The sequence below is a fragment of the Urocitellus parryii genome, chromosome Y, assembly GCF_045843805.1.
Source record: "Urocitellus parryii isolate mUroPar1 chromosome Y, mUroPar1.hap1, whole genome shotgun sequence".
In the NCBI taxonomy this organism is placed as follows: Eukaryota; Metazoa; Chordata; class Mammalia; order Rodentia; family Sciuridae; genus Urocitellus; species Urocitellus parryii.
The window spans coordinates 25,454,949-25,515,896 of NC_135548.1; the positions used below are offsets into that span (position 1 = coordinate 25,454,949).

General features: G+C 34.4%; 1 protein-coding gene across 1 annotated transcript; it reads left to right on the forward strand.

Annotated features, from left to right (window-relative positions):
• Positions 1-18,891: 18,891 nt before the first annotated feature.
• Positions 18,892-57,296, forward strand: LOC144250987 (uncharacterized). The gene is made up of 5 exons (XM_077794133.1): positions 18,892-19,002; positions 40,442-40,897; positions 41,769-41,834; positions 51,767-52,001; positions 56,844-57,296. Exons 1-5 carry the CDS (start codon positions 18,892-18,894, stop codon positions 56,960-56,962), a joined length of 987 nt encoding a protein of 328 aa, XP_077650259.1. The 3' UTR covers positions 56,963-57,296.
• Positions 57,297-60,948: the final 3,652 nt, after the last annotated feature.

Consider the following 60,948-nt stretch of genomic DNA (forward strand, 5'->3'; position numbering starts at 1 on the left):
CCACAAATAAATAAATAAACAAACAAGCGTATCCATCTATAGCTACAAAAAACAATTATATAGTCTATATAAAAAGCAGAACTTTTTAGGATTGTATCCTCTTGAAGTGAAAACCAAAACAGGCAAAAAAATTGTTCAGAGCAAAACTATCAGTACTTATGAAAAGTTTATGAATTGGACTTAGGAAAAGGTCCGAAATATTTAGGCTGAGAAACTATCTTGATGCTTGAGATAGTGCAATTAGCGTGAATCTAAAGTTGTATCATCTTTGTTATTCCTTAAATATAGTAAATAGTAGCTTTTCATTACCTTATGAACAAAATAAAATAGACTTAAATACATTTAATCACATACAGTATAAGGTAAAATTTGTATTACACTTAAGAAGAAAACACATTGTCATTTTTGACAATTACTTTGATATGAAATGAATATATATAAAGAGGCAGGAGTCTTCTTTGAACACCCACAATAATATCACTCTTTTTAAAATGTTTACATGTACTCAGTCAGCTTAAGAAACAAGCATTTACATGCTATACAATTCCCACAGATCCTTTCTGGTCTTTTACCAATAGGACTCATAATTTATTTTATAATATAATGCAAGGATCACCCTTACACTAAAACTCACCAAATGAAACTGCCAGGAAAATCAAGTCCCAAACACAAACACTTGTGCAAAATGTTTTAGGTTTATAATTCTTTTTGCAGCCTCAATCCAGAAACAGTGTGAAAAGAACATACGACCTCAAATTGTATGCCTTTTCATTTCCAATGTACTTTGTAAAAATACTTTCTTATTCTAGTGCTCCCTTCATTAGGACAAGTTTGAAGATCAAATGTTAACAAACATGAGCAATGACTTGCAGAGAGTAAGTACCTAAACATATATAACCATTAAGTCAAAAAATAGTCCATAAAATCATTGGCATTATTTTGAATTCAAAGATAGAAATATTGAAAAATGAAAAACAAATTTTATGAACAGAAATATAAAAATCTTATGATACACTATAGTCCCTCATTTCTGGCTTTTACTAATTAAGAAATTTAATTCAAAATAAAATGAAGAATCGAGTAAAAGTTAATGAGCACTAGACAAAAATCCTAAACTTTGATTCATCACAACTATGATTAATCACATGTCCCTAACCCAGTTAATTTATTCATAAAATTGAAAAAATACCAACTCTATTTCACAAAGCTAAAACAAAACAATACACTCAAAGTTTATATAACTCTTAAAGTACTACAAACATACATAGGGCATGTTATTTCAGTGTGCTTTTAGCAAGATGAAAATGACATTCTAAATCTTTTTATTTTTTTTGGGTACTGGGAATTGAACTCAGGAGGGCACTCAACCACTGAGCCATATCCTTAGCCCTATTTTGTATTTTATTTAGAGACAGGGTCTCACTGAGTTGCTTAGGGACTCACTTTATGCTGAGGCTGGCTTTGAACTGGCAATCCTCCTGCCTCAAAGCCTCCCAAGTCCCTGGGATTACAGGCATGCACCACCGTGCCTAGTGATATTCTAAATCTTTAAAGACTCTAAATTCAAAGTCAGTTTAGGAGTACAACAAAAGCAATTTTTTAACTCAACACTTCATTATATCAGGACTGCCAGAACAATGGCTGTGTCCCAAAATACTTTTATTATCAAACATAAAAGAAATACTTACCTGGAAAAAAAAAAAAAAAACTTTGTTGAAAACTTAATTAAAAAGAAAAACAAAAATTAAGTAAAAATTTTATTGATATTTCAAAGTATCTACCCACTTATACACGTTGCTGACTATTCAAATAAGTTTAAGATATCTGGAAATAACATAACTCCTCTGTGTACATATAATGAATACACCACAATGAAACGCCACACCATGTACAACCACAAGAATAGGATCCTAATTAGAATAAGTTATACTCCACATATGTCAAAATACACTCAACTGTTTGTATATCTAAAACAAATTTTTAAAATCTCAGGAGAGAAAAAGAAATACAACTGACTTCAATTTTTATTAATAGTGCTTAGTAATTTAAGACTGCTATCACTTATTTTTCTGAATATCTCACAGGACTTCAATGTCACTTGTTAATATTCTTATTCCCTAGTTTACAGAGGTTAAAAAAAAAAAAAACTAAGAACACTCCTTTTCAATACCTCCCTTTAAATCTGAACCTAGAAGAGTCATACAACAGATTTGAGGGAGATATTTTTAGAAAGGCCTACTTAACAAAGTTAAGAGATAGGGTGCACAGCCTATTGGTATAAACAATGTGAACACCTGCTGTTTTGGGGGGTGGGGGAAGTGAAAAGGAGAGTCTAGAATTTGGGTGCATGCTGGGTAGAGGGCACCTTTGCAAGCACCCAATAAAAGCTTTGGGCACCAACCTTTAAGGGACCTCGCTGGGCAGAAACATTGTATACATATTATTCTATTGTTCACTGTTAGATAAAGCAACAAATTTACTGTGTCTGTGTCTCCCACAGGACAAGAGACAATAGGAAAGAGACTACATACATGAAATATATATAAAATAAGAATCAGTAATACAAGTCTTTCTTAACTAATGGCTAATATTCAATAATCTTTTGAAAAGTTAAAAAATAAATTAGATATTATAAATGCTTGAAATTTATTAAAAGGTGAAAAAAACTTCAAAAAGTAGATTTGTCTGGTATAGGCTTCATCCTAAAAGATTTTTATTGTTTCTATTATTATACTGTGTAATAGCTATGTACTCAAATATTTTACTATACACTTCAAAGAAAATGATAAAGACAAATTAATTCATTCAGTAGTGATCATTAGTCACTTCTGTGTGTATAACAAATACTTGATCTTGATTTTTTTTAAGTTCACACCAACTATGGACAATTCATTACTATTTACCCAAGTATATAAATAAGACAAAGAACGGCAGACTGTCATAAAATCTATTTCCCATCATTTTTAGAAAGCTATTTTTAAATAAACAAGAAATAAAGCTCTTTACAACATTTTAAAAGTAGAATTCACTAGTTTGGGTGCAAGGTAAAGAAAGTTAAAGCATCTAGGAAATATTGCCATTATAATCACAGATAACATGCATAATTCCTAACTAATTATTACTATTAAAAAACTCAGTCATTTGTTTATTAAAAATCAAAATACTCAGTTCCAAAACAAACAAAACAACTTAACCTAAATAAAATTCAAACCTGCAAAAAATGCCAGAAGTTCAGAACATAAAATTTATGTTTAAGCTCAAGTTTAATTCTATAAATTTAAGTGCTTTCAAAAGAAAACATTAATTATACATTTATTTGTATTTCAAATATCCTTAGTATCCACTATTTCTGCTTTTCATTATCTGTGCTATGATACCCACAGAACTATGAGAATTTCATTGATTATACATAACAAAATAAAAATTTGATTATTAATAGATTGTTTATTGTAAAAAAAAAAAAACTATAATTGTTTGATTGTTAATAGAGTGTTTATTAAAAGAACTACCAGAAGGGTAACTGCAGAATTGAAAAAGAACATTTATTTACTCTTTACATCAAAAAATATTTAAAATTCTCAAAAAAAGCCAATGTAATTATGGAAAAGGTATACCTACACAGTTAAGTGGGGGAAGAGAGCTAGAAAGAAAAATACCAGCAAACTAAAATCTTAATAATAATTATAATAAGTTTACTTTTCTTATTTTGATTTTCTGTAATTTCTATAATGTTCCACAAGTATTTTAAATCAAGAAAATTTATTTTAAAACAATAAATACAACTGTCAAAAGGCTATAACCTACTTTCCCATGCAAACCAAAATGAAAATGTATTTTAATGAGTGAAAAATTTTTATATTGCTACTGAAAATGTTATAAAATTCTACAAATAATCACTGTGTTAAAAAGAAATGGGCTGGGGTTGTGGCTCAGTGGTAGAGTGCTTGCCTCACATGAATGGAGCACCAGGTTTAATCTTCAGCACCACATAAATAAATAAAATAAAGGTATTGTGTCCATTTACAACTAAAAATTAAAAGAGAGAAAAAAAAAGAGGAGAAGCCTGGATTAGATATTTTTTTCTTTTTATTGGATTCTGTATAATAGGCATTAATAATTGGCTATTATGTGATTACCAAATTCAACAAGCATCACAACTTAAAATGTATAAGACAATGAAAGATATTCTTCCTATTATTTATAATAAAATCCAGTTTAGTCTGTTTTTCAAAATGTTAATAAACGTAACCTACATTGAGAGCAATCAGGATGATGTCATTTACATTGACTTTGTCAGGAGAACTTGTGCAAGCTTCAATGCCTTCATCTGAAAGATACCTGTAAAGATAAAATAAATAGCTTAATATTATCTAAAATCAAAATTAACCAAAATTCTTTTCTTAAGATTACATGTAACCTTGTTCTCTACTATAAAGTGCTTTTACTGAAAAAACTAAAAGAGTTCTGCTTACAGATTTCTAGTTTACTATTACTGACAGAACAGAGTGGAAAATTCATATACATATTTTTCTTTGTGCCCTTAAAAGGTTATTATGTTATTAAAAATACCTACCCCTACAAATTATAAAAAAGGAAAGTCTATCTAACAATAATTCTAAAGGCAGAAGTTGTACAGGGATAGAAATTTGACTTTAAGCAAAATATCATGTGATTTCTTTCAAGTTATGACTATGTAAGGATTTCTGAATATAACAAATTATAAAATACAGCTCAATTTCAATCTTCCAAAATTCCCCTTGTTCACACTTCATATTTTAAAATATGTTTTGAAACCTTATAGATTTATTCTACAATTATCAAAAAACAGGATATCCACTCTACAGATTATCCTAACATGTTAGTGATCCATCAGTAAATATTGAACTATTTTCACAAAAGGAGAGAACCTAAATTGACTAGAACTTGGGATTTATATATTAATATTTTTATTTTATAAACATTTAAAACTTCAATACGAACAATGAATTTAAAAAATTAATAAAAATAAATGTCAAAATTTGCTTCAACATGTACCAAGAATGTAGTAAATGAAAGAACAAAACACAAGGTTCCACTGTGATCTTTAATTGTGGTCATCAGGAAAGAAAGCAATAGAGTTGGTCCTACTACAAACCCAATGGAACTCAAGGGAAGAGAATTATAATCAATTCCCATGAACCAGCTTTGAGTAAGTAAAACCCAAGGGTAAGAACCCTAAAGAAAAAACAGACCCAGGGAGCTCTTGCTTACTAAAACATCCTGCAAAAACACACATTTCCCCCCTTCAGCAGATATTTTGTGGAATAGTAACATTATAAAACCCCTCATTACAATTTTGAATTATAAAAGTACATTTGAATATATTATATTGACAAGCATGGCAATAAAGAGTCAAATTTTCATACTAATTTTAAATTGAAATAATGCAATTTTAAATTGCCAATGTGTTTGTCCTGAAAAAAACTTTTATAAAGGTACTTTTAGAAAATACTTCCCTTTTTCATAAATAGCAGATGTTAAAATTCTGTCTTAAAGTCACATAATTGGCAACCATGAACAAATTCTTTAACTTCAGAAAAAAGAATAAGTGGATCTTTTTCCTATGGCAGATAATTAATTCAATAAGAAGAATTAGAGAGCCCAAGTACCACTAACTACAACTGTCTTTACTTCATCTTCAAAAGTCACCAGACCTACAAAACAGACTTGTGCAAATCACAGTTTAAGAATCTCAATCAGCATAAAACAAATACTACCACTTTATGCTAATTTCTTTTTTTTTTTTGAGAGAGAGAGAGAGAGAAAGAGGGAGAATTTTTTAATATTTATTTTTTAGTTTTTGGTGGACACAACATCTTTATTTTATTTTTATGTGGTGCTGAGGATGGAACCCAGCGCCCCGCTCATGCCAGGAGAGCGCGCTACCACTTGAGCCACATCCCCAGCCCAGTGCTAATTTCTTAATTCCAGATAGTGGATCTCCATCACAACCCTTTACCACAACTAAAAAAAAAAAAAAAAAAAAAAGGCAATTTTCCTTTGATTCATTCTTCTGAAGGTAAGTAAAAATTCTTGAGCCTTATTCACTGGCTTTGCTGTTGTATACAAAATGAAAAGACCAAGCTGGTTGCAGAGGTGCATACCTGTAATTCTAGTGATTTGGGTGACTGAGGTTCACAAGTTTGAGCAACTTAAGGAGGCTTTTAGCAACTTGGTGAGATCCTACCTCAATTAAAAAAAAAAAAAATGAAGGCACTTCACCAAAAAGAAAACTTTCATATTAAAAACAGAACAAAACTAAGATGCCAAGGAAAATTACAAATACATGCCCCAGCTGAAATAGGCAGCCAATAGTTTAGCTTTAGTTGACTGTCTTCATAAGGACAGGTAAAGCAGCTATTGTTAGATCTGATTTTTAGCTTTTAGGTTTTTGTAAAGGCAATATACAAGCCAAACAAAACATGATTCAGCCTGCATGTGGCTCACACACACTGCACTTACTAAATCTGTTTCTCTGCTTATTTGCTTATTCACTTCCAAAGTGCTTCTGACATACAGTGTTCTCAAGTATCTCAATAATGTCATTCATAGTCAACTTCCTTTTGAGGCAAACAGGAATAAGATATCTTTTATATCATTTTGTATGGCACTACGAAAGCAAAGAACACAATTATACGTCTAACAAATTTCTTAGCACAGTTGTGTACACCAGACTAAAAGGTGGAAAAATCATTTAGGTCAATCTTTGACCAAATTATTTTACAAACTGGACACATATAGAAAACCCACTTTTACTTCAGACTTCCAAACTATCAAAAAAGGGGTGAAGGACAGGGGTCACTGGGAATTGAATAGAGCACTTACACAGATGTGTGTGTGTGTGTGTGTGTGTGTGTGTATGTGTGTGTGTGTGTGTGTGTGTGTGTATGGATGACAGGGTTCTGCTAAATTATTGCAGGGTTTTGAAGCTGGCCTTGATCCGAGATACTCCTTCCTGCCTCAGCCTCCAGAGTTGCCGAGATTACAATGCTTGATTACTGGTATGTAACACCATGCCTGGCTTCAGATTATGAAAAATTTTAAGGTAGAAAAAAGACAGAAACTGAGCCATAAAAGCAAACAATACAGTTTTTTTTTTCTCTGACCACCTCTACCCATTTAAATAATGAATACTCATTTAAATCTGAACTCAGACCTGGATTTCTAAAATAAAGACAGATTCTATTAGTACACACTAATATATAGTAGGCTAATTACACAAGAAAACTTGAATATACCACGAAGAAAAATCATCAAAACATTCTTCCTAAATGGATTGGACTTTGTCAACTAAGATAAAACAGATACCTGAACACTCATTTTAACCATCTATGAATAAAACCTTAAATAAAATGGCTACATTTATTTTTTTTTCGGGGGGGGGTCCCAATGGGCTATCACATTGGCAAATACTAGCCCTTTGTAATATCAAAATACCAAAATGAGAATTTAATATATAAATTCCTGCTTAGCCACAAAGAAAATAAAGATAATGAACTCCCAATTACCCAAGTTAATATGGAGACAGGAGAGAATAAAATACAACATAATCAAAAACCACTTACGTTAAGAAATATTTTTGATTTTAACAAATATGGAAGTTCTGATCTGCAAACTGACAAAACATTAAATAAAGCAAAATTTTAAAAATTATCTACATAATATTCACTCTATCTAAATTGTTTCTATCTCTACTATTTAAGTAGATTGTAATACACCTGCCCAAATTTTGGTTATCCTATCCTTCTCATAGTTATTGCTGTTCCAACTTAGGGACATCAAAATAATGTGATTCCCTTCTCTAGGGCAAAAGAAAATGCTTACAAATAACTATTTTGAATATAACTTGGGAAAATACAATATTTAGCCATATTGAGTAACAAGATTAGAAAGGTAACAAGATTAGAAAGGAAATAAGACTAATGAGAATTTGGGTACAAAATATGCTTCACATAACCTAATATAGATCAAATCAATATATTCAATATAGCTTACAGATGTATTGGGGAGAGATCACAGACAAGAATATTAATTGGAACATCAGCAGTAAATTTAATGAATCCATGAGATTCCATGCCCAATCTTTATTAAATCCAGCAACTAGGAGGATCAGAATCCCACTAAAGGTAATTCAGAGGTGGAGTCACTATAAGAAATAGTGGAAAATGAAAAAAAAATCTTTTATTTCATTTTCCTTAATAACCAAGTATGTCTTTCATCACTACCATTTTCTTGTCCAGACTCTTAACATACAGTAGATGACTACTAGAGCAAAATGAATGCTACAATCTATCCCTACAATCCTCATTCTTACAAAAAGGATCTGAATCAATGCTAGCTTAAAATTTTATTTTCTCTATGGCTTACATATAAATGGATCAGACAAATAAAATTATGTATTATTTGAAGTACCTCTATTAGTATTTGGTGTTGATCTTAATCTAGTAAACCATGTAATATGAGATTTATTTTATTCAATAATAAACAATCTTTAAAAATGTATTCTCAGTGTTTAGTTTATGATTTATTTATGCACAAATGTATATTATTTTCACCATTTAACTGACTTATGATACTATTTTTCATGTACATGTATAAACATTCATCACAAAATTTGTTTTAATTTTTTCTCTACTAACTCTTCAGATTGTTATATTATAAAACCAGAAACAACAAAAGCAAAGACAAGAAAAAATACCATGAATTTCTTTACATATGTAAATGTTTCATAAAACATTTCATGAAACTAATCTGAACCAAATGGAAAGGATGAATACACAAAGAGTTCTTCAAGAAATTACTTAATAAGACAGAATTTCTGGAGATGTAAAACAATTGATATACACATCAATTAACATTCATACTAGTCAAACTTCAATATTTCAGTGGCCAGACCCAAAAAATATATTTTTAAAGATTAAGAGACAGAAATTATAAAAGAGTTCTAGGGAAAAACCTTTATAAAACTGTATCTAATTCAGTAACATTCAAAGGTGTTTAGACTCTGAAAATATTAAAACCTAAATTTGCTTTGTTAAGTACTTGCTTTAAAAGGCTAAAGTTTATTAGGTAGATAATTCCAAATTATGTCTATTTGAAAATACCACTAGATGACAACCTTGTATAACAAGTAAAATATTACCATACCCTACTGTTGAAAGCTAAGACCTAAAAAGATATAACAAACTATAGTTCAGAGGTTTCAGACATTTGTTTTGTTGTAGTGGTGGTTGGGCACAGGAATAATGAAGAAAATAGACCATTAAAATTATTGGATTTGTGTCTGACAGAAAATAAAATTCAGAGTTTTAGTAACATTGGACAGATACCTCCCCAAAAGGGTAAGGGAAAAAGGAAGAAAATCAAATACAATTTTATCTCCTATTCTTACCTGCATTTATCCTTTGGAAACACAGGGATAACACAAACAAGGGACACAAATAATTAGAGACTAATTATTTTTTGCTGGGAAATAAGTTATTAAGATTATTTAATATCATTTTAATCATTACTTTTCTTGACACCTAATAAGCATGACAGTTTCAAGATAAAAAATATAAAAAGATGATATAACAATAAATCACAAACTTTTACTTTTTCTAACATGTATTCAGAATATGAAAGTATTTTCCCCCAATGTAAATTAACTCACAAAGATATAAACCTGAAATGCTTATTTTGTATTTTAAAAATTCTAACAGATAAACAAATAACTTGTAAATCATTTCTTTGAAATTCCATAATTTGTCTTTCATAAAATATAATAGCAGTAGTAACATAACTGTTATTCGTTTTTGTAAACCAAACTTCAGTGTGAATTTAAAAGTATAAATGAAAGCATGGATGTTTTTACTTTTATTAGGGTTAATACTTATGCTCTTCTTCAAATTCATTATTTTCATACTTTAATTCAGAAGCAGAGCTGGTTATTTTTTAATAAATCAGATATTAAGATGTAAGATAACTTGATATTTCTGCCCCTTTTTCTCAGCAAATAAATAATAGCTATAAAACTACAGTTCAGGTCAAAAGGCTCACTTGAAGCCTTATGCACACCACATGGCACAGTGCACAATGAAAGCTAAGACTTCAAAGTTATACCAAACTAGTTGAAAGGTTTCTGACATTTGTTACATTGCGGTGGTAGTTGGGAAGTACAGATAATGAAGAAACAGATTATTATAATTTTGAATGTATAGAGCACATTGCAAAAGGTAAACAGCACATGTAATACTGACTACTACATTAGTAACTACAGAGTCCATGCCCAGAACCCCCCAAGGTAAGGCCTTCTAGGATTAGCTCCAAGGAGACTGCACAATGAACTAAAACTACATAAGAAATGCTACTTAGAAATATAAAATTGGAAGGCATTTTTATAAATAGTTTCAAGTATCTTTCATCTGATCTGTATTTTTTAGTGAGAGAAAGATGAAAATCTCTGCAATAACCTTTAACACAAGCAGTATCTTAGTCAATTTATTACATCTTTCTGCACCTCAGTTTCCCCCTATAAGAAAATGAAAATGAGGGCTAGGGATGTGGCTCAAGCGGTAGCGCTCGCCTGCACTGAAAATACTGATCTACAGAGTTGCTCTAAAAATAAATAAAACAGTACGAAATAACTAGCAGATATTTGGTAGAGCAGATGCTAAATAAACATTAGCTTTCTTTCTTCTAAATATTCTTTTTATTCTAGAAACTATTTAAAATCCTGCATTCTGAGGAGAAAGAAAAATAAAGTTTGCCTAACAAGTTTATACAATTTCTTCAAATGCTACAAAAAATAGTCAAAGTGTATATGCTTCCTTATGAGTAGGCCGGAAAAATATATTTTTAAAATATTTTTTAGTTGTCAATGGACCTTTATTTCATTTATTTATATGCAGTGCTGAGAATCGAACCTAGTGCCTCACACATGCTAGGCAAGTGCTCTACCGCTGAGCCACAACCCCAGCCCTGAAATATATATTTCTAATGGGCTACTCATGCCAAGTTCACTGTGAACTCAAGAAAACCACCAGCTAGATGGAAAGAATTATATTATTTAATTTATTCAAATTTTTTATCGGTACATATGTGGACAGATATTAATAGTTTTTTAATTAAAAATAACAATAAATTATTCCCTTATACTGTGAAACTGCTTTTGCCCTGAACAAAATGTCCAATGAAAAATAAATTGCCATCAATTTTACCTGCTATTTTGTCAAGATTTAAAACAATAAGGTGGGGACAAAGATGGTGATATAGAAGAAGTCTGCACTTTCCCAGTTCTCCATGATTCAGAATTGAAGCAGCGGGAAAACTGTATGGCAGCAAGATAAGTTACAGGGAATTCACTGAAATCTAATAATGAACAGTCAAAGACTCAGTCAGAGATACCCAGAAATTCTGCTGTTTCAAAGAAAAGGCACCAAACCAGTGGTGAATTCTGTGAATGTATGATTTTGTCAGGATAAACCCAACTACTATGTACAACCAATATGCTCTGATTTAAAAAAAAAAAAAGACGAAAAATACAAAAGAATGCTTATTTAAAAGATCAATCAATTCCAAGAGAACACACACACACACACACACACAAAAAAAAAAACCCACACCTGAAACAATTAAGAAAGTCAGTATAGGATATGAATGAGAAGTCCAATAGAGAGGTAGAAACACAGAAAAGGAGCCAAACAGAAATCTCAGAAATGAAGGCACAATAACTCATATTTTAAAATGCAGCTGAAAGTTTCTCCAATAGATTAAATCATGTAGAATACAGAATCTCAGAGTTTAAAGATAAAGTGTACAACCCTGAATGCTCAATAGTAGCCAAACAAAACAAAACAATAATAACAAAAAAAAAAAAAAAAAAAAAAAAAAAACAATGATCAGAATACACAGAAACTCTGTATTATGGTTTGGAATGTGAGGTGTCCCCAAAAGCTCATATGTGAGACAATGCAGAGGAAAATGCTTGGTTTGTAAGAGTCTTAACCCAAACAGTGATTTAATCCCCTGATGGGGATTAACTGAGTGGTAACTAAAGTGGTATGGTGTAGTTGGACAAGGGGGAACCAGGGTGAGTCTTTTGTATCTGGAGAGTGGAGTCTCTCGCAACTTCCCTTCACCACCCTCTCCCACCATGATATGCAGCCTCACCTTGAGCACCGAGGAATGGAGTCCAACTTCTATGGATTAAGATCACTGAAAACATGAGCTCCCAAATAAACTTTTCCTCCTTTAAAATTGTTCTGGTCAGATCTTTTAGTCACAGCAGCAAAACAACATTAAAACAGCAAACTTGACTCACAGGCATTGAGGAAGGAGGCTAATGGATTGATACTCTATTCGGTAAAATGATAACAGAAAAATTTCCAAACCTTGGGAACATGATGGACATCCAGATACTGAAGACATTGAGGACCCCACATAGAAAATACGAGAATAGAACCACATACAACATACTATAATTAGAACACAAATGAAGAATACAGATCAAAGAAAGTTAAAAGCTACAAGAAAGAAACACCAGGTCACATTTAGAGGAAACTTAAACAGAATAATATCAGATTTCTCAGCAGAAATTCTTAAGTCCAGGAGAGCTGGGAATGTTATCTTTCAAGCCCTGAAATAGCTGCCAATCACAATTGCTTTACCTGACAAAGCTATTCTTTTTTTTTAATTGTTTAAGACAATACAATGATCTTGACATATCATACATTTGATTCAAATAGGGTATGAATTCTCATTTTTCCACGTGTACAGATTGCAGGATCACATTGGTTACACATCCATGTGTATACATATAGCAATCCTAGTGTCAGTTGTATTCTGCTGCCCTCCCTATCCCCCCTCCCCTCCTATCCCTATTCTCTATCCATTCTACTGTGACACTTCTCTCTCTCTCTCTCTCTCTCTCTCTCTCTCTCTCTCTCTCTCTCTCTCTCTGTCTTTCCCTTCCCTTCCCCCTCACACCATCGAACCCATGAGGGTCTCCTTCCGTCTTCCTTGTATTCTTGAGAACCAAATGGGAAATAAAACCCTTTAAAGATAAGCACAAATTAAAGGAATTCATGACTACTAAGTCAGTATTGCAGAAGATTCTTAACAAAACCTCACACACAAAAGAAAAAGAAAAAACGAACAAAAGAGCTCAGGTAAGAATTAGTCTCATGAGAAGACTAAATCAGCAAATGAGAATTAGGATCAAAGCAAACCCTGGAAATAATCAAAATAACAGGAAGTAACACATACCTCTTTATAATAACACTGAATATATATATGGTCTCAATCCTCAAATAAGACACTGAATGGCAGATTGGTTTAAAAAACAAGACAATTATTTGCTGCCTTCAAGAAACACACCTCATAGGTGAAGATACCCAAGGCTGAAAAATTACATTTCATGCAACTGGAACCAAAAGCAACCAGGAGTAGCTACTCTCATATCTGACAAAGCAAACTTCAAGTCAAAATTAGAAGAGATAGAAAAGGTCACTAAGTATTGATAAAGGGAACAATCTAACAAGAAAATATAATGACAATAAATATGTATGCCCCAAACATCAGTATGACTAAAACAAGCACAATGCAAACATTACTAGACATAAAGGCTCAGACAGTCCCCAGTACAATACTATATAATTTCAATACTTCTCTTTCACTAATAGGTTTTTTAAATATTTTTTTTAGTTGTAGTTGGACACAATGCCTTTATTTTATTTATTGTTATGTGGTACTGAGGATTGAACCCAGAGCCTCGAATGTACTAGGCGAGCACTCTCCCACTAAGCCACAACCCCAGCCCCACTAATAGGTCTTTCTGACATAAAATCAACAAGATATCACAGAATTAAACATACTATAAAGCAAATGAACTTAACAGATATCTATAATATATTTCATTCAACAACAGCTGAATACACTTTTTTTTTTTCAGCTGCTCATGGAAATGTCCACAAAATAGACCACATTCTCCAAACAGACTAAATTTTATACTACAAAGTAAGTCTTGGCAAATACAAAAAAAGTTAAAATAATACTGTGCTTCCTATCAGATCATAATGGAATGAAATCAGAAATAAACAACAAGAAAAACAACATAAACTATACAGTAAATGAATAAGATACTTTTGAATAAGTTCATCATCGGAAAAATTAAAAATTCTTAGAATTAACCAAGAACAGAATTGCAACATACTAAAATCTCTAGGAAAAAGTGAACACAGTTTTAAGAGGAACATTTATAAAGTTACAGGTGCCTACATTACAAAAATAAAAAAGAAATCAGAAAGATTCCAAACAAATAACCTAATGGCACATCTTAAGGTTTTAGAAAAACAAGAACAAACCACCTCCAAAACCAGAAGAAGGAAAGAAATAAAAAAGAATAAACAAAAAGAGAACAAAATAACAATAAAAAGATCAATGAAACAAAAAACTTCTTCTTTGAGAAGATAAATCCTTATCCAAAGGAACTGAAAGAGAAGATTCAAAAATCAGAGAAAAAAATGGAAATATTTCAACAGACATTATTGAAATCCAGAGAGTGAGTCATTAGGAACTATTTTGAAATTTTATATTCTAATGAATTTGACACTAGAAGAAATAGATAAATTTTTAAAAATCATATGTGCTACCAAAATTGAACCAAGAGAATATAGAAAACTTTAACAGACCAATAACTAACAATGACATTTAAGAGATAATGAAAAGGATACCAACAAAGAAATGCCCAGAAAATCCAAATGCCCATATGGATTCACAGCTGAATTCTAATGATCATTAAAGAAAAATTATTGTCAATGTCACTCACATTTCATATTCTATGAAAATGAAAGGGATGTTTCCAAACTCATTCTACAAAGCTTATAAATCCCTGAAACCTCAACCAGATAAGTACACTTCAAGGAAAGAAAACTCAGACCAATATCCTTAGTGAAAATAGACATAAAGTCCTTAATAAAATACTACCAAATAAAATTCACCGACCCATTAAGAAGATTGTACTTCATGATTAAGTTGATTTCAATCTAGAGATGCAAGAATGGGTCAATTACACTAATCAATCACTGTAAGGCATCATATACATAAATTCAAGGAGAAAAAAAATCACATGATCATCAACAGATGCAGAAAAAGCCTCTAACAACAAACTTCAATACCCACTCATGATTAAAAAATAAACAAATAAGCAAAATAGGGATAGAAGGAACTTACCTCAACATCATAAAGTGACAAAGTCAACATCAAACCACATGAAGAAAAACTGAAAGCCTTTCCCCTAAAATCAAGAACAAGACCAATCCTATTCAATAACAGTTGGTATGGTTCAGATATGAGGTGGCCTTCAGAAGTTTTTGTGTTGATGCAGGAATAGTCAGACATGAAATGGTTAGATTATAAACTATAACCTATACTAGTCCATCCTAGTTTGAATGGATTAACTGGGTGATTATCAGTAGGAGGGGGAGGTTAGGCCACTGGGGACATGTTCTGGAAGGATTCATCTTCCCTGTGGCCCCTTACCTTTATTCTCTCTGCTTCTTGGTCACCATGTGGATATTACTGCTCCTCTGCCATCCACTTCTACCATGATGTTCTGCCTCATGTTGGGCCCAGAGAAATGGAATTGGCTGACCATGAGCTGAACCTTTAAAACCTTCAGCCAAAATAATTTTTTCCTCCTCTAAGTTGTTCTCGTGAGGTATTTTGGCCACAGTGACAAAAAGCTAACACAGAATTTGGTACTAAGAAGCAGGGCTGTGACTGTGACTTAACATGTCAATGTGGTTCAGAAGCCTCTGGAAGTGATTTGTGGGAGCAGTTTGGAAAAGTTTGGAGATGCAGGGCAGAGAGGCCTGAGAATGTTGTAAGCAGAGATTCATGGATGATTCTGATGGAATTCAGAAGGCAAGAATGTCAACAGGAATGTATACAGTAAAGTTTGCTCATGAGGTTTCAGAGGAAAACAAGGATTCTATTGAGAATTAGGCTTAGAGGTCATTCATGTTATATTCTAGCAAAGAATATGACCATATTTGCACATGTTCTGAGATTTTGCATGAAGCCAAATTTTAAAGTGATGCACTATTTAATCTGGCAGAGCACAGTATTCAAGCATTGGCATGTATATGTCTGGCAGCTTTTAGATGGATTTATTGTAAGAACTGGGAGCACAAAGCAAAGAAAGAAGATTTTAAAAACTTGTAATTTGCCTAAAGGTGTCTAAAACTGGAGCCAAGAAAGTTATGGTTGTTAAGGAGATTAAAACCATTAAAGAGATGCTAGATACTTAGCACAGAGACAACAGGAAAGATCCCTGAGGGCATCTAAGTAATCAAAAAGAAAACCCATTGAAGGCTCAAGGGTGTAGAAGTGAAAACTTGTTTAAGAGAAGTATCGCCCTGCTCACACAGGAGTGCCCAGGAACTTGTTTCACCATGCTCAGCTGCTCAAATACTCAGAAACTCCCAGCTATCATCAGAGGAGGCCTAGCTACAGCTCAAGCTAGAAACCTTGTGCCATCCATGTGGTACTGGTTCTATAGAAATGCAGGATTCTAGAATTACAGGGTCATAGAAACTTTCACCAAGATTTCAAAGGAAGGCCTGGGAGTCCAGGCAAAGTATAGCAAAGTCAGAATCCCTGTTAGAAGCTCCTGAGAGGGTGATGCATAAAGTTATAAAGGTGAAGTCAAAATGAGAATGGTGACCTCCAGCATTAGAGATGCCAGTAATATGGATTGTCTGCCAAGGTATGCTTCTGGCTGTGGACTTATCTAACCTAATGGAGAGGGCATGGAGGCTGCACCTAGCAAGGCTGCCCAAACTCTTTGGAGTGCAAATCTTGCCAACATATTCCCTGACAGCAGGTGTGGAGGAAATGTTTACCTGTCTGGTTTCCATCTTGCTTTGACCCCATTCCTTCTTTCTCTGTCCCTATTCTTTCCTTTTGGAATGGAAATGTTTGTTTTGTACCATTACATTTGGATATATGTAACTTGCTTTTGATTTTTACTGGGACTCACAGCTCAGAGTTTACCTTAAGTCTCAAAGACACTTTGGACTTGGGCTTTGGGACAATGCTGAAATTGTTAAGACTATGGGAACTCTTGGAAGTGGACTAGACACATTTTGAATTGTAAGACAGACAATCTTTTGGGCTATGGGGGACCAGGGGTTGAATATTATAGTTTGGATATGAGGTGTCCCCCAAAAACTCCTGTGTTAATATGGGAGTATTCAGAGATGAAATAGTTAGATTATGAGAGCTGTAACCTAAAGAAATATATTCTTGTTTGGATGGACTGTGTGACAACTGTAAGCATGTGAGGCCTAGATAAAGAAGGTAGGTCACTGGGAGCATGCCCTGGAAGAGTTCATCTTCCCTGCAGCTTCTTTCCCCCATTCTCACTGCTACAATAACAGAGCAACACTCTACTGCTGTGTACTTCCACCATGATCCCTTCCACCAGAAGCCCTACTATGGGGGCTCAGAGCAATGGAGTCAGCCAACCACAAATTAAATCTCTGAAAGCATGAGCCAAAATTAACCTTTCCTTCTCTAAGTTTTTCTTATATTTTGATCATAGGGATGAAAAGAAGACTATCAATAGTACTTGAAATATTAGCCATAGCAAATAGGCCAAAGACGGAAACAAAAGGAACATAAATAATAAAGGAAGAAGTCAAATTGTCCTTGATTGCCAATGATATAATCCTACATTTAGAAGAACATAAAAACTCCACCAGTACACTTCAAGAGCTGATAAACAAATTCTGCAAAGGAACAGGACACAAAATCAACATATAAAAATCAATAGTTTTTCTATACACCAAAAATGAATACTGAGAAAAATAACCTGCTGGAAAACAGCCATTCATGAGAGTTCCCCCACTCCTCACCCCCCCCCAAAAAAAAAACTTAGGAATAAGTCTAATCAAAGGGGCAAAAGACCTCTACAACAAAAATTACACAACTTTGAAAAAAGAAACCAGAAAAAAAAAAAGAAACTAAAGACCAAAAGACCTCCTATGTTCATGAATAGGCAGAATAAAGCATTGTTTAAATGGCTATACTAAGAAAAGTCATCTACAGGTTCAATGCAATACATCAAAATACCAATGATATTCCTCTCAGAATTAGAAAAAAACATTCCTAAAGTGTATATGGAAGAACAAAAGACTCAAAAGAGTCAAAGCAATCCTGAGCAAAAAGAGTAAAGTTGGAGGCACTACAATACCTGACTTCAAACCAGAATACAGAGTCATAGGAACAAAAATAGTTTGGTACTAACAAAATTAAATTAAATTAAAATAAACAAACAAACATGTAGACCAGTGGAATAAAACAGAAGACACAAAGACAAATTCATACAGCTACAGTTTTCTGATTCTCTACAAAGGTGCCAAAACCTTATATTGTAGAAAAAACAGACTCTTTTAACAGTGCTGGAAACACTGGATATTCATATGTAAAAGACTGAAACTAGATACTCATCCTTCATCCCACACAAAAGTCAACTCAAAATGGATCAAAGACACAGAAACTTTGCAATTGCTAAACATAAGGAAAATACTCCAACATATAGAAATAGGCAGAGACTTCTTTAGTAAGACTCCTATAGCTCAGTAAATAATTCAAAGAATCAATAAATGGGATGGTATCAAAATTTATATAAAAAAAATATAAACCTTTTACTAAAGTAGCTGAAAACTGAATAGCAATCCACATGGATGATCTAAGAATGACTGACTACATCATGACAGAAATTCAGATAGAAAGAAAGCAATCCTGGAGGCTCAGGCATAAATTAGGAAGCTATTACAACAATCCAAATCAAATATAAAGATGGCCGACATGAGTGCAGTAACATTGAGAGTAAACATAAGCAGAAAGAGGCAAGAAGCATTTAAGTCTAAAAACTTATTCAGAGATAAAAATCCAAAGTACCTGAGGCTTCAAGAGGAGGTGAGATATAGTGAGGACAAATGGTGATAGTGAGGACAGATGGTGAGAGCTATTAAGGGGAAGGATTTGAGGGGGAAAGATGGTAAGTTTAGTTTGAGGCATGTCTGATTTGATACCTGCAAGACAACCACATGGAAATGTCCTAAAAGCAGCTAACATTCAGGAGAGCTGTGTGAGATAAACCACAGAGAGCATCAACATGCAGCCAGAAATTGAGGCAGTGAGAGATTATGTGACCCAGAGTAAGCACAGGAAGTGAAAAGAGAAGAGTCTCTGAGGCAGGAAGCAAAGGTTAGTGTATATAATGAGATGGGGTCCAGAGGGTGAGGATAGTTATCAAAGACAGAACAACAGGTTGCCAACAGTTAACCTCCACAATTGTGCTCCTCAGACATTCTAAACTGCTAACAAGTAAACCTCCAAGATCCTGCTCTTAGTCACCTATACTGGGAAGAAAGAAAAGACAATGACTTAAAGGGGGTGGAGGAGGTTCTGGGGACTACAAGAAAAGCAAGACCATGCCCTCCCACAAACACCCATCTCTGAGGCCCCAGCTCTTCTGCAGAAGTCTGTCTCTATCCCTTCGTAAGTAAAACTTGATTGCCTCAGTGTTTTCTTCTAACCCAGAGGAACAAAAACTCATTCTTAATCTCCAAAGACTGGTATCACTTATAGAACAGAAACTTCTGGAATGCTCTCAAGTCTTGATGAGAATGAAGAATGACTAAAGGAGCAAGCAAAGGTATCTTTAAGGCACACAGCAAAGAGACTGCATATAACTTGGCCTTAGACACACAGTCCAGTCTCATTCCCAGAAATGTGACCACCATGCCCTCACAAACAAGTTACTGTCATAACTCGAAGTCACCAAATACACAAAATCATGTTATTCCACCTTTATATTTTATTTTAACTTTTCCCCCTTCCCTCTAGCTGAAATGCTTCCTACATTGTCTCCAACAAATCCCTATTCAACCCTAAAGACCCAACTCAAAATATTTGCTATAGTCTTTCTTCAATTAAGATCTGGCTTCAGAGGAACTTTTTTCTCAATCACCATCACAATGCATTGCATTGCCCTGAGACTAGTCTTTTCTACATCAAGGTTCTTCAGAGGAAGGCATCCTGAGCATTATGACTGCCTCAGCCGAGGCAGCCATTAAATCCTTGATAAACTGAACAAATTTTGTGAATAAGTGGAAAAAAATCATAAGAAATTAACAGCTGCTTTCTCTGAGCCTCTAGTTTTTTATGTTAAAATGACTAGTACCTTCTTCAATATGTTGAAGAGTAAATGGCATAATATACTGGAAGTGTTGTGTCTGGCACACAGAAGTACTTAATAAATTAAATGTAATAAACAGTATTTAAATTAACTTGATAAATTATGTTAGAAAGTTTAAATATATTGGGCTGGGGATGTGGCTCAAGCGGTAGCACGCTCGCCTGGCATGCGTGCGGCCCAGGTTCGATCCTCAGCACCACATACAGACAAAGATGTTGTGTCCGCCAAATACTAAAAAATAAATATTGAAATTCTCTCTCTCTCTCCCTCTCTCTCTCTCCCTCTCTCTTAAAAGAAAAAAGAAAGAAAGAAAGTTTAAATATAATTAAGTAAAATCAAGCCTACAAGAAAATTTGGGACCAAATTATAAAAGACATAAGGATCCTTCCTGCAGCTGAATTTCCAAAATTTACCCAGATAAATCCCAAAATGTTAAGGTCTGTCCTGGTCAGATATCTGTTATGTATACCAAAAATAATTTCTTTGTTCAGAGTCAACCCCACATGTCCTTGACACTTTGTTGTATTCCATTCACTTGGCAGTCTCCCAGTCTTACCACATTTCAGTTTGGACTTAGGCAAATCATTGGAGTGAAACTTTTTCAGATTTTTTAAATGTGTCATTTTAGTGGAGTGAGGATAAGAGAGGGTGGGATATATAAAACAGAAGCAGTAAGAGGAACAAAAGGGAGGGGGAAATGGCCAAGGTAACAAGTACAGGTACTAGGAACCCCCAAACAAAAAGACCTTTCATTCTAGCATTTTAAACTCCAAACATGAGTTACTCAGTAGCCCACTTGATCTCTCCAAAGCAGAACCTTCCAGTCTAAAAGTTCCTCCCAAAAATACAGAGCTCTTTTCCTGCCACATTCTAAAATGTAAAATAATATCCAAATACTATGGGTAATTGAAGAAAGTCTATAAGATAGGACAGAGATCAAGAATAACAAAAGGGAGGGGGAATTCACTAAAGAAGAAAAATAATTTAGAAGGGGAGAAGATCTACAATTACTTTTCTCAAGAGATTCAAGAAGATAAAAGAAAAACAGTATCATCAAAAATACCAATGAAGAGGGTTCCCAGAAATCAAAAAATTTGGAAAAAGTCAAGGAAAGCTTTTAGGAACTTAAAAGAAATAATATGAGAATAAAATGAGACAATCAATTAATTTTTCACTTTAAAATTATTTATGTTATATAAATATTACCTCAACAAATTATCTAAGTGGTTATAATCAGCTAATATAACTTGAAAATCAAAGATTCTCTCTCTCATAGATTAGGCCTGAATGAATCCTGGAGATACACATTATAAAATTGTAAAAACTTGAGAATCTGGAAGAATAAAATTGCTTCAAAGATATAGAACACTCAAAGAAAGAAAAAAAAAATATGAGATAAATTCCTGAACATGTTTTAAAACCAGAAAATTTTGAAGAGTAATTTGGCCATATCTAGATAAATTTTAAATTTATTGAAGTTAATTTTATTGAAGTTAATTTTAAATTTTATTGAAGTTAATTTCCTCTAACATAGCAATGCAAATGTCAGGTAAGCAAGCACTAAATAAAATTTCAAACACAGGAACATTACAAGAAGACATGTGTAAAGATACTATATTACACAATATTATTTCAAATAAACACAAAAATAATAAATAACCTTAATTTTTAATCTGTAAGAAAGTAAATAAATAAAATGTTACAGGTATAAATTCACATACAGTCATGTGTCACAGAATAACAGGGACATTTCTTGAGAAAGATATGTATTTGTTAGGCAATTTTGTCACTCTATAAACATCATAAAGTGTATTTACATAGGTCTAGATATAGCCTACTACAGAGCTAGGCTATATGTGATGTGGATGTGAGTATGTGCATGCATGTGTCTGAATATATATATATATATATATATATATATATATATATATATATATATATATAATATGTATAATATATAATATATATTATATAGTCTAGTGCTACACACTGAATTATAAAATGCTAAGGCCTTCCCTGACACAGATCCTTGTGAGATCCGAATATTAAAAAATCCTATGGCCACGATAAACAAAACAATACATGATTAATTCAAGCATAAGAGCAAAGGATGCAGTCAAAAAACATAGTAGACACAGGATGCATGAGGCTGCTGCCTGTGTGACACAGCATGCTGTTTTACAGCTAAGTTTTTTAATGAATAAAAGGAGTGCATTCTTAATGACAAACATAGCAAATACATAAACTAGCAACATAATCATTTATTGTCATCAAATATCAGGTATTAGACATAACTGTATGCCTTACACTTTCATAAACTAAAATACATGGTATCTAACAGTACAACAGTACAAAATAGGTTTGTTTACACTAACATCACCACAAACAGATGAGAAACATACTCTCCTATGTTTACAATGCCTATGACATCACTAATTGATAGAAATCTTTAGCTTGATTATATATATATGAAACCACCACCCTACATGTGGTCTCTTTATTAACCAAAATGTTATGTGGTACATGACTGTACTTGACTATTACAGTCATGCTAACAATAAACTACATTAATTCACATAAGAATTACACATAGAGCGGCTAATATATACCAAATACTATTCTAGGTACTTGCTTTACAAATGGATCTACCTATAACAACATGGACAGAAGGTGGATGTTCAGAATACCAATTATATGGAGAGAAGATTTTACATACAGAAAAACAAGTCCTAAATAAGAAGGAAAATGAATGGGGTTGGCACCAGATTTTTTTATGATTAATGCCCACAAGATTATGAAAGAAAATTATTTCCTCTTGTATTTATTTCCATAGTTATCCAAAATATCACTCAGATGTGAAGGCAAAATAACCAGTTTCAGCTGTGGAAAAGCTAAGACATTTACTTTTATCCATTCATTCACAGTAAATTAAATTACATGAGATATAACAAGGAAATGAAATAGGAAAGAAAATGCAACTAGAAAAGGGATCTAACTGCAAAGAGTAATAAATTGAAATTCCAAGAGAGAAGCACACAGCAGGATTCAAAAACAATCACTTTAGGATGAAAAAAGAAAGGAACACTTCAAAGAAGTATCCAAGAGGGAAAAGGCAAAGGGGAAGGTGGAATTCCATATATTTGACTTGTTTTTGTTTTTTCTCAACCTTGCTACACTAGCACTTTGGGTTAGAAAATTTTTTGTTGTAGGGCACTGTGTTAAGCATCCTATGATATCTAGCATCATTTGGGTGCTGTACACACTATATGGCAGTAGCACTTTCCAAACTTAGACAACCAATTTCTCCAAGGGGTATATGCCACCAATTGAGAATGTATCTCTTACAAGAATTGAAGGATACGATAAAACAAGCCATGCAAGAACAAATTAAAAAGGCATTTGGAAACTCATGAAAAAAAACAACGAAAAAGCTGTATAAGAAAATGAAAGTAAGCCAGACATGGTGGCACCTGCCTGTAATCCCAGAGATAGGAAGATTAGCACAAGGATGCCAAGTTCAAGGCTAGCAACAGCCTGTCTCAAAATTAAAAAAAAAAAAAAAAAATAGAAAGGATTGTGAATGTAGCTCAGTGGTAGAACAACTCTAGGCTCAATCTCCAGTACAGAAAAAAATAAATAAATAAAAGAAATCAGAGCTTATTTACATTATTTCCTATAAAGAAAATTCCCAGTTATAATAACAGAAACACCGTAAGTTGTGACTACATGTCAACCAATTTTAAACATATGGACTATTTAATTATAGTTGCATGACAGACTGAACAAATCATCCACCTGGACACAGTAAAAGTACAAATAAATAGGCAATGCAAATAATGGGATACTAAAAAGTATATAACTTATTAGGAAGAGCAAGTAATAGAATATGACTATATTAAAAATTATAAAATCAAGGCAACCTGATAAAAACATATATTATTTTGAAAAAAGATAAAAACAACCATAAATATTATAAGAGTTTAAAAATCCTTAAGCGTTCAATATAGGAAGTAGAGGGAGAGAGATGGGTACAGCAAGGACTATGGTCCTTCATTATAAACCCTTCCACATCAATTGATTTTTAACTATACGCAAATATTACTTTTTTTAAAGAGAGAGAGAAAGATTGAATTTTTTAACATTTATTTTTTAGTTCTCAGCAGACACAACATCTTTGTTTGTATGTGGTGCTGAGGATCAAACCCAGGCCCCACGCATGCTAGGCGAGAGCGCTACCGCTTGAGCCACATCTCCAGCCCAACAAATATTACTTTGATAGAAATTTTTTTTTTTAAGGAGAGACAGACACACACACACACACACACACACACACACACACACAGAGAAAGAGAGAGAGAGAGAGAGAAAGAATGAATTTTTTAATATTTATTTTTTAGTTTTTGGTGGACACAACATCTTCATTTTATTTTTATGTGGTGCTGAGGATCAAACCCAGCGCCCAGCACATGCCAGGTGAGCACGCTACCACTTGAGCCACATCCCCAGCCCCTTTGATAGAAATTTTAAGTAATTTTTTAAGAAAATCAGCAACTATCTTTTATAAGAAATCATTAATTACATAAGTTAAAACAGAACAGTATTGCCAATCAACATACTGAAATTTTCGATAATCTAATATTGTAAGTGCTATTAGAGAGACATGGATTCAACCTATTCAAAAAATATTTAGGAAAAAAAAAAACACCACAAATATTGAATAGGCAAAACATCTGCAAACACCAAAGCAAAGTTTGACCCAATCAGCAATGGAGAAATATTCTTTTGAACTGGGCAGTGTCCTGTTCTATTTTTGGCAAATTAGTTTGGAAAGTGTAAATAAACTAGAAATGTAGGTACAACCATCAGTTAGGAGACTACTGCTCAAGTTTAAGAGCAAAATAATAAGCAGTGTATAGGCAGACTGTGATGGTGATTTCAGAATGAACAGAAGAGGATGATATCAGGGTGGAGATAATGATAACTAGTTTGGAACAATGATATAAACAAATGTTTACTGTGCCTTAAAATATCATTCTAGGCATTTGATAGTAGTATTTCATTTATTAATAACACTATGAAGAAAGTAGCACTTTATCTTCATTTTATACATGAGAAAATTTAGATTATTAACCTGCCCAAAGTTAGTAAAAAGTAAAATGATACCTGAGAGAAATGGCAAAAAAGAGTGGATAGAGAAAATACTGAATGCTAGTATATTAACCTAGCTCAGAATAATATAGAGCCCCATATATTGACCCAGTAATCATATCCCTTCCCATATCATTAAGGAATTGAGGCAGAATAAAGCAGAGTTCACTGAAGGTAAAAGAAAACTAGAAGGAAATTTTAAATCGCATAATTATATTTATGCCAGATACAAGAAAAAAAATCATGTAGTACTGCAAAGTTCCCTGTAAAAGACATAGGAAACCCCAGTTACCTAAGGTTACTAGGAGCCAGATCACCGTTTCTTATAAAATAGTAGAGAGGGAAAAAAAAAAAAAAAACTTATTGGATCTGTATTTTCATTAGTATAAAAGAATGAATGAATGAATGAATGAATAAATAAATAAATAAATAAATAAATAAATAAATAAATAAGGCAAGCTTGGTTTGTGTTTCATTTAATAAAATGTAGCATTTAATTGTAAAAATGTGCCAAAAGAAATATCCTCTTAGACTTTAATCTTCTGAATTTAGCATTTTGTCAGTTAGAAAAGACTGAAATCTCCTGACAACTTGAAAATTTTTTCTGTCCTCCTATACCTTCCAATCACTTATTAAAACAGTAAACAAAACATGCTTGCACCTATTCCTAGGAGACTATACTTTATATTTTTTATGTTTCTTTCAACAAAACAAATGGCCATTAATTTCTAACTTCTTGTTACATATCTGAAAGAAGGGTTTGCTTCTTGGAAAATTTTATGATTAAAAGAAATTAAAATTATCTTCATTGGAATTCCATACTTCAAAAATTAATATCAAAACCCAAAATTTGCCAGGCATGGTGGTGTACACCCATAGTCCCAGCAGATCAGACTGCAAGTTCAAAGCAAGCCTAAGCAACTTAACAATATACTGTATCAAAATAAAAAATAAAAACTGGCTCAGTGGTGAACTGTTCCTAGGTTCAATCCCTAATACCAAAAATAATAAATAAATAAAATTTAAAAAGCACAAAATTTATGAAAAAAATATATTCTACTACATAAAACAATTTAAACACAAACATTTTTCATAATTATTAATCTACATTTTAATAAGCCACTACACTTGCAATCTTATAAAGTTTTAGTTAATGTAACACATTAATCTGTTGACACCTGTAATGCAACTTACTTTACAAAAGAAAAACTACAAATGAGTAGCACGGAGAAATATCTTTCTAAATATTTTAAAATTCAAATTAAAGTCTGAAAAAAATACTAAAAAGTATGAAGTAGAAATCTAAAGCATAAACTCTCTAGAAGAACCATTAAAAAAAAATGAAGAGGTACACCTAAAAGTCAACAGAGTACATAAAATGGAATACTAAAACACACATGCTTCAACAGAAAAGGAGGCAAGAGTAATAGGATAAATAAAAAAATAATGAAATTAGAAACTAAAACCAGTCATATCAATAATCATATTTGATAATGAATTAAACATTCTAGGCTTTCAACTACAAAAAATAAAAAGTGGGCAAAAAGAATTGAGAGAAGTCCTCTGAGATACTCGAGCCAGTTACCAAAGGCTTAAGGTTCTCTGAAAATAACTGGAAAAATTCCAGGCCTTCAAAGCAGACTAGAGAGAAGCAGCAGGGCCAACTTTCCCTTTAGAATAGTGTTATGAACAGGATGTTTGTGTTTTCCCAAAATTCATATGTTGAAACTCTAATCCCCAATGTGATGGCATTTGTAGATGGAGCCTGTGGGAGGTAATTAGGTCATGATGGTAGAGCCCTCATGAAAGGAACAGAGCCAGTAGACACAGAGAACTTGCTTCTTTTGGTTTTTTGTTTTGTTTTGTGAGGATACAGCAAGGTGTCCATTTACAATCAGGGAAGAGAGACATCACCAGGAACTAAATCTGCAATCACCTTGTCCTTTTATGTCCTGGCTTGCAGCACCACGAGAAATAAATTTCTGTTGTTTAAACAACCTATGGTATTTTTGTTAGAGAAAACCTAATATGTTCTTCAAACTTCTCAAATTCATTGTACTTGTCACATTAAGTTAGCAAAAATTTAGGGCCTAGTTTTCCCAATAATGGCATTTATTATTTATTATTGCCTATTATTGGTTACATTTGTTAAATGTAAGCATGTTTGCTTGTTATTACTATGTTATTTCTAGACCCAATACACCAAAGTGACCTTTGTGGTAGTCCCCTGAACACTGTTATAAAACTGTTAAATCAAGACCTAAATTTATTTTCATAAATTCAATTTCTTTTTACATATATACATGTGTGTGTATACATAATTTTTTTAGTTGTAGTTGGACACAAAATCTTTATTTTATTTATTTATTTTTATGTGGTGCTGAGTGTCCAGCGACCCAGCGGTGAGCGCTATACCACTGAGCCACAACCCCAGCCCCTCATAAGTTCAATTTCTAATAAAAATAATCAGCCTTACACTATTAATTTAAATATGACTATCAAATATATTTACTTATTTAAAACAAACTCTTATATTTTTATTCAGGATTGATATGTTTTAGCAGGCTTTTCAACCATGAATTCATTTTTTTTCCTCTCCTTAAGAAGTACTGGTTTGATTTTTAAAAAGACAAAACAAAACAAAATTGCTTGTTATCTATAGAATCCAAAAGTTGTCTGGATATGATAGAAATGCTTATTTGAAGCCAATAAAGGATTTCTATATGTCCACAGGCATAATGGAAAAGTTCTATTAAAATCAGTAGACCATTTCAAAAACAACTGACCACTCTATATTTGAAAGAAAACCCCTGTTGCTAAGTACTGGCACATTCCTACTAAATAGTAAGGATTTACTGATCTGTGAGGCAACCCATTTCATACCAGCTACTTCAAATAATGATAAGAACAAAGACTGGTTGTTTTGGCAAGTTATTTTTGACAATATTTTTTGTCAAATATTTTTGACAATATTATTGGCAAATACTAGAATAACCAGCATTTACTTGTTTCAATCTTTATTTTTTCTGAGTAATAATGGACTAATATATAGATATTACTAATTACTTAAGGTAGAAATCAGCAACCTTTTTCTCTAAAGAGACATGGGTTAAAATTATAGGCTTTACAGAACATATCATTTTTGTCAGAACTAATCAACTCTACCCCTAAAGCACAAAAGGAGCCACAGACAGTAAGTGTATGAATAGTTCTTGCTGTGTTCCAATAAAACTTCATTTACAAAAACAGACAGCATGCCATATTTGGCTCACTGGTCATATTCTCCCAACTTTACTTAAGTTAAGCTATGCTATATAAGCTATTTGTTCACAAAACCCAGACTCAAAAGATAAGTCCTTCCTCCTGAACAATGAATTTAGTCTTCATAAAATATTGCACACATTTAATTTTTGAGGAAGGCATCCCATTACACCTTAAGTTGAAACCCTTATTAACAAAAATGAAAGACAAATACATAATAACAATGTCACATTTAAACAATATATTACCAGCCTTCAGCTTCTGAGACTTATTAAAATCAAGTCCATAGTAAGAGACTGAATATTGACAGTTTTCCTCTACCAATTTTCTTTCTATTCTTCCTATACAAGTGAAATAATGAATATAAAATATTCTTTCTTCCTGTGCCATTATTTCATGTTTACTTAAGGATTACAAAAAGCCAGCATGGTGGGTGCATGCCTGTAAAACCAGTGGGTTGGGAGGCTGAGGCAGGAGGATTTCGAGTTCAAAGCCAGCCTCAGCAAAAGTGAGACACTGAGCAACTCCGTGAGACCCTCCCCTTTAAATAAAATACAAAATGGGCTGGGGAGGTAGCTCAATGGTCAAGTGCCCCTGAATTCAATCCCCAGCACCAAAAAAAAAAAAAAAAAAAAGATAGAGAGAGATTACAAAAGACTAATGTAAAAATATGATTTAATAGGAGATTCAAAAGCCATAAGATAACCCTCTCAACAGAGGGTATTTTTTCTTTTTTGCATTGAGACAGTGTCTTACTAAATTGCTTAGGGACTTGCTAAGTTGCTGAGGCTAGCCTTGGAACTTGAGATCCTTCTGCCTCAACCTCCCAAGCTATTGAGATTACAGGTGTGAACCACAGCACCTGGCTTATAGAGGGTTTTCTAAAATAAACAGTATCAACTTTTTCCAAAAGTGACACATGATCAGAAATCTATTACCTGCCCAAATTATAATAATTTCGTTAACTGGCAATAATAACCAGACTTGAATTTAAATAGCAAGAACAGTAAGTATCTACTGAGTGTTCAACAAATAAAAAGCAGCATTCTAAGAACTCTGTATTTTGCCATTGAGCCTCATAACTGTACTATGAGGTGTACTACAATTGACACCATTTTATGAATAAGCCAACTTAGGCAGGGAGCATTAAGAAACATGTCCAAGGTTACAGCTGATTAGTGGCAGACCCAGGACTGACCTCAGCTCAGGAGAACTGGACTTCAGAGTCCAGTGCTCTCAACCACCAGCCATTCTGTTCCTCAAGATGTAGATGTAAACCTAACTGAAGATCAGCAATATAGAAGTGCTTTTGTAACTATTCCCTTAGTTTCTAAGTAATACTTCATGATACAGTTTTGTAATAGAATTCTAATTAATTAATTCAATATCAATATTTACCGATTCAAAATAATCTAATTTTTGATCACAAACAGACTGATTAAAGCTCTTGAGCCCATTCCTCTCGCAATGTTGATTTTTTTTTTTTTTTGGTTCTGGGGATGGGACACAGGCTTTACACATGCTAGAAAAGTGCTCTTCCACTGAGCTTTACCCCCAGTCCACAATACCAACTTCTTATTGCCCACTGGTCCATATATATTGGGAACTCAGGCAAAGAGAAAAAAAAAAAACTGGAGGAGGAAGGTACTTGCTAAGCAGGCCATAATAGCAACAAGCAAGTTGAATATGACAAAAACACAAATACTAGCCTATTTTTTCACTTTGAAAGTGCTTGTCTTAGATACATAGATATCTATAATCATACATGTTTCCAGTACTTTTGTTTAAAGAATTAAAGCAATACCAAGAACTAGAAATAGGTTAATATACATACATGAAACTACTATGATAAAGTAAAATACTTTAAAGACCCACCAACAGTCTAACTGAATTTTATTTTCCATGAGAACACAGTGAGACAATAATCCAAATCATGTGAACAAGTTAACCAATATAATGGCACTAATAAATTTAATAATACCAATTTTAAACTAATATTAATTTGTAACAAAATATAAGAAAGTTATTAAATACAGTACATAAAATACTGTACATTATCTCATAACATGACTATTCTTCAATGTGTCACAATAGATATCAGCAATATGATTAAACCAATAAGAACTGCAATAAATAAATAAATAAATAAGACTTGCAATCCCCTTGTACTGTAATTAGTATAGTTAATATAAAATACTGTACATTATCTCATAACCAACATGACTGTTTCTTCAATGTGTCACAGTAGGTATGACCAATATGATTAAACCCATAAGACTTGCAATCCCCTTGTATAAGCAAATACATACTATTACTAATTATGGAATGCCATATAATGTAGGAGAATGAGATTTACAAGGTGAAAAGTCCTTTATAAACATAAAATTATCACTGAAAATAATATTTTTAAAGAATATTAAATAAATCAAAAAGTACAAATAGCCAATAAAAAGGGCCTCATTTGTTAATATCAATTTACTCAAATTCATCATAATTCTAATAGTATCACTGAGTAAAAAATTCAAAATATGTCCAGTAAAACCAGAACTATTTCAGGTGTGAAGCATAGATCAATACCAACTCACAGCTGTGTTACTGCATTATGATGGGATAAGTGCAAACACAGAAGAAAGCATGTAGAAACTTTTAGAGAAATCTGACATGGCCACAGGCTTCATAATTTAACAAGGTATTAAATTCAATCTCATTATCCTATACTTGTTAAATGAAATATTTGTGACATTGTTCTCTTTTTCATGATGTCAAATCAACCATACAAACTCCCATTTTGTTATAAACAAATCTTTCAATTGTGAAATATCAATGTAAAAGAAGTCAATAACTGCCAGAAAAATTAATGAGCACAAAAGCAGGTGTTTTGTGCAGCAAAGAGCAGCCAAAGATATGCTTATCAAGGAAGTTAAATGTTATTTTGGGTGGCTATTTTGCACCAACAAAAATATAAACACAGACATGAAAAGGAGCACTGAAATTTCACAGTACTGGAACAGCCATCATGTTTTTAATATGAGTAAATGAAAAGTTCATTATCAATTTTTAATTATAAAAGAAACACTTAACTCATACATATATGCTTAAAAAAACTCCTGATGAATGTATGACTAATTTAATTAAATGAAGAAGGAAAACGATAGTAAACAAAGGAAATAAGCACATCCAGATGAAATAGTCAAAAAAATTATTAGCAGCAACCAAACTAAGGGAAAGGCACATCCTAATCTTGCTCAATTCCAAAATGTAGCAACCAAAGAAGATTCATATGGAACCTAGAAACTAACCCTACCCCATCCATCTCCAAGAAGCAAAACTGAGAAAAGAAGTCAGTCAACATAGTTCTGGAGAAATCTCATGTGCTGTGGTTTGAATAGAGTTAATCTCCTCTGAAACTTACACTGGAGTTTAATCCTCATTATTAAAGAGGGCGAAACCTTAATCCTACTGTGGTGTTCAGGGATGGGGCCTTTGGGAAGAGACTGATTAGGCAAGGTTCTAATATATGTTTGAATATTGATAGCTTTTTATTTGAAGAGATATACCAGAAGTCATGCATATACATACACACATGTGCTCCTTGTCTCTTGCCATATGATGCTCACCACCACCATGGGATTCTGCCAGTAAGAAGGCCATCACTTCAGATGCAGACATTCAGAACCGTGAGTCAAAATAAATCTTTAATTTAAAACTTACACAGTCTGTGATATTGTGGTATTAGCAACTGAAAATGGACTAATACATCACTGTTATCAATTTAAAGTGAACCATTCTGTAGAAATCAACAGGTAAATGGAGAAAAATTCATGGCAAATCCCTAGAAGTAGAAGCTCTGCATATCAACTTGGGCTCTTAGCACAGGCTAAAGGGTTACCAGCGTTTGCCATTCCACATATGGTGAACTGAGCTGGAATACTGAGAACAAGCCTATTTCATGTGTTCTGTGTCCTAAACAGAAACAATACAGGGTTCTTTCTGGTCTTCATAACTTACAGCTAAGGAAAGAACGACCTATGCTTAGCAGTGTTCTAAGGTAAAACCCTGTGGAATGGAACCCTACATGAGCTTACCAGACAGCAAAGTTCCTAGCTGCCTACTTTTGTGCCTCATCCAAGGTCCTAGCATGAATTATGATCTCATCATCATAACTCCTTTCTAATCAGGGACCTACAGCTATAAGCAATTCTGAAATATAATTTTTTTTAAAAAAAAAGGAAAAAAAATTAAGACTTTGTGGTATATCTTATAAAACATGATATGTGTTAAGGAAACAATCAGGATGTAGGACAAACTACACTAACTTAAACTTCTAAAAATAGTTTCCATTAACATTGCTTTGAAAGAGAATATTTCAAAAACAACAGTTGGTTGTGTCAAGGAAAGAAATTTTATCAACATATTTCAAAATTTACTTCTAATTAAATACAAATACACACTTTTAATAGTGATCATTAGGGCTGGGGATGTGGCTCAAGCGGTAGCGAGCTCGCCTGGCATGCGTGCGGCCCGGGTTTGATCCTCAGCACCACATACCAACAAAGATGTTGTGTCCGCTGAGAACTAAAAAATAAATATTAAAAATTCTCTCTCTCTCTCTCTCTCTCTCTCTCTCTCTCTCTCTCTCTTAAAAAAATAGTGATCATTATTCATATTATCATTAGCTATCTCTCTTAGTAATTGGATTCTATCAACAAAGTTGATATGAAAAGACTTAATTCTTTCCTTACAGAGGCTTACAGAATTATAAGGCATCAAAGTTTTTAACCAATTAGAAAAGACTATATATATATATATATATATATATATATATATATATATATATATTTTTTTTACTTCTCTGGATCTAAAAGTGGAATGAACATATTTACAGCAAAAAGAAGAATCACCTCATTAATTTTATCACAAAATCTATCAACTTTCTGCATACTTTAACTTATATTAGTCCCTATATCTCTGTTAAAACAAATCAATTACAAACTCATTATAAAATGTTGACTTAATTTGTTTGGCAAATTTTTCTATGAATACTTATATTTAATGTTTCATATTTAATGTTTCACATTAAATACTTTACAAAATCCATCTTTATTAACTTTCAAACTCTGCATGGTCCCATTTAAGAACTTAGTAAAGTAAAAATGCTTTTTAATTAAGATCTTCACTATTTATGACAGACTGCATTTTGAAAGGCTGCATCTGATTTTTTAAATTTGAATTTTTATATTTAGAGGAATTATTGGGAATATGGGGAAAATTTTTCAAAAACTTTCAGATACTGGGCTGGGGTTGTGCCTTAGAGGCAGAGTGCCTGCTTAGCATGTATAAGGCACTGGGGGTTCAATCCTCAGCACCACATACACACTCACACACACACACTCAATATAAAACTTGAGATCTTTACCTTCACTTTTTTTCCCCCAAGTCTTCCAAACTCAGGGTACATTTTATACTTGCAGCACATCTGAACTAGGACTAGATACATTTTATGTGTTCAACAGTCAAATATAGCTAACATCTACCATACTGGACAGTATAGCCTTAGTTTATCTCATCCTCATGTTCTTTCTATCACTAGTTACAGTCAAATTACTTCAAACATGTATTTCTAGCTTGGTCTTTATTCATACAAAATTAGTATTTCCTATGCCTAGCTGACATCTTATTTTAGATGACTCAAAGGCACCTCGCACTCTAATATCCTATATCAACCCATAACCCACCCACCAAAAACGTAGTCATCTTCTAAAAGTCCCCATCTAACTGAATTGTAATGGATTCCCAATATACATACACATACCTACAAGTCAACTCCTGATACCACCTTTGTCACTCCCATACACAATCCATCAAAAAAATTCTGTCCATTTACCTCATAAATGTCTCTCAAATCAATCACTGTTCTCTAGCAACCATCAATATCTACTCTCAGTTCCATTTTCTTCGGTGCAAGGACACATCAAAACTTAACTATGATGTTATCCCTGCTGACTTTTATTAACTACAGAATTAAACACAAAAACTGAACATGGCCTACAAGGTCCAAGCTACATGATCTAGCACCTAAGTAGTTGTCCATCTCTTTCTTGCCCTATAGCCCCCTGGTCCTTCAGACTTTTGTACTCACCATGCTCCCTATCACATTGTGACCTTTGCAGATGCTGCTCTCCCCTTATTTAATTTTTCTTGGGGAAGCATTCTTAGACCACCATGAAGAGGCCAAATTCCCTTTTCCTAAGGATATCTGGAACAATGTTTCTTCTCTTTATATTTTGTAACAGATGCAATATTTTTGAATATATAATTAATGACTCCCTCCATAGACTACATGGTCTTTATTCATACAAAATTAGTATTTCCTAATGCCTAGCTGACATCTTATTTTAGATAACTCAAAGGCACCTCACACTCTAATATCCTATATCAACCCATAACCCACCTGATTATACTAAATAATTGCCTGCCACAACACAATGTCCAATAATTATTTCCTGAATAGGTGCAATGAGGTATCTGCTCTGCTTTTTCCCCAAAGACACAATATTGAGAAGACATATACAACAAACCTTGCTCATACATCATTAGTACTGGAAAGCTTTCAAGACTTCCCAAATCTGGATTTACTGCTCTCAGATGTGTTACCACAACACCCAACAAGTAAAATACCAGTGTCTAACATGTTTAAATTCTGCCTGCCATGCATCACTACGTTCTAGCAACAAACACAGTGTGCCTTGTATAAAGGAGGCATAAAAAATTACTAAATGTATTTCAATGTACCATTATTGCATTTGATTACATACTTCATATTGACCTACTTTTGTGAAGATATTATATCTTCAGTATAACTATATTGAGATGAGGGTACCTATTTTGTCTCTACTTCAAAGGCTATAAAACTGCAATACATGTGAGAAAACCATATGCACACACAAAGACTCACACCCATTAAGTACAAATGTGAACCTGATAGGAGCTACAGTACTGAGGTACATGTAAGGCTCTATGTCTAGCCCAGGAGCATTATACATTTCTTTCTCTCTCCACCACCAAAGTGTTTCTTTTCGGCTATCAGTATCATTGATTTGACACTCTTATTAATACTTTATATCATTACTACACATTTCTTGCCCCTGCTTCTTTGCTTTTCTTTGTTGTTCTATGGCTTCACAAGAGTTTCCCAAATTTTTACATTAAAAGCTTGCATTGTGAGGAGCACAGTCTACTCCTTCAAAAAATTCTCTGGCTGGGTGCAGTGGCACATGCCTGTAATCCCAGCAACTCCAGAGGCTGAAGCAGGAGGATGGCGAGTTCAAAGCCAATCTCAGCAAAAGTGAGGCGCTAAGACTCTATCTCTAAATAAATTACAAAATAGGACTGGGGATGTGGCTCAGTGGTTGAGTGGGTTGAGTGCCCCTGAGCTCAATCCCCATACACACACTCCCCCGCAACCCCACACAAAAAATTATCTGGAAGTGAAGTATTCTTCAACTACTTCCAGATCATATACCTTTCAAAAAAAAAAAAAACAGAATTTTTAGACTGATATGACTTAACTGTAACGTAAATCAAAATGCCAACATTCTTTTATCAAAAACATAAGCTAAAATAAATTTACATAGTCATATTTTTATGGTTCTTGAAATGTGGCCATTTTTATTTGAGTAAGCAAATATTGCTGTGTGATAATTATTTTCCATCTACTGAGGTAGAAAGGTTTTTTAAAAACCTTCTTTATGCTTGAAGCACAAATACAAGTCTACAAGCAGTTAAAACCAGATTTATAAGTTAATCACCAAAAAATCACTGAAAATAGGACCTTAAAACCTGAACAACTTAATAAAATATTTTTGGCAGTTTACAATATGAATACAAGCAGCAAGGCAATATGTGAGACATCTTGAGACAGAATGTCAACTAGGCAGATAATCTTTGCACATTTTAATTTTGTAAACTTACAAACAAAAGAGATAATTGCAAAGGTTCATTAAAGAAAGAAAATATTTCAAAATAGAAGTATGTTTCCAATAATCTTTCCTGAAAACAAAATAAAAAGCAACTGGTTTCTTCTAGTATCTTTCAGCATCTAAAAGTTGTTATAATGGTTCTGATCCTTTCCAAGTAAGTATACTAAGAGAATGTGGTAATGAAATGCTATTTCGTAATTCCTGATTAATAAAAAAAACTGCATTTAATATATATCCCTGTTAAAAATAAAACTTACATTTGTAATTTGGGAAAGGGAAAGCCCTTTAAGACAAGAGAGCAGTAATTCCTTCATAATCCATACTGCCACTGTGTTCCTTATTTCTTGTATCCCATGATTGATCTCCTTCATAACAATATTTATTTTATTTTTTTTAGTTGTAGACAGACACAATACCTTTATTTTATTTTATTTATTTTTATGCAGTGCTGAGGATCCATTCTAGTGCCTCACAGATCCTAGCAAGTGCTCTACTACAGAGCCATACCCCCAGCCCAGTGCTGCATTTTTATGAAGACTTTTATAAGCTATAATCTTTGTTGATTTTCAAAGATGAAAAGGGAGGTAGATATGAATTTGGGACAGAAGATATCAGCATAGCAGTACACCAGTAACTAAAGGGAGAACACTCAAAGACCTCTGTCTTCTTGATCCCTTTCAACTTTACCTTCTTCACAAAAAGAAAAAACCAAAGTCAAAATCCTGGAGCACTTTGTGATTAAACTTCGAATATTAGTAATCTGAGGTTTCTTTTAAAAAAAATTGTTCAGAATAAAAGGAAAGCACTATTTCTAATGCTATCTTATAGTCTTCACTCAAGACTGCTAAATAAAAAATATACAATATTAGGCCTTACTTTTTCAGATATTTTTAGACTTAAAAAAGTAAACCTAAACAGCAATTAGGTGATCCATTGCCAGGCAAAGGTTTTCTTGATTCTAATTCAAAGAAACAAACAGAAAAGTTAATTTACATTTCACAAAATGCTTTAATCCAATTTTCCCTTTTAAAATGTGTTATTTTTGGTCAATTTAAATTAGAAGTGGTCATCACAGCTCAGTGGAAATTAGAACTGAATATTTATTCTAGATATTTGGGCCCTTAGTACTGCCAATTTCAAATGAGGAAATTACTGATATTCTCTACACTTCAGTTTCCTCATCTTTATACTGAGAGAGTTAAGTTATACAACAGCTTTTCAAAAACAAGAAAGCACTGATTAGATCCTTGACACATTTCTAGAATAGAAGAAAAAATATTTTCAAAATGTTTATATACCTAATTGCTGTTAGTAGAAATACACAATAGCCCCTAAAGAGGAATGAAGAAAACTAAAGGCAAAAGTAGTACTATTACCTAGACAAATACTAAGTAAAACATTTCCCTTCTGTAAAGTTATTCTATGCATGTAATTAAGCATTATAAAGGACCAAGCTACCATTTAATGAATTATTTAAACATAAGCACCACACTGCAAAAGTCCTGGAAACTTAAGTTCAATTCAGCAAAATCTAATACTTGTGTGCTACCAGCCATTAATGGAAAAACAAAGCAAATAAAAAATTATTGCAAAGTATGCCAGGGTGGCTAATTTTTAAGTTATATTTTTAAATAACAATTTGTGTAGAGATTATACTGAATATTAGAGACCTAAAAGGAAAATAATTACTTAAAACTAAAAATAACAGTAAACTTGAATGATAGGTTAGACTTCTACCTCCCCCTAAATCTCACATTTTGAGAAGCATAAGCTTTTAAACACTAAATATTTCCCTAGGCTATTATCTTAAGTGACACTGATTAGATAGATTTACTAATAGTGAAGATATTTTAGCATTTTTAAGTCCTACAATAAACACATACTATTAAAACATGTTGGCTTTCTTTTTTATAACAATAACAGAGAACCTCAAGAAGAAACTCAGCATGTAAGAACTGGAATGAGCTGGTCAAAGCTGTTCTCTGTCCAAAATTTCCCTTCCAGTATTCTCTGCCTAAACCTTTGAGATTTTGTATTTTAACACAGTAAGTCTCTAAATAAAGGCCTAGTATAAGCCATCTTAAAGCCTAAGAGACCTTCATGTCTTTTTCCACACATGCCTTGACTAATGTTTAATATCCACCAAGAATTACACAAAACTCACAAACTCCTAGATAGTCTTAGTCCTCCAGATTACTACTACCTTTATCAGTCACTGCCATTCAGAAGTAGCCCAAACTGGTGGAAAAATATATATATATAAAGTTAACTTGCAATACTGTGTGGCAAATGCTACAGTATAACACTGCTGGAGATTTATAAGATATAATAAAACAAGAAAAGACTCTGAAGAGTGGACAGAGGTCCAACCCGGGAATTCTGAAAGCCAGGGGTATTCCAAGGTCAACTCTATCAGACTTTATTGAGAACTCCTTGTCATTGCAGCTACACAGAAAAATAAGGCATGATTCTCTGCCCTAAAGGAGCTTAGCAGTCCAAAGAAAAAAAATCTTTGGAATCTAATAAAGAAACTAACCTTTCTAGAGGAGGTGGGGTTATTTTCGAAAGCAGCAAACGACTTGAGTTTGTAAATAAAATTATATTGCTAGTTAGACTTGGTCTAATCAGGAATGGGGAAAAACTCAAATAGTGATCCCAGATTATTCAATACTACTTTATGAGGTAAAGAAACTGGGAAAGATTCCAGATAAAAGAACAAAAAAAAAAAATGAATGAGTTTGACTTTACACTTTGGTGTGCCAATGGTGTTCTGCAGAAAAGGGAAAAAAAGAAAGAAAGAAAGCCGTAGTAAAAAATATAATAATAATAATGCAAAAGGGTTAAAGCACCAGTTTTGGAATCAGACTCTATAGTTCACTTTTGAATCTCACCATTTTCTAGACGTGTCATTAGGGAGTTCCTCAAGGACTCTTTCCCTCAGTCACTGCACCAGTGAAAGGGGCTGAACAACAGTGCCTGTAAAGCCACAGGCAGTATCTCCAAAACACAGGTGTGATTATCACTCTACTAATCAAAAATTTTCAAAACCAGATATCTTTTAAGAACTGGCAGTTTCTGTGGGCTACCTTCTTCCTTTGGGGTCTTAGATCCTAACTGAAAACCCTCCTACTAACAAGAACCATGATCCATATCCATTTTACAAAACAATAAGCATTTTCTATGTCTAGAAAGTCTTATCATGCTTCAAAGTCCACTTCTCTAGAAAATTAACTCCCTTCAATTCCACAGCACACTTTGTCTCTTCTCTATAGTTTACCACACTATTTGTGTTTGATCTTTCAATGCCTCCCTCTCCCTTTCCACTAAGGTAGTTATTTCTGAGAGCCTAGGCAAATCCCTTTCATCCCCTACGCTACCGTCAGTCCAGGTTGCGCCTATGCAAAGCTGGGGAAAGCGTGACTGAAGGTAAAGTGGATGTTTACAACGATAATGGACGCAGACTCAGAAAATACTTAATTTCGTATATTTTTTAATTGCCTTCGGATCCTAAAATCTTGACAGGAAACGTGTCTGAAAATCAGAACAGCGCCATTCCTTCAAGAAAAGTTCTGCGGAGCACCCCCCCCCCCCCCCGCGAGTTGATAATGCGGTCATCCTTAGCTTCTGAAGTTGTGTGTATGCCATGGAAGGCAGCTTCACAATGGCCCGGGCTCTGCTTTCAAATAAGGGCAAAGAAGAGGTGGCGGGCAGCGGCGCGTGCTGTGCGCCGGTACCCCACAACTTCCCGCGACCCCGCAGGCTCTAGCCGCTCCAGCCGCTCTCGCTCACTCCGCCGCGCTCGGCTCCGCAGCACTCGCCTCCCCGCGTCCCGCCGCGACACCCACGGGTGGCGGTGCGGACGGCGCTGCAGGTCCTTCTGGGCGACGAGGCTCGGGCCTGGGCCGCCATTCGCCCGGCCCGTTCAGCCCGTAGTCCCCCGCCTCTCCACGGGCCCGCCGCCCGGGGCCGAGGCCGCCGCCAGAGGGGAGCAGGGACTTGCTCGGCTCCGCGTGGCGGCGGGGGCGGAGCCGGCCCGGAGAAGCCGGCCCGGAGGACCCGGGGAGAGGCCGGGGGCGGGCAGCGGCCTCCGCCTACCCCTACACGCACCCCGCCGACCCTAACCCCAACCCTCGTTGGGGCCCCGGCCCGCGCCCGTGGCCCGGCGGGACTCAGTACTTACCAACCAGCCTGGGACAACGCCGCGCTGGGGACCTCGGCCATGGTAGCTGCTTAGGCCGGTGGCGGTGGGGGGCGGAGGTGGGGGTGGGGGAGGCCTCTTACTTGAGACCAAAAAAAAAAAAAAAAAAAGAAAGAAAGAAAGAAAAAAAAAAAAAAGAAAAAAAAAAAAACACTCCTCTGGTCGGCTCTACAATTGAGCATGCTCAGTGCGGCCCGCACTTCCGCGTGCGGTTCCGCTCGCCGCGTTTTCCAAGCGGCCGTAGGGGCAGGCCTGTTGTGGCTGGTAGGCTGCGGGTGCCTGGGTGGTGATGAGTCAAACACGGTCTGGGGTATTGGGAATCGGAAGACACTTGACTCAAAAGGACGGAAGGCTTTTCTTCTCTTCGGAAGGCTTTGTTTTATCACTTTTCTGAGTTGAACACCTTAATGCTAGGTTCTTGGGTGAAAAGGTTCTTTGTAGAGCAGAATGTAAGTTTCCCTTTTCCAGCGCTGATAGTCCGGCAACTCCGGGCAAGAGAGCTTTAGAGGGTCAGTAGCAGGGCAGAGCTTTCAGAACAATGCTAATGCCACATTTTGTGCAGTAAAACTCAAGGGGTTCCCAGCACACACACACACACACACCCCAGCATCATCCCACCTTGCCTTCCTCTCTGCAGGAACTCAAACAAAAATGCAGCCTTGGTGTTTTTGAGTCCCTACAGGATTACTCAGGTCTAATACCATAATGAAACTAAATAGTCTACCTAAGAAAACCTGCACTTAGGAAACAGGAAAATCAGGCAGTTGTATGTCAATCCTTGGTTTTCCTGTCCTCCTCCCTCTGGGCTCCTTTGCGTGTGGGGGCGGGGCTGCAACCTTGACAACTAATATCACTAGGCCCATCCCACAGCAGATTTATCTGTGTCCTTCACCAGAGATCTGGAGAGCTGAAGCCCAGATGGGATCCCGGAGTGGGCATGCGCGGCGACGCGGAGCGGCAGGTAAGACGTGCCAGTGAAATTGGGCGGTGGGTTCTTTCCAGGGCCAATCAGGAAAGAGCAGGCAGAAAGGAACGCAGGATGCGCAGACGCTTGATAGAAGTTTGCCCAGCTTCCAGGTCTTTTCGTCCCTTCAGCTTTCAGGGGGAACATGTCGGTTGTTGAGTGGCCTTGTTCCCAGCCTCCAAGTCCGGAGAACAGAGAACTTAAACTCCAAAACCACCGCTCGCTGTGGCTCAAGACTTGGAGCAGAGACTTTGGCACTAGGCAGAACTGCTCTTGCAGAGAAAATTGTTAAGTTACCGAAGGAAGGGAGACAACTACTCTTAAGTAGAGTTAAAATTTCTCACTACAAATGTTTCTCGTTTTAACTGAGTTGTCCGTTTGACTTTTCCAAAAGTCATAGTTCTAAAATTACGATGCTTTTTTAAAATCAAATGCTATGAAATTTGCTTCCAAGTAGTTGGTTTTGATAATGGAATAAGTTTTAAAGCACTTTTAGAATCAGAAGTAACTGTATTTCCTACAGTTTGCAATAGTGTACAGTGTTTAGGTCATACATACGCTGCAAGTATATTTTAGTGTGTAGGCACTAGTCATTGTATCCAGGAGGACAGGGTAAAGATAACATTTTAAAAGTAAATGGTATGACTCCAAATTAATTTCCCAATTTTTTTGTTTTGTTTACTTTTTTGTTCGTTTATTTATTTTGTGTTAAGTTTGGTATTGAGGTTTGAACCTAGGGGCACTTTACCATGAGTTACCTTCCAAGTTCTTTTTGAGACAGATCTAGAGGCTGGCCTTCAACTTGGAACCCGCCTGCTTTAGCTTCCAGATTATAGGCCTGCACAATCACCCATATCTGTATTGTTTTTTAAATAGATATTCTTTTCACAGTTATTTACATTTTGCGATTAGTGCAAATTCTTAACTGTGGAAATTATATGTTGTCTCAATCACCAGAATTCCTTACGGGGTAAATTGAGTATCTTTTATACATTTGTTATCACAGGCAGCGTAAAACAATGAGAATTTGCTATTGCATGATGCTTATAACTACGTGAAATATGCCACAAAACACTGAATTCCCTTAAGAATGGAATTCTATTGGAAAAATTTGGGACAATGTGCATCAAAAAGGGTAAGACAATATTGATAATATACATAGAATTTTTTTTAAATGCCTAAGTTCTGAGCACTAAAAATAGAGGAGGGGGAGGATGAAACATTTTCTTGGAAAGCAATATCAGATTATAAATGTAGAACAAATGATAGAAAAATAATAATTTTCTAAATGAATTACAGTTGGTTCAGGCAAATTTCATCAAAGAATATTAAAAGCCATTGGGTAAAGATTCTGCACTACAGAAATCCAATATGGTCTCAAATGTACCAAGACATGACATGTTACAAAATGGAAAATATTTCTTTACCTTTAAAAAAAATCATTGCCTTGAACAAATGATCAAAGTTAGATCACAAATAATGAGGCAATATGATGTCATGTGCTTTTTGATATAGTGCAATTAGGCATACTCATCATTTAAGAAATTTTCTTGCCAAAATTATTTAAGCTAATTTCAAGCAAGCTTCATGAGGTGGTTCACCAGGGCAACCTGAAGGGCATGGATGTTGTTAACTGCATCTGATGGGTAGAGGCCCGGGATACTGCTAATCAAGCTGCAATGAATAGGACATTTCTGCATCCCCAATATATAATTATCTAGCACAAAATGTCAATAGTGCCAAGGTGGAAAAACCCAGGTCTAGATGGAAACACATTTAAAAGTCATAGGGGATCAGAAAAATGAGAAATTACACCCCATTTGATTCAAATAAAAAAATAAAAGTCATAGGGGATTATCAGAACAAATTAGACTTGAAGACACAGGCAGATACATCCAGACTGGGATATTCTACAGGAAATATAACCAAGACTACTAAAATGTCTTAGAAATTTCTTTGAGATTAAAAAGATGCAGGAGAAATGAAAACAATCCTACATATGAAAAAACAGACGAATGAAAGCAACTATTTATGACCCATTACAGACATTTGAATATGGTCTGAAAACTGGATAGTATAATGGAATTATGGTGTGATGATGGTATAACTATTCGATATAATAATAGTATTATTCTTAATCTTGGGAATTTTATACCAAAGTAAATCTATATAAATATGTGCATACAGATATGTATAGATAGGAATGAGGGAAAGAAATACATGACAAAATACTAAAAGTGAATTAATCAATTGGAGGTCCTAGTGCTTGTTAATATATTAAATTTTTGTCTTTTTTTTTTCCTTTTGTATTGGGGATTGAACCTGGAGCACTTAACTACTGGGCCACACCCCCAGCACTTTTTATATTTTATTTTGAGACAGGATCTCACCAAGTTACTTAGTTAACTTGCTAAGTTGCTGAGGCTTTCTCTGAACTTGCTATCCTCCTGACTAAGCTTTCTAAGCCATTGGCATTAAAGGTGTGCACCACTGTGCCCAACACTTGTTAAATTTTTTTGACTTTCAATGTGGTTTGAAACATTTCAAAATAAAAAGGAAAAATGAGTTATGCTAATTTTTTCACATCAAAATTTTTACGTTTAAATATTCTATATAGATAAGTTAATGCCATGGAAAATGGTAATAACAAACTAGATGAGAATATGGATTCTCATCTTTAATTTGATAAATCATTCATTTACAGAAAATATAAAGTCTGCAATGAGCTGAAGTTGGAACTCCTAAGGAGAGTAAAAGAATTTTTTAGGTACAAGAAAACAAAAAAGAGGAATTAAATCTTTTGAGAGAAACCTGATCTCTCTCCTTAATCCCCCCTCCTCCCTCCCCTTGAACCTTCCTCTTCCCTATGGCCTCCCTTGTAGTTTAATGGCATCCTTTTCTAGTTTCTATGTTCAATTATCTCAGTAAATCTTAACAAAGCTATTTGTGTGTGTGTCTGTGTATGTGGATGCAAAATCTCCATTTTGCAGATGAGGAAAGTAAGGTTTACTTTTGTATATCTGGTCAACAACAGAGCTGAAATTTGTACTTCAAACTTCTGATATCCATTATCCATCCTCCACCAGTTTACCCAGCTCCACTTGACTTGCATGCACCTTTCCATCTGTGCTTTTATGGCTTTTGTAAACTTTCAAAGCTGCCATGGATTTTTAGTGGCATGAAAAGACTTGGAAGTTATGAGAGGTTAAGATTCTGGGAATAGCAAAGAAATGACATTATACAGGGCATCCACATTGAAAACTCTAAGGATCTCTGAATTTTAACAATAACAAAACTCTATAAAGATGTTTTCAAATAGATGCTTTGGTAAATGTTTTTGTAAAGGATGAAAATTGGAACAGTTTTATGCTTTTGCTTGACTCAGAATGAAGGGGAAAAAAAGTAACAGTTTAGTTTTTAATAGAAGTTATTCAAATAATTCATCTAGATACCCTTTAATTCTAAACTGTTAAGTAAAAACCCTAAACCATTAAATGAAATCATTGCTAATTAAATGTTAACTGTAGATAATTTGCATAAGCCTTCTCTGAGTTATTCATTAACATGTATACTCAAAATTTATTGTCACTGTTCATAGCGTCACCACAACATTTAAGTTATCATGTTTCTAACACCTATCCTCTCCCAGGCAATAATTCATTACAGTTTTGCAAAAATTCCTTGCGAGTTGTGTAACTTATAGGCAGCAACAATTCACTCTCCTCTATTCTGGCCTCTTGTTTCTATTCGTTACTCACAACCTACTGGAGGAAAGTATCAAATATCATAATTGCTACAGTCATTTCTTTGACTGTTTCTATTTCTTTGCTGTTTCTATTTTTAAGGGATTATCTATTACTGCCCCCAAACTTTCATGGCCTCAAGATGTCAAACAGTAATGTGTTTCCTCCACTGTTTTTGTGCATTATATGAAACCCCTCTCCAAATTACAGTTGTGCTTGGGTCACCTGGGAACCAAGAGCTCTACTCACTCTGTAATCCATAGATTCCTTTTGAAATAGATGTGCTTCAGTTCTCTGGTTTCCTACAGCTCAGATAAGAAATAGGGTTAAGGAATAAGCACATTGTCTTGCTGAAAACTGCGTCATACACTCAGCTCATATAAAAGAAGATGTTAAAGAGATCACAAAGCCAGTCTGTTTTTCAGACATACCTACATTTTTAAAATTTCAGCTAGGAACTATTTTCCTCCAATATTGCTTTCTGGTTTTTTGTTTGTTTGTTTGTTTCCAGTTCTGGGCATTAAACCCAGAGCTGGTCTACCACTGAGCTACATCCTTAGCACTTTTTAATTTTCATTTTGAGACAGGCAGGGTCTTGATAAATTGCCCAGCTGGCCTAAAATTTGTAATCCTCTTTAACGGCCTCTCTAGTTGCTGGGATTATAGGAATCCCAGATTCCAATATTAGTTTTAAAAATTCAAATTTTTCATTTGTAATAAGTCTCTTTTCTAATCAATGAACAAATGAGTATATTTTAAAGGATACTTATAAGGTGAGTTGTTATAGAACTGAGATTGAGAAAATCTGTGTTCAATTCTTGACACCGGAATAATCAATTGATGGCCCCAGTCTGATAATTAACTTCAATGGCACTTTTATTCAGAGGCTGTAATTTCTTAAATACTTTGGGTTATAAAATTCTCTAGACTCTTTTATTTTTTACAATTTCAAATGTAATATTATTATTTCAAATTATGGGTAGGTTAGCAAATTGTATTTTCCCAAAATGGCAGCACAGATATATATTTCATCTTGTGATCTTACAGTGTAAGTGCCACATGCCCCCCATGAGAAGTGAAGTTTATATGTTTATATTTCCTCCTTTTGGATCTTTGTGATTTTTTTAACCATTAGAATATAACAGAAATAAGATTGCTTATTCTGAGCCTAGATCACAACAGGCAAAACAGCTTCTGTGTAATCTCCCTCTCTTTCTCAATTATTGATCTATTTATCATCTGCCTAGCTTTCTCTCTACTTATCCACCCACCTCGTTGCTATATTGTGAGGAAGCTCAGAAGGCAGAGAGGCCAGCTGTCTGTGTTACAGTAAACAAGCCTAGGTTAGTCCCCAACCAAAAATCACCCTCTACTGCCAGATATGTGATTGAATGAGTCTTCAGTTAACCAAAAATCACCCTCTACTGCCAGATATGTGATTGAATGAGTCTTCAGTTGAGTCAGCCTTCAACCTTTGAATCCTCCAACTGAGGCTTTAGATACTGTGGAGCAGAGAAAAGCTGAGCCTGATTTACTAGCCCACAGGAAACGTGTAACAGAATAAGTGGTCATTATTGTTTTAAGCTACTAAATTTGGGGGCAATTTGTTAGGTATCCAAAGTAATCTGAAACTAAAATGTATGGGTTATCTACTCTATGCCAGAAACTTGCTAGGCTCTTATTTGTATTGTTTCCCTTATTCTGCACTATGTCTCAATATTTGCTTTTACACTGTATCATTAGATGTATGTGTGATTTATTTTATGCCAAATTTTTGGTTGGTAATGCAATTCCCAGAGATATCATTGTCCCTTGGGAAAATAATTATTACTTTAGGATGTTCCATCTCCTAGTGCTGTTCCCAGAAATGTCCTACTGTCTGATTAGTACAAAAAAAGCTACAGTGAGGTAATGAGGACCTATTTTAGGGTTGATGCTCAGAGAGAAAGATTTTGATAATGACTACTTTATTTTTCCAATCTGTTTTTAAATGATTAAAATCTAAACTGCCTTTTATCTTCAAGGTTTAATTCTATAAAATCAATATAATTCTTTTTCAGGTTCCTTTTAAAGGAAGGAACTTTGTCATTATTCTGAAATATTTCTTTCACTTCTTCTCTCATAATAAATAATATCCATTTTTCTTAAACATTTGCTGAAGTTAACAAGTATAAGGAAAATGTGGCCAAATGAGATAAAGGTAGCCACTCTTTTCATTTAAAAAAAAAAAAAAAAAAATATATATATATATATATATATATATATATATATATATATATATATATATATATATAATGCCAGACTCTAACTTGTTACAGAAATGCAGCTGAGGCTTGTAGTTAGCATTTGAATAATATACCTATTTTTCCCAATCAGTCTCTATTATGCAAAAATAAAAAGAGTCAATATAGAAGTATATTTAAATTATATATAAACATATATATTAATATTTAATTTTATGTATTAATTATAATTGATGCAATTAGTATCTGACAAATATTCCTATTATAAATATATAGATATTGCAAATATTGTTATTATTATTATTGAAATACTTGGGGTGGAAATTTTTTGAGTTCAAGGCAGCAATTGAAACTCCTTTTTTTTAATTGGTCACCAATAAATGGAACAGATGATGTATTTTTTTGACAGATAATATTCAGTGGTATATTGGATCTTGAGCTGGAAACACTGGTGAATATTAAAGTCATAAATAATCCAATCCTTTGTTGTATCAGTTTATGACCTTAAAATAACCCAATTCAATCTGAAGCCACTATAATGGCCCAAAGTTCAGCAAGGCCAACTCATATCCTGCCATATTTAGTAACACACTATAATGTAGAGAGCTTCAACAAAGAAAATACAGTTAGAATAATAATGATATATTATTAGCTTAAGTGCACATGGAGTTGTTGACCTAAAACAAAAAATTCACAGAAAGAATATTTTCTGAAGAATACTGACAAAGTAATTAAAATAACTAGAGAAATAGACCTAGTTAGCAAGTCATAAGGCCTGTCTTAGTCGATCTCTAATTTATGCTCCCTGATCCTTACAGAATATTTTAATATTGTTATTCAATAAACTAAATCCACAGCATTGCCAAATTTAATTCCAGTGCTCCTGCCACAAGCACCTCTACCCCAACCCCAAACTTTGCTTATTTCCAGAACTAGCTGATATCTTCTCTTTGGTGACCTCTTACTTACTGTCGTTTAAATGCTCTCCTCTTTTCCTTTTTGTGTCAAATGCCACTGATGCAAACCTCACCTGATTTACCCAGACACAACTTCTGCCTCCTGCCTCTAGTTCACATGCTATTTTGTACAAATATTTTCTACAGTTTTCACTATGCTACAATGATATAATTTATGGATTTATACCTTCATTTCTGAGGTGTCAAGTGCTTAAAATCAGGAACTGGGGGTGGGAGTTTCAATATAAATTGTAAGGCTTTTAAAATTTGAGGATCTTAGGAAATCCTAAGTAAGTTCACTCATTTTTCCAAAAAATGATTGCTTAAAAGTTGATTATTCTGACTTAACAAAGTAAAATGAGATTTCCCATAAGTATTAATAAGTGGAATTAAATGTAATAGATAAAAATAATGTAATTAGATTAATAATGCTTTGACTTTATGTCATTTTTTGTTCCATGGACCTCTAACTACTTAATAAGTGTATTTTTGTTCTTATTATAAGATTGTATAGGTGATCATTTAATCTTAAAAAAATAAAAATTGTGTAGTTAATTACTTATCTCTTGGTAATTTTGAATGAGTTAAAAGGACAACTTAGAGATCCTGAGCAATTCAAGCTACTAAATATACTAGCCATCATATATTCTCACCCAGTGGCCCTAGGTGTGACATTTGATATACTATTGGCTAACTACAAAAGATAGAAATGCAAAAGTTAATACTAACTACAAAAGGTTTAAATGTAATATCTATGGGCACTATCAGGTGGTATTAAGTTAGGGCTCATTAAAGTAGTTTCAGGAACATGACATAGTAGAGAAACACCTTTCTCACTGCAGGAAATATACTCAATGACATGAAGTTCAAAGCCTCAGAGGGCAGAAATATTGGGAACTCTTTCACAGCAAAACTCCATCAAACATGTACTTTCTCCAGTTCTCTTCCAATCCTCACTGTAATCCACTCTCCCACTCCCACCCCATTTCTTCACTGGAACTTCTCTTACCATAGTCTCTAAGACTTTCACATTGCCAAATCTAGTGCTTACTATTTCCTGGTTTTGACCTGTCAGTCTTAGCAATGAGCATAGTCAAGCCCCTTTTCCTTCCTGATAAACATTCTTCACTTGGCTTGCAGGACACCTGTCTGTTCTTATGATTTTTCTTGTACAAGAAAGAACAACTTCATAGCAATTTTGATTGCTATGATGAATTCATTCATTCTCAGGAAGGTATTCTTTGCTAATACCTAAGATTCCCAGGGTCCAATAATCTGAAGATTGCAAAATTATAAAGATAAAATTCTCTGCACCAAGCTTACAAACTGGAAACAAAGCAGGAGGTGGGGAGGCTGGGTTGTGGCTCAGTGGTAGAGCACTCATCTAGCATGGATGAGGCACTGGGTTCAATCCTCAGCACCACATAAAGATAAATAAATAAAGGTAGTGTGCCCATCTACAACTAAAACATATTTAAAAAAAAAGCAGGAGGTTGGAAATATAGCATGAGATGAAAATGGCAGCTAAAAGAAGTCTGATGATCAGGCTCCCAACTGATATCTCTTGTTATAAATTCTCTTCCTGCAAAAGGGGATAATTATCTTAATCACAAATATCAATTGGGCATGCAGCTTGGGGTCCAAAAGCTGAATATTTTACCTCTTCACTTGCATACCATATGTTCACTGGACTGTGAAACAAAGGCCAAGATAAAGGCCGTGAAATTGAAGTCTGGGCAAGTAAAGAAGAAACTGAAGATAGTAAGAAGCACAAATTCCCTACCCAGATTCTAAGTAGAAAAACTAAAACTGAACAAGATCAACATATCTGGTGATTAACCCATGCAATTACAGACTCGGAGCAACTAAATTCTTAGAAAAATTGCATAGTCAAAGAAATCTTAAGCTAAGTAAACAAAAATTGGTAATTATTCAACCTCCAAGTCCTAAGCAATCCCTGAGCCTCCTTTCAATGATGTCCTGTTGAATGATAAAATTGACTTTAGAAAGAGGAAGATAATTTGATTTATGCACTTGTTGATTACTGTGGCTAAATACTATTGCCAGGAAGTTCACAATTGGCTCTCATATTCCTGCTCTCACACACCATCATGCATCGCCAGGGTCTTCTATGAAGGGTATTAAACTTGGGAGGTTTTCCTAAGAAGAGGCCCAGACAGCCAGATTGGCTGTCCAGCAATTTGCTTCACTGCTCATGCAAAATATTCCTTATCTGGCCTGGGGTTGTGGCTCAGTTGCAGAGCGCTTGCCAGCTTGCCTTGCACCTGTGAGGCACTGGGTTGGATCCTCAGCACCACATAAAAACAAATAAAGATTGTGTCTGTGTATAACTAGGAAATTTTTTTTTTAGAGAGAGAGAATTTTTTAATGTTTATTTTTTAGTTTTTCGGCAGACACAACATCTTTATTTGTATGTGGTGCTGAGGATCGAACCCCAGGCCGAATGCATGCCAGGCCAGCACGCTACGGCTTGAGCCACATCCCCAGCCCAACTAGGAAGTTGTTTTTTTTTTTTTTAAGTTCCTTATCTGCAGAACATATTTAATTCATGACCACTTTGTTTCCCATTTTATCCTCTCCTCTACAGGAGTTCTAAGTTGTTATTAATCTATTTCAGTCTACAATTGCATTTTGAGTATGTTGAGAGTGATTCAATTTATCATTTATCCATAGATTCTCAAAACATGAGAATTACATACACATCTATTAAAAAGCATGCACAATACAGATACGTTGATTTAGTATTAGGTGCAGTAACTACACCAAATGCTGAGCTATCTCTGTTGGGGGAGAGCATAGTACAAATGAAAGAGTGTCATTGTATGCCAAACTAAGACATTTGGAAGTTTATACATGTGAAGAAAGATGTACATTGATGTTGAGCTAATCAAAAGATAGAAATAGTTTTGTCAAACAGCCATTAACCTTCTTATGCTTATAGTATGATATTCGTATTTCTTCTACAGTCTCACTTTTCTCCCACTCCCATCTATATGATGCCACAGTCTGGCTGGGCACAAAATCACGAGTCACTCAAGCAGGAACAAACTTTATTTCTGAACTCCGCCACATGTGAACCACGCAAGCCTTTTCAGGAAGGCCACACACCAACCGGAACTCCCTCCACTGGAACTTCACCAACCAACCAATGCGAACTCTCCCGGAATCCCCGAGAGAACTCCAGAGTAGCGGGCAATCGAGGTAGACATCAGGGGTCTATATATAATTGAATACACAGCCTATTTCAATACAGCATCATCCAGTCACAGCAATTATAGACAACTTAATTATCATCATCTTAATGGCATGCCTCTCAACCATTACTTCTGGCAAAATGCCAGGGGCCATCCTGACTCGGCTGTGGCTCTCAGCAATATGATCCAATACAATTTCTCTCTTGTTCCTGAGATAAAATATATTACTCAGACCTGGCCAATCAGACTATTGATTTCCTCTAGAGAGTAATTTGATCTAGGATGGACATGTGACTCCCATTGCTCCAGTAAGAATGAAATCTAGGACTAGGACTAGGATAGCCACATCAATATTTATAGCAGCACAATTCACAATATCTAACCTATGGAACCAACCTAGGTACCCTTCAACAGATGAATGGATAAAGGAAATGTGATATGTATACACAATGGAATATTTCTCATCTTTAAAGAAGAATTACTTTATATGACATTTTCCAGCAAATGGAAGGATCTGGAGACTATCATGCTAAGAGAAATAAGCCAATTCCCCACAAAAACAAAGGTTGAATGGCCTCTCTGATATGTGGATGCTGACAAAAAAGGGGAGAGGAAACGGAGGGTAAAAATAGAAGTTCGGTGTATTACAAAAAGAAATGAAGAGAAGGGAGAGGGGATAGGAATAGGTAAGACAGTGGAATGGATCTGACATAACCTTCCTATGTACATAGATGAATATACCACAGTGAATCTCAACATCATGTACATCCATAAGACTGGGATCCTAATTAGAATAAGAAATACTCCTTATTTGTACAAATACATCAAAATAGGCTCTACTGTCATGTAAATGGAAGAACAAATTTTTAAAAAATGAAAAATTGGATGTGGGTGTGGATCACTGGTTAAGTGTCTCTGTACTCCAAGTACCAACAGGAAAAAGAAAAAAAAATCTGCTATCAAAAGCTTGTCTTTGCTGTGCTTCATTCAAATTTTATTGACCCTCAGACCTATTTGTCACTATAGAAATCAAGATGATAAATGCTTCATATAATTAAATAATTTATATTATCATAACAGGAGTAATACATGTTCTACTAATATATCCCTTTTTGCCATCACGTAGAAATATTTTGGAGTAAGCTGACTTGTTTGTGTCCTTTGGATAAAAGTTGTGCTGAAACCAGCCATTTTGTCAAATTATTCCAACAATACTAATGACTTTAAGTCATAAGTTAAAAAAATATCTCTTGGAAGAACATGGAATTCTGATTATAACAAAGTTTTACTTACATTAAAATGATTAAGCAACATCTGATACAGGTAAATTTCAATTCATACATAAATTAAAGCATATGTTTCTAACATTTAATGATCTGCAACATAAAATTATATATTTGGTCTTCCATTGAACCGCATGTTACACTTTCTTTCTCTTAAACAATATTCTTATGGTTTAAATATGAGAGGTCCTCCAAAGGTTTATGTGTAAGACAATGCAAGAAAGTTTAGAGGTAAATTGATCAGATCATGAGAGTTTGTTTAATCTAATCAGTTCATTAATCCACTGATAAGGATTAACTGGGTAATGACTGTAGGCAGGTAGGGTATGTCTGGAGAAAGTAATCATTGGGAGCATGCCTTTGGGGTTTATATTTTGGGCTGGGCAAGTGAAGCTCTCTCTGCTTTCTGATGTTCATGTCCTGAGTTTAATTTTCTCTGTCACACCCTTCAGCCATGATGTTCTGCCTCACCTCTGCACAAAGCAATGGAGTCAGTCATCTATGGACTGAGATCTCTGAAACCATGAGTCAAATAAACTTCTCTTTCTCTAAAATTGTTCTTGTTAGATCTTTTGGTCACAGTGGCAAAAAAGCTGACTAAAACAAATGTTTATTTAACATTTCATCTTCCCATTCTTATATTTATAAGGAATGCTTTGTTCCCCCTACTTTATGAAAGTCAGATAAATTCCAAGGGTTAGTCCTAAAGTACCCAGAATTCAGCTGGTAATGTCAGAAAGATGAGAGTTAAACAGAAGGAAGCAGAGAACTTGAAAAACAAAAAGGAAAGAAATGAGGAATTAAACTTATAACTTAAGAAAAATATTAGACTGGTATAGCCCAGTGGAAGAGCATTTGCCTAAAACGCATGAAGCCCTGAATTCAATTCCCAGTATGCAAAAGGTAAAGGGAGGGACTGGGGTTGTGGCTCAGTGGTAGCACACTTGCCTAGCATGTGTGAGGTACTGGGTTAGAGTCTCAGCACCACATATAAATAAATAAATAAATGTCCATCAGCAACTAAAAATATATACTTAAAAATAAAAAAGGAAAAGGGAAAGTATTTAGGCACTTAATGGTATATGGAAATACAGTGGACATTTAATCTTATTCTCCTGTGTTAGAACTAGTTCAGTACTCATTCAGAGTTGAGAGAATAGATAAAATTAAGCAAAACACATCAAGTTCTTTTTTCCTTCAGATACAAGTAAATTTACTAGGCCTGTTTTATAAAATTTGCAAATCATTAATACTTTAATCACTATCAGTTAAAACCACTGTGGCTCTTCTTCTCTGTACTGGAATTGGTGCAGGCATTTTTGGGATTTGCCTAAGGGAAACTGTTGCAAAACATTTTGGCTTTGGTGGCATATATTTATGTCATCCATAAATATTTCCCTAAAGAATTTTTGCTAGCCATCCCACTGCAGGAATGACTTTCAGGAATCTTCCTACACCCCATTGTACAGACCCACCCAAAAACTTAACCCAAATACACCACTGACAAATTGACCAAGACATCTTGAAATGTCCTAAAATTCTACAGTTCATCTATGAAAGAAACTTGATGATGGTTTTCCAAACTTAGCAACAATATTAAAATTGTACATGAACCTTATTGTAAAGCTGAAACATTCCTAAACTTGTAATAAGAATAAACAAGTTTAAATCAACTATGCTAGAGGAAATGCTGAATTATCTTCCTATTCCCTAGAATAAAAATTATATTATGAAATTATTGTCACAGGAAAAGATAATCCATGATTATGCAGCTAAAAAGTATAAGGGAAAAAGTGTTAGATACAGACTTATTAGGAAGTTCATTGATTAAAAGCATTTTGTTAATTTTCTAGATTTTAAGATCTTTGTGATATTTTTCAGCCTCTTGAGATTTGTAATTGTTGTGACTTCCATTATCTTTCTTTTTTTTTTCTTTTTTTTTTTTTTTATTGTTGGTCATTCAAAACATTACATAGTTCCTCATACATCATATTTCACAGTTTGATTCAAATGAGTTATGAACTCCCAATTTTATCCCGTATACAGATTGCTGTATCACATCAGTTACCCTTCCATTGATTGACATATTGCCTTTCTAGTGTCTGATGTATTCTGCTGTCTGTATTATTCTCTACTAGCCCCCCTCCCCTCCCCTCCCCTCCCCTTTTCTCTCTCTACCCCTTCTACTGTAAATCACTTCTTCCATTTGAATTATCTTGTCTTACCCCTCCTTTCCTCTTATATGTCATTTTGTATAACCCTGAGGATCGCCTTCCATTTCCATGCGATTCCCCTTCTCGTTTCCTTTCCCTCCCACCTCTCAACCCTGTTAATGAAAATCTTCGTCTCAAGCTCTTCGTCCCTACCCTGTCCTTGTTTCCTCCCCTTATATCAGAGGAGTCATTTGGTATTTGTTTTTTAAAGATTGACTAGCTTCACTTAGCATAATCTGCTCTAATGCCATCCATTTCCCTCCAAATTCTATGATTTTATCATTTTTAAATGCAGAGTAATACTCCATTGTGTATAAATGCCACATTTTTTTAATCCATTCATCTATTGAAGGGCATCTAGGCTGATTCCACAATCTTGCTATCGTGAATTGTGCTGCTATGAACATCGATGTAGCAGTGTCCCTGTAGCATGCTCTTATTAGGTCTTTAGGGAATAGACCGAGAAGGGGAATAGCTGGATCAAATGGTGGTTCCATTCCCAGCTTTCCAAGAAATCTCCATACTGCTTTCCAAATTGGCTGCACCAATTTGCAGTCCCACCAGCAATGAACAAGAGTGCCCTTTTCCCCACATCCTCTCCAGCACTTATTGTTGTTTGACTTCCTAATGGCTGCCAATCTTACTGGAGTGAGATGGTATCTTAGGGTAGTTTTGATTTGCATTTCTCTGACTGCTAGCGATGGTGAGCATTTTTTCATGTACTTATTGATTGATTGTATGTCCTCTTCTGAGAAGTGTCTGTTCAGGTCCTTTGCCCATTTATTGATTGGGTTACTTGTTGTCTTATTGTCTAATTTTTTGAGTTCTTTGTATATTCTGGTTATTAGGGCTCTATCTGAAGTGTGTGGAGTAAAGATTTGTTCCCAGGATGTAGGCTCCCTGTTTATCTCTCTTATTGTTTCTTTTGCTGAGAAAAAACTTTTTAGTTTGAGTAAGTCCCATTTGTTGATTCTAGTTGTTAACTCTTGCGCTATGGGTGTCCTATTGAGGAATTTGGAGCCTGCTCCCACAGTATGTAGATCATAACCAACTTTTTCTTCTATCAGATGCCGTGTCTCTGATTTAATATCAAGCTCCTTGATCCATTTTGAGTTAACTTTTGTGCAAGGCGAGAGATAGGGATTCAGATTCATTTTGATGCAAATGGATTTCCAGTTTTCCCAGCACCATTTGTTGAAGATGCTATCCTTCCTCCATTGCATGCTTTTAGCCCCTTTATCAAATATAAGATAGTTGTAGTTTTGTGGGTTGGTTACTGTGTCCTCTATTCTGTACCATCCATTATCTTTCTGACCAAATATTACATGCATAATTTTGTATTTCTTTTCTTAGAGAACCTTCCTCCTGGGCAAACCACTTGGGACCCCTCTCTTCTGGGAGCTGCTCTTCTTCTCTGTTTAACAAAAGAAAGAAATTCTGTCACTTTACTCAAAGGAAAAAAAAATACATAAAATACTTCCTCCCTACAACCCCCAAATTGTATAAACTGCAGGACACACAAAATCAAGATTCACACATGTCTTCAAAATAAATATCAATATAATTCTACCAGAATGCAAAGTATAAAATCACATCTATGATTCAGAGGTTTCCAAATACCTATGTGATTTGCTGAATTTTTAAAAATATTTCATTAAAATGTTTAACATCATATTGCCCTAATCAATGATTGGCATTCTAAGAATAAACACATAAGGATCAGATTTATAATTTCTGCAGATTACCCAGGTAGTGAAACATTTGTTTGAAGTTTCAGCCCACTGAATTAAAGAAAGTTTTAAACTACTCTGGTTATGATGGAGAATCATTTCTGGCTCCTTGCTTCCTTGTCATGTTTCTTCTCATCTAAACACAACAAGTTGTTCCTTTACATTTTTATTCAATATCTTTTAGCTAAGCCAAAAACATTCACTACCAATTTCTCACCAGTTCCTGAATATTTCTGAGTTGAAATTATTTTAGAGTAGTTATTCATGAGGCTTACAAGTTAAAATGAAACAGCAGTGAAAATCAATTTCATTTCAAGCTTTGAAGGAAAGGAATGTTGCGTCAAAAATTTGGTTGGTAGGTGGTATTAACCTGTATTATTTTGGAATGCTATGGCACAGCAGCTTTTAAAACATGGAAAAAACCCAGTTGGTGGTTCTCTGAAAGCATTCCCTGTATATAATCAAGGAAGTCTCAGCTTGACTGTGTGCACAGAATTCACTGAAAAAGAATACATCGTATTATTTAACGGCAGTGACTTCATTTATAACAGTTTGTACTTCTGTTACAATGGCTACTTCTGTTAATGATACTGTTCCATCAAGGACCAGATATTTTCTCTGGTGGATATCAAAATAGTGCAACGAACAAACGTTTCTCAAAACCCTGAGTACAGTTCAAAAATCAAAGTTTACAGTATTTAATGGGCCAAGAGCCTAAGATTTTAAAACCATGCATACACAAGTAAAGTGATGTGAAGAATAGCAATTGACATTCAAAAATTTTAATACATTGAAGGGTCAGTGGCATACTAACTTCTATGAGAACCAGAGCTCTGTCCTAGCCCTATTTGCTCCAACTAGTGAAAAGTGTCAAGGACAGAATGAAGTCCTAAGTATGCCAAACCTCGTTCTTGGTATTAGGGGAAGACATTTTAGTGGACACTACAAAGCCACAATCAATAGAATTCTAATGATAAAATCTGCCTCCTTTCCTAAGGTAGAGGCTGGTTTTATTCACTCTGTTCCCTTCATTGTGACTAGGGTATCAACCCAAGTTGAACTGTGTAGTCCTTTGGAGTACTGGATATCTAAGAGCTAACAGAGGGCTATCTACCAGCAGAATTCTTTTAGGGGATACCTTAACTTTGGAAAGTTTAGCAGATGATAGGCTAGGGAAAAAGAAAGGAGATAAGCAAGCCCCTCTCCGGTTCTTAAAAATAAGGCTTTCTTTTTCTCTGATTCTTAGGTGAAGTGCCAGCAGGTAGGCTGAGTGGTTTTAGCATATTAAAGAAGACCAAGGACTAAAACCCCAAGGAATCTTCTGAGATCTTATGTCCAGCTATAGCACTTCACAAGTAACCAGATAGGAGTTTTGACCAAAGCAAGATTGAGGATTTAAAAGATCTGGAGTTCCAATCTCTATGTCAGATGTTGGGAATTATATCCAATGGGATAGATATAGGCAAACTATAGTGAACTCAAGAAGAGGATAGTGTTATAAAACACTTATGATGACAATACCTAATGTGGATAAATTTTAAAGACACATTTATATTAGAATAAATTACTCAATTCTCTGATTTTTATAATTGGTATTGTTAGAACCCAGTTGTTTTCTTCAGTCAGAGAAAGATGTGAGGGAATTTCCCACCTCCATATTGCCTTTTGAAAGAGAAAGAAAGTGATATTATTTCAGATATTACAAACTTCATGCCCTAACATCAAGTTAGTAGTCCCTAAGTTAATAGTGCTATTCTTTAGAATTTGTATCTTGCTGAGGCTGGCAGGGTCAGCCTCTGGGTAGTCACACTGCCTTTAATCAGTATCTTTGTACACTTACTGCCTATGAAACTACCTGGTACATCACAAGTTTACTTTTTTTATTTAAAAAAATATAAGAATAAGAGAGGGAAACCCTAAGATCAGTGAAATGGTACAGCAAGGACTGTCCTCAGGAGGTAATGTTACCTGGTATCTCAGTGTATGGACAATGGTCTTAAATTGCCTAGATTCAAATCTTGGCTTTGTCCCTAACTGGCTGGGGAAGTGATTCAACCTCTCTCCTCCTTAGGTTTCCATCCTTAAAATGAGGATGATGACAATAACACCATCTGCTTCAAAGGTTTTTGTGAAGCTCAAAAGTCTTATTGAGACAAGAACACATTAGCACAGAGCTCACTCAGTAGGCAATAAATGCTCAATGAACACTAGCTGTCACAGCCATAACACATAATAAATATTATAACATAACCCAGTGGTTATTTTGAGAATTACAAGCCAGTATTTCTTTTCCCATATTGAGAAAACTTGTTAAATGTAGAAAAATAGTAATCATTAGCAACTAAGATAAATAAAACAAGAGGATAATCCTCACACATGTACTGGAGTTCTTCATAAATATAATTGTTTATTAATTACTTTGCAAGTATCACAGTTTTCATGGAACACTTAACTCCAGGTAGGCACTTTCTACCCATTTTGCTCATGAAGAAGGAAAAAAAATAACTAATTAACTTACCCAAAGTCAACCAATGTAAAGTTGAAAAAGTCAAATTTTAAATCAAGGTGCTGCCTCGAAATCCCATGCTTTGACATCCAAATGACAGTTGCTTCCTTTGGGTGATAAAGATAAAATTAAAGTATGATAAAGGACCTAAATACTAAAAGCTATATATAAATTATTGTGCCACAAATACTTTATTAGATAATAAACACCAAAAAGAGTGTGAATAAATGGTCTCATGTATTAAGAGAAAATATTTCTAAAGGCCATCTAATTGGTATAGATAGAGTTATAAATAAGAAAGAATACAGGGGTTAACTTTCTATTGCCTTGGGGATTGGTGGGGGGAGAAGCTTCAAAATGATCAAAGTAATTCCAGAAGATTACACACAAAAAAAAAAAAAACACTGAAAACTAGTGACTTGTGACATCTGGAAGAACTGGCATAACTTGAAGACAGAGGAAGTGAGAGACTTACTTGTCACCATATACTCTTTCAACTTTTCTAACATTTTAAACCATGTATGTATTTATAAGAAGAAATAATTAAAGATTAAATGATTGAGACTTGAAGAGTGTGTGAGTATCTAGTCTAATACTATAGGAAGTTAAAATCTCAAGCAAACCATCCTAGGTGGTAAATGGATTAGATAAACCTTGGCTTTAAATCAAAGTGACATTTATAATTTCTCTTTAATTGAATGACATAAATTAATAATTTTTGACTGCACATAATCTTATTACCAAGTATTTTAATAACTTTTCTTTTGATGCAACTTTAGTCCTTTGGTATTAAAATTTTAAAGTCTGGTCTTAATTTTAAAGTCTGGTCTCAATTTTGCATTTATATTTAAATAATATTTATATTTCCTTGCTTATCTGATATAACAATAATAAATGCTGTGGGAGGCTGAATTTTGGTGCCCCCCCCAATGTCATGTGCTAATTCCAGAACCAGTAAATACGTTACCATACATGGCAAAAGGGATTTTGCAGATGTGATTAAATTAAGAATTTGGAGATGAAAGAGTATCCTGGATTATTGTTTGGTGCATGGATTCTCATGAGTTTTATATCTTTGTTGTCAGTTGTCCCCTTTGGCATTATAGAGGACATTGGTTATAAAATGCTTTTTACGCCAAATTCTACTTTATCTGATATTGATATCTCAAGAACTACTATAATTTCAAATCTTCTGAAAGTTTTAAAATGTGTCTCCCACATG

What these genes read in the sequence shown, in the direction of transcription:
- LOC144250987 (XM_077794133.1), top strand. Translation starts at nt 18,892, where the DNA reads ATGAGTGCAGTAACATTGAGAGTAAACATAAGCAGAAAGAGGCAAGAA. An exon ending in CGCTGGGGACCTCGGCCATG is followed by an intron (nt 40,898 to 41,768) that starts GTAGCTGCTTAG and finishes GTCCTTCACCAG; the next exon opens with AGATCTGGAGAGCTGAAGCC. An exon ending in GCGGCGACGCGGAGCGGCAG is followed by an intron (nt 41,835 to 51,766) that starts GTAAGACGTGCC and finishes TTTCTTCTACAG; the next exon opens with TCTCACTTTTCTCCCACTCC.